General features: G+C 36.2%; 4 protein-coding genes across 5 annotated transcripts; 1 reads left to right on the top strand and 3 right to left on the bottom strand.

The window, feature by feature from the left end:
* Nucleotides 1–17,522: 17,522 nt before the first annotated feature.
* Nucleotides 17,523–24,911, bottom strand: ubfd1 (ubiquitin family domain containing 1). The gene is made up of 7 exons (XM_073820673.1): nt 24,830–24,911; nt 23,739–24,020; nt 23,029–23,237; nt 22,861–22,926; nt 18,865–18,970; nt 18,694–18,776; nt 17,523–18,524 (listed from the first exon to the last, which is right to left on the bottom strand). The coding sequence occupies exons 1-7, from the start codon at nt 24,843–24,845 to the stop codon at nt 18,414–18,416; spliced, it is 873 nt and encodes a 290-aa protein (XP_073676774.1). The 5' UTR covers nt 24,846–24,911; the 3' UTR covers nt 17,523–18,413.
* A 2,928-nt stretch (nt 24,912–27,839) lies between these two features.
* LOC141286568 (UNC93-like protein MFSD11) lies at nt 27,840–47,875 on the top strand. Of its 2 annotated transcripts, XM_073818980.1 has the most exons (14): nt 27,840–28,031; nt 28,488–28,669; nt 31,952–32,007; nt 33,454–33,561; nt 33,641–33,720; nt 34,250–34,346; nt 39,230–39,288; nt 39,502–39,646; nt 39,932–39,981; nt 40,092–40,157; nt 40,246–40,371; nt 41,628–41,802; nt 43,653–43,788; nt 45,243–47,875. In XM_073818980.1, the coding sequence occupies exons 2-14, from the start codon at nt 28,580–28,582 to the stop codon at nt 45,393–45,395; spliced, it is 1,341 nt and encodes a 446-aa protein (XP_073675081.1). In that variant the 5' UTR covers nt 27,840–28,031; nt 28,488–28,579; the 3' UTR covers nt 45,396–47,875. The 2 variants fall into 2 exon arrangements, with proteins under 2 accessions (XP_073675081.1, XP_073675785.1); XM_073819684.1 differs by lacking the exon at nt 28,488–28,669.
* Nucleotides 47,876–48,279: 404 nt separating this feature from the next.
* LOC141300533 (uncharacterized) lies at nt 48,280–56,053 on the bottom strand. Its single transcript, XM_073830854.1, has 9 exons — nt 55,840–56,053; nt 53,123–53,243; nt 52,869–53,029; nt 52,567–52,746; nt 50,812–51,003; nt 50,626–50,719; nt 50,478–50,544; nt 50,312–50,397; nt 48,280–50,211 (listed from the first exon to the last, which is right to left on the bottom strand). Exons 1-9 carry the CDS (start codon nt 56,021–56,023, stop codon nt 49,425–49,427), a joined length of 1,872 nt encoding a protein of 623 aa, XP_073686955.1. The 5' UTR covers nt 56,024–56,053; the 3' UTR covers nt 48,280–49,424.
* A 972-nt stretch (nt 56,054–57,025) lies between these two features.
* Nucleotides 57,026–70,172, bottom strand: LOC141285169 (uncharacterized). Its single transcript, XM_073818504.1, has 10 exons — nt 69,933–70,172; nt 69,764–69,837; nt 62,229–62,355; nt 61,972–62,135; nt 61,683–61,843; nt 61,013–61,169; nt 60,248–60,341; nt 60,064–60,130; nt 59,893–59,969; nt 57,026–59,788 (listed from the first exon to the last, which is right to left on the bottom strand). The coding sequence occupies exons 2-10, from the start codon at nt 69,825–69,827 to the stop codon at nt 58,945–58,947; spliced, it is 1,755 nt and encodes a 584-aa protein (XP_073674605.1). The 5' UTR covers nt 69,828–69,837; nt 69,933–70,172; the 3' UTR covers nt 57,026–58,944.
* Between the last annotated feature and the right edge of the window lie 1,917 nt (nt 70,173–72,089).

The following is a 72,089-nucleotide window of genomic DNA, read 5'->3' as shown; positions in this document are numbered from 1 at the left end:
GGATCATCAAGATTTCCAGATGTGAAGCTGTCTGCTGGCAGCTCTGCAAACATGGCTGTGAGGTTGCTTTGAGATCCCACCTGAAACAAACAAAAAAAGCCTTGTCAAAAAGGCAGTCCTTTAAATGTAGGTAAAAATAGTTTTTCTCTTTTGTATTATTACCACTTTAGACTGCTCCATCAGTGTCTGCAGTGATTTGGAGAGTTCGGTAGTCAGAAGTTTCAGGTTTTCCTCAGTGAAGTTCAGATTTGTTTGACCGACACAAGTAATCGCTTTCGCCAGATTCGCTTCAGCCTGTGATGTCTGCACAGGAAGATAGTACCATTAGATAGTAGTTTTATATTAGGACTGCAGGCTACTGTTATCTGGGCTGTAAATCAGTTTGAGAAATTTACATCTTGTACTAGACGTTCCAGTTTTCGCACATGAGAACAAAACCACATTGTACAGTAGTTTTATTTTTCACATTCTTTACATGTGTGACATGCCGCAAGGCTTGTTGGACCTGATCAGGGTGTGGTTAATTACGTGCGAGATTAAAAGATTGTGGTTTGTGAAAGACAGACTCACAGGACAGGAACTGTTATTGCTGGTGACTTTACAATTTTCCACAGGTTCTGTGATTTGAGGTTCTGCAGCACTGAACAAAGTAAAAAGAGCACAGCATTAGTTAAATCAAAATAAATATGCTTTGAGGTACATGTGTTTCTAATTGCAGTTCATCTGTCTAGTTATTTCAATGGCAATCATAAATATACACTGCAAACACTGCCTTAAACAGTAATTTTGTCTTTTTATTATTAACTGTAAAAAGATGATTTTGTTTTTGTAGTTTTCTCTTGTTTTTTAAGCATAAAGGTAGCATAGTGGGATTTATGATTAAAATAAACAAATACAAAATATTCGAAATTGGTATAGAAAAATATAAGCTTTTTATTGATAAAAAATATTAATTAGAGATAAAAAAAACTAAAAACTGGTGAATCCCCTGTTGTTAAAAAAAACACCAAAACAATGTTCTTCCGCAAGACACATACAGTTTGATTTTTAACCACTAGAAGGCCAACATTAGCATTAATTCCAAATTCTCTGAAAAAAATTGTCTTTATATCTTGCACAATGTGTGATGTTTTAAGATGTTTATCTATTATTTATTAGAAAACAAGTCAAAAACTGCTCCTGTGACACTAATCCTGTTCAGCCTTTTAAAAGGATCAAAATTTCTCTGCAATCTGCATTTTCTTATCTTTTTCTACCTCTTGTTCAGTCTTAGAGCTTTAATTTGGTTTATAATGCAGGTAGAAACTCTACTCACAAAACAAAGGTGGATATTGCTGTGGTGTTGTCTGGCAAAGTCTGGTTAGTTACCAGAGCTTTCTTCATCACAGGAAGAACCACATACTGGAACCAATCGCTGAAGCTGTTGATGCTGAAAGTATTTATTGAGGTTTGGTTGTAAAAGGTCATGGTCCAGTTCACCAGAAGTTGTATTGTTTCATTTCTGATACTGCTGACATTTGTCTGGAAAAGAAAAAATAGATGTATATGTATTAGGGCTCAAGATGCTAAAAAACAAGAAAGTGCAATGATATAGAAATAAAATAAACAGTATTTTAACTTCTAGCCATATTTTGTAATGTTTATAAAATGTTTTCATATGCCTCAATAATGTCTTTAGGTTATTAACTAATCAAATGTTGATATATGCAAATAATTGTATTTAATTTCGCCTAAATAGGCGTATTATAAATTGTTTTATTAGCCACAGAAAAAGGAAAACATACCGTCTGAGCAATGTTCACACATGATCTGATGAATCTTCCCAGTGGTCTCAAGGAAACCTGGAAATCGCTGAGACTCTGCACAAAAATGTGAAGAGAATTAGGATCATCTTCCTCGTTCATGCTTCATCATCATGTACACAAAACTCATATCTAACCTTTTCAAGTCCATTTGAACTGAGACTGGTCATGTTAAGTGTTAGGTTAGTCTGCAGGAAACTCTGGAAGATCTGAGTGATGGCATCAAGGTTTAGCTTAGCAGATGCTTCCAGATGAAAGAGCAGCTCAGCTTTCTGCTCTGGGGTGAGCTTGTCTAGGACAAGCAGCTGCAAAAGGAGAACAAAGATTCAGATTAATCACCTCAACAATAATTCTATGACTTCATTTATACTATGAAACAACCCGGTTTAATTCACTTACCCCATCAAACTTTGAATTCAGAGCTATGAAATCTCCTAGACTTGCACTTGCAGAGAACTTTTGGAAGTTCAGGAGAAGCCAATCCGCAGTGGTGCTTGTACTGTTCACACAGCCAGCTTTAAAACAAAAACTCAACATTAGCAACTCAAGAAGCAAACTCATAGACAGAAACTTGTCTTCTAAGTAGGAATAATTGACGACGGGCCATTGAATTGTTAGAAAATGCATTATTTTCTATTGCATGGACCAGAGTCAATTATTATGTTTTTATGGTTACCACACCTCAAGACATTGATAAGATTACATATTTCAAGACATTCGTCCGGTTGATTTTTTTTTTTTTGTAATTTTCTTCAAGAACAGCACTGTTGTTACCTTGCTTGTGAGAAATGTCAAGGACCTTTTAAGTTGCTAAACTATTTTACAAAAAAATCGTCAGAGAAGCTCTAAAAATGTTAGTAAGAGAGAGCGGGAGAAGTAGAGCATGTGCTTTCCATATATATATATATATATATATATAACTATTTTATGCCAAAAACAATGGAAATAATCTGTCATTTTTATCCTATTGTTTACTATATTTATTAGTTTGCCAGTGTTGTTGTGGCTTTTGGTTATTTTGCTGTAAGGAACTTTGAAATAACCAAAATCAATTGGCGGAGTAATATGCACATGTAATGCGGTTAAGACCTGCCTGGAACTGTTTTCGCTGTGCGTTTCCCTGAAAATAATTGTGCACCTTAAAGGGAACCTCGGGTATTAAGACTTGTAGGCTATGTCTTAATATAACGTAAATGATGTCTCTTACTGTAATTTGACAGAAAACCCATGAAAGTTTTATGTTATTTAAAAAAATCGACATTGTTTTATACATATTTTGGAATATGGGTGGGCGCTATTGTTTCGATGATGCGAAATGGTTGCACTCGTTGAGCTACTGCCGCTATCTGTTGCTACTTTTACCACAGCACATCTCGGAAAATAAAATACTGATACGATGACCACAGCTACTGAAAGAGCTTACAAGTGGTGATGGATATAAGCGTATGCTTAAACCAAATTCCGTACCATCAATCTTTCCCCAAAAGGAGTCTAAACACCCCCGGATATTGAGTGAAATCCATGCTGAGAAACTCCTTAAGTGGCTGCGGCGTAATGACAAGCGTCGGCATGTTTACATCTGACCAGGATGGCATCTAGCGTTTCTTGTCTCTGCCATTTATAAGCTCTTTCAGTAGCTGTGTTCTACTAAAAGCCACAAAGGCATCAAAGCTAAAGTGGAGAGAACAAGAACGCGGGGCTTTAAGACGTTTTATTCGTCCACAGACATCTTCCCATTGTTTTCTCCTCTTCACATCCCTAGGAAAAGCAGTAAAGATATACATCGCTCCTCGTTGCCTTTCGACTGAAAATTACAACCACAAGCCGTACAATGTGGCATCATTTCAGTCTCTTATTTTCAGAGTTGCGTTGTGGTAAAAATAGCAATGGGTAGGCCAGTAGCTCACCGAGTACAACCATTTTACATCATCGAAATAATGGAGCACTCCATAGTCCAAAATATTTATAAAACGATGTGAATAACCCTGGTGAAAAAAACAGCTAAACCCAGCCTAGGCTGGTTGGCTGGTTTTAGCTGGTCAACCAGCCTGGTTTTAGCTGGTCGGCAGGCTGGTTTTAGAGGGGTTTTGGCCATTTTTCCAGCCTGGCCAGGCTGGTCTTAGCTGGTCAGGCTGGGAGACCAGCTAAAACCAGCTACTTCCAGCTTAAACCAGCTAATACCAGCCAACCAGCCAGGCTGATTTTAGCTGTTTTTTTTTTTTCAGCAGGGAAATAACGTAAATCTTTCATAGGTTTTTTACTCTAGATTTCAATAAAAGATATAATATTCCAAACCGTGTTTTTGGCTTATCCTGAACCACTACGGTACACCTATAATAAGTTTTATGGCTCTGGTAGGAACCGCTGCGGAGTAATCCAGTACCTGCGTGATTCGTCATAAACATAAACAGAGAGAAGTAGCTCCGGCTACAATGTTCTTCCGCAAGACTCACGCAGTTCTGTTTATTAACCGCTAGAGCGCCAAAGGTTAGTCTAAAATAAATTAATGGGCAAAAACAGTTACCGTCAGTTGTATTTCTCGCCAGAAACGGTTTTATGAAGTTCTGATACACCATATTTTGCCTTTCAGAACCAATCTGCGAGCTTAGATCCTTCACTCTGTAAAAAACATTTGAATTAAGATAATTAGCAAATAACTACAGAGAGTAACCGCATGATTTATGTGAGGAAATACGCACAGTTCTTGGAAGCTGAGGCAGGCGAGGTTGCTTTGACTCAGACAGGAGAGCGTGTCTTTGGACAGTGATGACAGGTATGGATTGAGCTTCACTTGGAACCAGACCCTCGCTAAATTCACATCACTCAGTGAACCCACTACTGAGCTGCCCGCCCTGACTTGATTGATGTTTTGCACGACATAACCAGCGTCAAGTCTTGATCTCTGTTGGATAATCAAAAAGCACTTATTAGGTGACTTCCTTTCAAAAATGAGTATGTGTTTGAAACGTTGATATTAAGATTCACTGTACCAGCAATGTGTACAAATCAAAGGCAGCGTCAGTGAATGATTTGAGATTTTTGAGATTTCCCTGTGATGTGTCTGAAAGTTGTATCCCGGAGCAGTTGAGAGTGCTGTTGAATGTTGACTGTGAGAACTGAAATAGGAATGAGGAAAAAAAGATATAATCAACGTTCCTCAAATAAAAGTGAAAAAGAATATTGCCCACATCATATTACAGCAAATAAAGAAAACTTACTGAAGTGCATGTGGAACCATTATTGTAAATTTTGCCTGTAAAATAAAATAAAAAAATAATAAATAATAATAATAATAGTAAATATGAAAAAAATAACTTAAATGAGCAATTAGAATGAAATATTAAGTTTTCAGAAACGCACCATTTTGATATTCCACCACACACTTTAAGGAAACAGAAAATGAAATCCATTACACTTTTTATTTTTAAAAGTACGGTAAATCATTTATTAACACAATCAAGCAAGTTTTATTATTTCTTTTTTTTTTAATTATAACATTCATGATTTTGATCAAGCAAAACTACAAAAATGATTTGAATGGACTGAATGCATTTAACAAGCAGCATCCACAAATAAAATGTTGTGCAGAAAGTGTTAAATACCTGGCCGTTTATCAATGTCATGAATCCTAAAACAGATAGAATAAGTGTATCTCATTAAAAGTCTCACTTTAAAAAAATCCTTCTTGGTAGTTAATTTGAACAAAAAAAAAAAAAACCCAGCTTTACTTACCTAAAGAAAATAGCACAGAAAGCTGAAAATGCGCCATTTTCACACTGAAACCCCTGATAAGACACAATTGCACTGCATTGGTATTTTAAACAAACTGCATGAAAAACTGCAGTAATGATTAACAACGTATAATTTTTAAATATGATATATTAATTAAAATTATTATCTTACTGTTCTCATTAGAACTATTCTAGCCATAATAAATATTATTCTTACTATAATATTTATATTTGTGTCTTTCAGACTTGAAAGGTGTGCAAGGATGGCAGCAGCACTTACCTGTAGCAGGAGTATCTGCGTGTCTGTCAGGCGGCTCAGCAGGTGCACTATTAACTAAGGTATCAAAAGGGTGTGGGCCAACTAAATGTTCAACGCCGCAAACGTCAGTAAATCCAAAACAAGACCAACAACTCCTTCTGGAAAGGGTCAAAACAAGCAGGTGGGAATGTGTTATATCACATTCCTTTGTTATCAAAAATGTGCCTGCTTAAACTAAATTAAGCAAGTCACGTTTTTTTTTTTTTTATCTTATGAATCGCAATCATACTGTAGCCTGTTTCAAGTTTATACTGTTAAAAGTGCATTTTGGTGCACAAAGGTTTACTTTAATGTTTATTTTAAATAATTTCAGCACTTTTGTTGTGCTTTTAAGAATCACATGTAAGGTACCTGAATTGCAACTAAAGTGTGCTTTCTATGAAAGTCTGTTTCCGCCACTGAATAAAAAATAAATAAAGGTAATTGCGACTTTTTATCTCACAATACTGACTTTTTTCTCTCAAATGCGAGTTTACATCTCACAATTCAGATTTTTTCTTGCAATTGCAAGTTTGTATCTCGAAATTCGGACTTTTTCTCAGTATTGTGTAATTGCGAGTTATAAAGTCAGAAATCGGATTTTTTTTTTTTTTTTCCAGAATTGCGTGGCAGGTCCTATGAACTAGCAATTACGAGTTTAAAGTCAGAATTGAATTCAGAATCGAAATTCTGAGAACATATCAATTCAAATTTGGACTTTATAACTCAAAATTGCAAATTTATATCCCACAATTGCAGAAAAAGTCTGATTTGCGAGATATAAACTTGCAATTCTGACTATAACTCGCGATTACGAGTTTATATCAAATTTGCAGTTTTGACTTAATTTCTCAGAATTTTGAGTTTATATCTCACGGTTCTGACTTTATTGCTCGCAATTATGAATTTATAGGCTATCTCACAATTCTGAATTGTGAGATATAAACTCGCAATTGTAAGAAAAAAGTCAGAATTGTGAGATAAAAACTCAGAATTCTAAGAAATAAAGTCAGAATTCTTGTAATATAAACTCATAATTGCGAGTTATAAAGTCAGAATTGCAAGTTTACATCTCACAAACATCACGCAATTCTTTTTTTTAAGTCTCGCAAATTTGACTTTATTTCTCAGAATTGCAACAATCTTACAATTCTGACTTTATAGCCCACAATTGCGAGTTTGTAGGAGAAAAAAATCTGAATTGCGAGATATAAACTCACAATTGCGAAAAAAAAAAGTCAGAATTGTGAGATAAAATGTCGACATTACCTTTTTTATTTTTTATTCAGTGGCAAAAACAGCTACAATGCATGCTAGTACATTCAGCAGAACAGTTTATTATATCGCTTTGGATAAAGCGGTGCCAAATTACTAAATGTAAATGTATTATTTTTAATAACCAATATCTTTTAAGTGAATATTTTTTCAGTTCACATGGCCTGAAACAAACAAAAGGACACTTTAGTACACTGAGACACGCATCTAAAACTGAACATTAACCTTAGGACAATAAGAAACGATATGGCTTTTTTAATTTACAGGCCCGCTTCTCAGTTGTGCAACTAATGTAAAACTTTGCATTGTGTAACAACTAATGCACTGTGTATAATAATCATCAATGAAGAATTCACTTTTTAAATTGTAACGTATTTCCTTGTACCTAGTTATGATATTTCTAGTGTGTCACACAAATATCAGTAAGTATCAGTAAAATGAAGTGAATTTCTCCGGGTCTGTGACGACAACCACAGATTCGCTTTCATCTGACAAGTTTGCATGAATTATAACTTTAGGCAATTCAAACCTGTTCAATTTTTTTGTTAACTTCAATAAGAAGAAACTACTCTTCAGCCTCTATGCAAAAGGAATCTATGAGAAAAAAGAAAAAAAAAAGAAAGAAAAAACGCTATCTGGAAATTTTGGATTCTTTGGAAAAAAAAAGGGTATTTAATGTCAACAACTTACCTTTAACTTATTGCCCAGTGATGAAAAATTGCCCTTTGTGAAAAAGCAATTGATTGTTTTGAATTCTAACAGTAAATTTCAAAAACATAATATAACATTAAGTAAATAAAAGGCCACTTATTGTAATTGTAATTTCATGCACATTTTCATGACTGTTTGGTAATACGCTTCAGTACACTTTAAAAAAAAAGTGCACATTGTAATAAATTGTTGAATTAAATTTTAACATAAATGTGACCCTGGAACACAAAACCGTCTTAAGTAGCACGGGTATATTTGTAGCAATAGCCAAAAATTCACTGTATGACTCAAAATGATCTATTTTTCTTTTATGCCCAAAATCATTAGGATATTAAGTAAAGATCATGTTCCATTAAGATATTTTGGATAAAGCGGTGCTAAATTACTAAATGTAAATGTATTATTTTTAATAACCAATATCTTTTAAGTGAATTCCAAATATTCTAAGATTGTGGTTTGGCTGTTGCCAGTTGCCAATTGCATTGCATGTTTCACTGGTAGACCCATATATTTAAAACATTAAAGAATCTATTTAAAACATCTATATCTAAAATGGAAGTTCTGTTCCCATCTGCTTACTCTCATGTTGTTTATGGAAAAATTAAACTGTGAAAGTCAACGAGGACCAGGAACTGTATTCAAAATGTTTTGTGTTCGGCAGAAAAAAACTCATACAAGTTTGGAACAACATGAGGTTAAATGATGACAGTATTCATCTCTTTAATGCAATGTCTTTTGAGGTTAAACAAATTTCATATGCAGGTCAATGCCATACATTTACAGGATCTATTAAAACCATCAATAAGTAGTTTATAAGCCGTGCCTAATTACATAAAGTGCTCTATTGTATGTTTTGTCAGCAGCCTAATTGAGCCTTAACTTCACACAATGGTATCTGGATGTTGTTCAAAGTGAATAAAGCAGGCACCGCTTACTGTACAACAACCGTTGATTAAACAGACTTGGCCTGTTCAGACTGTCTAAAACCATTCATTTCCGACACAACCCACTTAAACTTATACAATACTAGAACTGCTTTATGGCTTTAGAACTCAGTGGAGGGAAAATGCTATGTGTTGTGTTAAATGAAATTTCTGGAACAGGTGTTTCTAAAAAAAAAAAAAAAAAGAAGCTTAACCAAGACTCCCCACACAGAACAACAAGCGTGTAACGAGTTGGAAACCGAAAACTACCTGAAAATATCAGTGAAACTATTAGGACAAGATATGATAGCCAGAAAGTCTTTTGTGCATTCACTTAATCTGTCATGGAATCTGTTAAGAAGAGAAAATGAATCCTGAAAAAGTAATCAAAATCTAATCTGTTCATAAGCACAGACTTTCCGGGTTTTTTTAATGCGATACATGTGCACTTGTGCAGAAAGACTTGTCAGACGGTAACTGACAAAATCAGAGATGGTAGGTAACGTCAAACCACAGTCATTTTACAAATCTGTGGAATCTCTGCTGCATTCAGTTCACATGGCATGAAACAAACAAAAGGACACTTTAGTACACTGAGACACGCATCTAAAACTGAACATTAACCTTAGGACAATAAGAAACGATATGGCTTTTTTAATTTACAGGCCCGCTTCTCAGTTGTGCAACTAATGTAAAACTTTGCATTGTGTAACAACTAATACACTGTGTATAATAATCATCAATGAAGAATTCACTTTTTAAATTGTAATGTATTTCCTTGTACCTAGTTATGATATTTCTAGTGAGTCACACAAATATCAGTAAGTATCAGTAAAATGAAGTGAATTTCTCCGGGTCTGTGACAACCACAGATTCGCTTTCATCTGACAAGTTTGCATGAATTATAACTTTAGGTAATTCAAACCTGTTGAATTTTTGGTTAACTTCAATAAGAAGAAACTACTCTTCGGCCACTATGCAAAAGGAATCTATGAGAAAAAAAAGAAAGAAAAAAAAAACGTGGGAAAAAAAGGGTATTTAATGTCAACAACTTACCTTTAACTTATTGCCCAGTGATGAAAAATTGCCCTTTGTGAAAAAGCAATTGATTGTTTTGAATCCTAACAGTAAATTTCAAAAACATAATATAACATTAAGTAAATAAAAGGCCACTTATTGTAATTGTAATTTCATGCATATTTTCATGACTGTTTCGTAATACACTTCAGTACACTTTAAAAAAAAGTGCACATTGTAATAAATTGTTGAATTAAATTTTAACATAAATGTGACCCTGGAACACAAAACCAGTCTTAAGTAGCACGGGTATATTTGTAGCAATAGCCAAAAATACACTGTATGACTCAAAATGATCTATTTTTCTTTTATGCCAAAAATCATTAGGATATTAAGTAAAGATCATGTTCCATTAAGATATTTTGTCAATTTCCTACCATAAATATATCAAAACTTAATTTTTGATTAGTACTTTGCATTGCTAAGATCTTCATTTGGACAACTTTGAAGGCGATTTTCCTAATATTTAGATTTTTTTGCACCCTCAGATTTCAGATTTTCAGTTGTATGGTTGATAATAGTTGTATCTCGGCCAAATATTGTCCTAACAACCAATACATCAATGGAAATCTTATTTATTCAGCTTTCAGATGATGTATAAATCCCTTATGACTGGTTTTGTGGTCCAGGGTCACAAATGTTAAATCGATATTTTAATAGTCTTTTGTTGTGTTTTGGACAAACACGAGTAAAGTACTTGATTGTAATTATAACCATTGTGTGTTATTTAATGCGTTTACATTTAAAGTTAATTTATTTCCAATGTACTCAATCACAACTTTATTATTGTGAACAAAAGATATAAGCCTACTCCATTGCCATTTGTGTGTACAGTGAGGAAAACAATTATTTTCTCCCCTGATGATTTTGTATGTCTGCCTAATGAAATGAAAAAGAAAGAAATTATCAGTCTATAGTTTTAATGGTAGGTTTATTTGAACAGTGAGAGACAAAATAACAACAACAACAACAATACAGAAAAACACATTTCAAAAAAATCTTCTCATTGTACTGAGTGAGATAAGTATTTGATCCCTTTGCAAAATATGACTTAGCAAAACCCTTGTTGGCAATCACAGACATCAGACATTTCTTGTAGTTGTCCACCAGGTTTGCACACATCCCATGAGGGATTTTGTCCCTTGCAGATCCTCTCCAAGTCATTTAGGTTTCGTGGCTGATGTTTGGCAACTCAAACCTTCAGCTCACTCCACAGATTTTCTATGGGATTAGGGTCTGGAGACTGGCTAGGCCACTCCAGGACCTTAATGTGCTTCTCCTTGAGCCACTCCTTTGTTGCCTTGATTGTGTGTTTTGGGTCATACCCAAACCCCAAACCACAACCCATTTTCAATGCCCTGGCCCTGACAGTACATAGCCCTGTCCATCTTCTTTTTGATGCGGTGTAGTTGTCCTGTCCTCTTAGCAGAAAAACACCCCAAAGCATAATGTTTCCACCTCCATGTTTGACGGTGGGGATGGTGTTTTGGGGTCATAGGCAGCATTCCTCCTCCTCTAAACACGGTGAGTTGAGTTGATGCCAAAGAGCTTGATTTTGGTTTTATCTGAACACAACACTTTCACCCAGTTCTCCTCTGAATCATTCAGATGTTCATTGGCAAACTTCAGACAGGCCTGTACATGTGCTTTCTTGAGCAGGGGACCTTGCGGGCGCTGCAGGACTTCAGTCCTTCACGGCGTAGTGCGTTACCAATTGTTTTCTTGGTGACTATGGTCCCAGCTGCCTTGAGATCATTGACAAGATCCTCCTGTGTAGTTCTGGGCTGATTCCTCAGCGTTCTCATGATCATTGAAACTCCACAAGGTGAGATCTTGCATGGAGCCCCAGACCGAGGGAGATTGACAGTAATTTTGTGTTTCTTCCATTTGCGAATAATCGCACCAACTGTTGTCACCTTCTCACCAAGCTGCTTTGTGATGATCTTGTAGCCCAATCCAGCCTTGTGTATGTCTACAATCTTGTCCCTGACATCCTTGGACAGCTTTTTGGTCTTGGCCATTGTGAAAAGTTTGGAATCTGATTGATTGATTGCTTCTGTGGACAGGTGTTTTTTATAAAGGTAACAAACTGAGATTAGGAGCACTTCCTTTAAGAGAGTACTCCTAATCTCAGCTCGTGACCTGTATAAAAGACACCTGGGAGCCAGAAATTGCGCTGATTGATAGGAGATCTACTGTTAAAATAAACCTACCATTAAAATGATAGACTGATCATTTCTTTGTTAGTGGGCAAACGTACAAAATCAGCAGGGGATCAAATATTTTTTTCCCTCACTGTAAGTATATAAATATATGTAAAAATAAAAAATAAAAATAATTTAAAAGTTAATATATTTAAATACGTGACATGCAAGTTTGAAAAAAAAAAAATGACATTGAAGTAAATGTAACCCTGGACCACAAAACCAGTCTTAAATCGCTGGGGTATATTTGTAGCAATAGCCAAAAATACATAGTATGGGTCAAAATGATTGATTTTTCTTTTATGCCAAAAATCATTCGAAAAATTAAGTAAAGATCATGTTCCATGAAGATTTTTTGTAAAATTCCTACTATAAATATATCAAAATGTAATTTTTGATTAGTAATATGCATTGTTAAGAACTTAATTTGGACAACTTTAAAGATGATTTTCTCAGTATTTTGATTTTTTTGCATCCTCAGATTCCAGATTTTCAAATAGATGTATCTCGGCCAAATATTGTCCTATCCTAACAAACCATATATCAATAGAAAGCTTATTTATTGAGCTTCATATGATGTATATATCTCAGTTTTGTAAAATTAAACCTTATGACTGGTTTTGTGGTCCAGGGTCACATATTTTAGTTAATCATAAAAGCTTACCAGGATATTAGTAATTTGTTGTTTAGATTTCAAAGACAATAGAACTATAGCTAATTCATTTAGCTAAGCTTTCAATTGATATATCATTTATGATGATTTCTAAAGTGTGAAAAAAAAGCAACGAAAAAAGACGTTTTGTGACAAAGGTCAGAACTCCTCTCATGATGTAGATTTTTGAGGTGCACTCTGGTCATAAATGAATCTATTACTGTTGCTACATAACGTGTAACAAGAAAAAAGTGGTATCTATTTAGGAGTCTTAGACCTTCCCAATGATACATAGTTTGTCATGATTAGATTAGGATTTATTAGTAATAGAGTGAAGAAGGTGACGGTTAACATGCAGTTAAGTGGCTGAAAACTTCTGAAATTTGTATCATATTTCATTTGTGAACCCAATGCACTGTCATCTGCAGTCTGCAATGCATCACATAGATTCAGGAAACAGTTTGGTATGAAGAAAAAAAAAATAAGACTGAATTTTATTTACAGCCAAATAAAATATGCTTATAAGATTTTATTTACTTCTCTTCATATCTAGTTGTATCCATTGCCTTTTTTTTATTCAAATGGCCAGTGAGAAACATTTAAAATATATATAAAAGGTATTTTTTGCTTTACTAATACTAATCAATTAGATATTTATATTCATGCTCCCTATATAGTAATGAATGGGTTATTTCAACCAGGATTTGTTTTGATCAAAAATACACTAAACACAGTAATATACTATGAAATATTATAGATATTTCTTACTTTAAATGTTAAAAAAAAAAAATTGTGGAAACTGTGATACTTTTTCAGGATTCTTGGATACATAGACAGGTAACTTAACTGAAATGATCTTTTACTCGGACTGGAACAAAACACCTTTTCTGATTTGCTAGTGGCTATAGACAGAAGCAAAAAAGTATTATGGAAATCTGTAATAATAACTCCTCTTAAAAAGCACACTTTTCGATATGCAAACATCATACTCTCTACTTAGTATGTTTTTGTACAAAATTATATGCGCCATGTAAATTGATGGTAATGGTGTAACAGATCTATTAAAAGATGACAAAAACATCTCTGTAATCAAGGTTACACCTAGTTACGGTCACAAGATGTTTTGAGGAAGTAAACCTTACAATTTATTCTTCAGAGCATTAAAACACAGACTGCCCACTTCTTCTACAAGCTGTCCTGCTGTGACAAACAGGTATATCTTGTTATGCATGTCTAGGATATTTTAGGACTGGGGGTGACGCATGGTCACAGTTCATCTGGATTATTCTATGGAGATAAATTGTACCAGCCACGTGGATCAAACATTCCTCACCATCACACAGTGTTTTCTTTCATACTTAATTTAACTGTAATAAAAAAAGGGTTGTGGTTAGGATGACAACATGAGCTGACTATTTCCAGGTGACAGTGATGTATTTGCATCCGACAAGTATAAATGGCTCCTTTAAATAGTCAAAGGTTCTTTTTCTTAAGCAGAATAAATGATGAATTGCTTGAACAGTGCTTTGCGAAAGTATTCATACTCCTTTTTTTTTTTTAGGAACGTTTTGTTATGTTGCAGCCTTATGTTAAACTGCTTTAAATTAATTTTTTTTCCACATCAGTCTACATCTCATACACCATAATGACAAAGCACAAATCAGGTTTGTAACAGCTTTGCAAATTTATTAGAAATAAAAAACTGAAAAGATCCCGTTGCATAAGTATTCATACCCTTTTCTGGGACACTCGAAATTTAGCTCAGGAGCATTCATATTGCGTCTAGATGTTACTACACTTCGAGTGGAGTTAAACTGTGGCAAATTCATTTGAATGAGTATGATTTAGAAAGGCACACACCTCTCAGAAAAGGTCTAACAGCTGAAAATGCAAGTCCTGAGGTCAAGGTAACTGCCTGTAGAGCTCAGTGACAGACTTGTGTTAAGGCAATGATCTAGGGAAGAGTTCAGAAAAAAAATCTGCTGCATTGAAGGTTCACAGAAGCATGTAGCCTCCATTATTCGTAATGGAAGATGATTGGAACAACTAGGACTCTAGAAAATGTCTGCCAGCCCCCATCCAAGCGGACAGAGCTTGAGAGGTGAAAAGGTGAGGCAAAGAATGGCAGATAATTGGCAAATGCAGATGTGCAAAGCTTGTCACATCATACCCAAAAAGACTTGAGGCTGTAAAGGTGTTTCAACTATGTACTGAGTTAAGGGTATGAATACTTATGCAATGTACTTATTTCAGTGTTTTATTTTTAATACATTTGTAAAATTTGCAAATCTGGTTTTTGCTTTGCCATTATTATAGTGTATGGAGTGTAAATTGATGTGGGGGAAAACTAATTTAAAGCAGTTTAACATAATGCTACAACAAAACAAAACGTGAAAAAATGTATATGCCTACACTCTTAAAAGTAAAGGTTCTTCATGATGCCATAGAAGAACCTTTTTTGTGTAAATGGTTCCATAAAGAACCTTTAACATCTGGTTTCACAAAAGGTTCTTTGTGGCAAAAGAAGGTTCTTCAGATTATAAAAAGGTAAGAAAGAGATGGTTCTTTGTGGAACCAAAAATGTTCTTCTATGGCATCGCTTGAAGAACCTTTTAAAGCACCTTTATTTTTAAGAGTGTACTTTGTAAGTAATTTTGGATAAATGTGCCTGCAAAATGAATAAATGTAAATGCAATAATGCTTAATTAAAACATAAAACAGTTAATTCTGCTTCAAAACTTTATGAAATAGATAATAGTTGTAATGTTCTGATTGGCAAATGCAGTGTTTCATCTAAAACTCTGCCATAGTAACAGTTGGCACTAAACAAAACAATAATAATTTTGAGGAATTTATTTGGCAACCTGTGTGAAACAGAAATAGTATTTATACCTTGGCCAAAAAAAAAAGTATGTATCATTTGAAAAAGGGTATTATGATTGGGTCTAGTTTTAATCTTTGAATTAATCACTTTTGGATAAAGAGTCTGTTAACTAAATTATATATGTTCATCTTTGCACCAACATAGCACTTTGATACAGTTAGTTGTATAAAGTTTATTATGCTGCTTGTTTAAAGATAAGCTCTAAGGTTAATGAGGTTAAAAAATATAATTCAGTTGTTGTACCGCTGCTACATACCTCTAAGCATATTTTCCATTCCAACTCAATGATAGTGATCAAAGCCTTTTTTTTCTTAGTTTCTTTTTTCCCTTAACCTGAGCTGTACACCTGTGATGCATGACAACAACAGATTTTTGAAAAACAATACTACTCAAGTAGCAAAATTCACTTCGAATGCATTTTTTAATTGCAGTTGAAATAATACATCGGAGATATCTACTAAACTGGGACCTCTTGTTAAAACGGGAGCCTTTAAACTATTTGAGGTTAAACAAAAATATCTACAAAAGCAAAGTACAGTTAGTAAACTAATATATTGGTGACACTTATAGGGTTCATTAGTTAACATAAACTAAGAATGAACAATAACTCTACAGCATTTATTAATCTTAGTTAACGTTATTTCCAGCATTTACTAATGCTTTATTAAAAGTTGTGTTTAACATGTTAATGTACTTGAACTAACATTAATTAACAGTGTAATAAATGTATTGCTCATTCATGCTAGTTATTACATGAACTAATGTTAACAAATGACACCTTATTGTAAAGTGTTAATATATATTAAAATCATATTTTAATTACTTAGAGAATAGAAATGTGACTTTTCACAACAGACGAACGTGATTAATTTGCATGTAAATAAAAATATGAACACAAAGTAGAAATAAGTATTTAAGTGTTTTGCTTCATATATTCATAGACTAGCTGTGTAATGGTTTAATGTTCTGAATATTTGAATGTGTTTTTTCACATTTTGTAATATCCTCGTATTTTTTCAGAGACAAAGCTCACTATCGCTATTAGTTGATAGTGAAACACATCAGATAACCTACCATTTTTTAAGAAAATGCAATGCTCAAACACAAACAGCTGGATGTTCTGTCTAAATATGGAATATAATCATAAATAATAGTTTACATGCATGAATGAAGCTTACTAGATTAAAGGAGGAGACACATCTACCCAACTTTCTCATACTAAATACCACTTCAAGGACTAGTTCACTCAAAAAAATAAAAACATGCTGAGAATATACTTACTCTGAGGCCATCCAAGATGTTGATTTAGCATTACGTCACTTGTACACCAATGGATCCTCTGCAGTGAATGGGTGCCGTCAGAATGAGAGTCCAAATAGCTAATAAAAACATTACAATAATCCACGCGACTCCAGTAAATCAATTATTGTCATGTAAAAAAAGCTGCATGTTTGTAATAAACAAATGTATGATTTGTAATAAATCATTTTAACTTTAAACCATTTATTCTGGCCAAAATGCGAATTTGTTCATCCAAAAATCATTTGTTACGAGCTGTTTTGGACTGTTTTCACTTGTAAACAGTGCTTGATCTTTAGATATTTCCTTCTGATTAAGACAAGATTACTTTTTTTCCCTAGAAAAAAAAATCAAGATAGAGGACTCTTAGTTTAGCCAGAAGCGTTTACAGTTAAAAATGTCTTAATGATCGACTTGCTTCTTACAAACATGCAGCTTTTCGCTTCATATGATGTTGACTGGACTGACTGTTTTTGTCATTCTGACGGCACCCATTCACTACAGAGGATCCATTGGTGAACAGTTGATTTAATGCTAAATCAACATCTTGGATGGCCTGAGAGTGAGTACATTTCTTCTTATTGAATTAGATGCATATATACATAGAGTTTGAACATTAAAAATGTAAGTATATAGGCAAATGTATTACAGAAAGGTCACTGAAAGTCATCCTTCCTTTGGGTTTTATTGAATTAAAAATGCTTGTCATTGGTTAGCACCATGTTTGAAAAAAACAACATGCATGATCAGAATCGTCTTTCATCAGCAACTTAGTTAAACGACTGAGTATTAAGGGCACATCAACACTGTTTTCCCTAATATTACATCTGGTTTGAGAGGGACTCGGGCCTAGAGATGTTGCTGCATTAAACAATGAAATATTAAGAAGATATTGCCTTCGTCAAAGTATCATGTGGTTGAAAGCACAGAGGCCGAGCAGCTGTACTCTTGGCTTTAGGGTTGAAATCCTGCTGTCAAGACAAAGTGAGACAAGTTCTTCATGTGCTGTTAAAGGTCTTGAAGAAACTGCAGAATTTTTTGAACCACACAAAATGCAACAGTGCTCTTTTAACCTGGATTAATTCCATATTTGAGTGTTACATCGTTGCTGTTTTACATGTAAACTATAATCTGTGCAAGGCTAAAAGCTGATTGTAAAATTAACAACTATGTGCACTGTCGACTTTGGCAAGATTGCGTTGTATGGTAAACTGAGGAATATACTAGATAAAATCTTTCTGCTGCATTGATCATTTTCCTTAAATAATTTTTATTTCTTTCAGAATAACTACGAGAAATGTATATGCAAGTTCTGTACAATTTTCTGTTTATGCTTGGGATTGCTTTAAAAAAAACGAGTGGTGAAACAGTTTGAAAAATGGGATGCTGACACTTAGTGCACTTAAAACCCCCAAAATATTTTGTCCAACAGCAATCCTTCGGTTTGCTCTGGATATACTTCAGAAAAATCGGTTCTTCAGATTATTGTGTTGGCTCCAGTTACTGTTTTCAATCTTTTGCTCTGAATCCCAATTCTTCAGTGTCTATAGAGGCACGTTAAAAATACTGCCATTTTCCGAGAACTGTGTCTTTGATTGCATCAACAAACTGTGCAGGCACCCAGTAGACCCAATATTGTGAGGCTTCTGTCGGACCCAGCTGAAATGCCTAGGAGTGACAAACAAACAAAAACATATTTATATATATATATAAATAGATATACATGATTTTACCTTCTTCTGCAGTGTTTTTGTCTTACAGCAGAATGAAAATAATTCTGTTTGAGAATGACAGATGCAATGTATAGCTTGCTGAAAATGTTGTGATAAACACATACCATCATATGATAGTCCTCGTGACCCTCTATTGGCTCAGTCACAACATTTTTGATGGAACCCATAGGGATTTTTTCTGTTCTTTCTGCAGGCCAGAAAAAAAACCCCCAAACAATCAAGATAAGCGTAAATCAAGTGCCACCAATAAATGTTTAATTAAATGATGAAATCACCTTTTGTTCCGATCCACAACTGATCCTGTTCCAGTTTAAAAGTGAGTCGTACTTTTCCGCCAGATTTGTTGTACATTCCTGATAAAGGCACTGTTGGCAGACGCTCCTGTTTAACAAATAAGATATCACTCGGATGTCATTAGTGTGCACAAGACACTTATTGTGCGTCCTTGAAAGAACTTTATAGCTGGGGAAATGACAGGATCACATGATCATTAAACCACTGTGCACATGATGCTGTACAGTAAAACACACACTCACATGTAAACTGCCGTTCACATGTTTGGGACCAGAAGTAATGTTCTTTAAAGAAGTCTTATGCTCACCAAGGCTGCATTTATTTGATCAAAAATACAGAAAAAAAGACTGTAATATTGCAAAATGTTATTACAATATAAAATAATGGTTTCTATTTTAATATACTTTAAAATATAATTTATTCCTACGATGTAAAGCTGAATTTTCATTAGCCATTGCTCCAGTCTTAAGTGTCATATGATCCTTCAGAAATCATTCTAATATACTGAACCTGTAATTTAACGAATTAAAAAAAGTCCATTTCTTTAAAACAGAAATCTTTTCTAACAATATAGGTCTTTGCTATCACGTTTTATCAATTTAACACATCCTTGCTAAATAAAAGTATTAATTTATTTTTAAAACAAGACAGAAAAGACTTACTGACCCCAAACTTTTAAACAGTAGTGTACAGTCGTGGCCAAAAGTTTTGAGAATTACATAAATATTGGAAATTGGAAAAGTTGCTGCTTAAGTTTTTATAATAGCAATTTGCATATACTCCAGAATGTTATTAAGAGTGATCAGATGAACTGCATAATCCTTCTTTGCCATGAAAATTAACTTAATCCCGAAAAAAACTGCATTTCATTGCTGTCATTAAAGGACCTGCTGAGATCATTTCAGTAATCGTCTTGTTAACTCAGGTGAGAATGTTGACGAGCACAAGGCTGGAGATCATTATGTCAGGCTGATTGGGTTGAATGGCAGACTTGACATGTTAAAAGCAGGGTGATGCTTGAAAACATTGTTCTTCCATTGTTAACCATGGTGACCTGCAAAGAAACGCGTGCAGCCATCATTGCGTTGCATAAAAATGGCTTCACAGGCAAGGATATTGTGGCTACTAAGATTGCACCTAAATCAACAATTTATAGGATCATCAAGAACTTCAAGGAAAGAGGTTCAATTCTTGTTAAGAAGGCTCCAGGGCGTCCAAGAAAGTCCAGCAAGCTCCAGGATCGTCTCCTAAAGAGGATTCAGCTGCGGGATCGGAGTGCCACCAGTGCAGAGCTTGCTCAGGAATGGCAGCAGGCAGGTGTGAGCGCATCTGCACACACAGTGAGGCCAAGACTTTTGGAAGATGGCCTGGTGTCAAGAAGGGCAGCAAAGAAGCCACTTCTCTCCAAAAATAAACATCAGGGACAGATTGATCTTCTGCAAAAAGTATGGCGAATGGACTGCTGAGGACTGGGGCAAAGTCATATTCTCTGATGAAGCCTCTTTCCGATTGTTTGGGGCATCTGGAAAAAGGCTTGTCCGGAGAAGAAAAGGTGAGCGCTACCATCAGTCCTGTGTCATGCCAACAGTAAAGCATCCTGAGACCATTCATGTGTGGGGTTGTTTCTCATCCAAGGGCTCACTCACAATTTTGCCCAAAAACACAGCCATGAATAAAGAATGGTACCAAAACACCCTCCAACAGCAACTTCTTCCAACAATCCAACAACAGTTTGGTGAAGAACAATGCATTTTCCAGCATGATGGAGCGCTGTGCCATAAGGCAAAAGTGATAACTAAGTGGCTCGGGGACCAAAACGTTGAAATTTTGGGTCCATGGCCTGGAAACTCCCCAGATCTTAATCCCATTGAGAACTTGTGGTCAATCCTCAAGAGGCGGGTGGACAAACAAAAACCCACTAATTCTGACAAACTCCAAGAAGTGATTATGAAAGAATGGGTTGCTATCAGTCAGGATTTGTCCCAGAAGTTGATTGAGAGCATGCCCAGTCGAATTGCAGAGGTCCTGAACAAGAAGGGCCAACACTGCAAATACTGACTCTTTGCATAAATGTCATGTAATTGTCGATAAAAGCCTTTGAAACGTATGAAGTGCTTGTAATTATATTTCAGTACATCACAGAAACGACTGAAACAAAGATCTAAAAGCAGTTTAGCAGCAAACTTTGTGAAAACTAATATTTGTGTCATTCTCAAAACTTTTGGCCACGACCGTATACTGTTAGAAAAGATTTCTATTTTAAATAAAATTAAAATAAATTAAATAGTCTTTTTTTTTTTACTTTTTAGTCATCAAAGAATCCTGAAAAAAGCATCACAGATTAAAAAAATAAATAAATTAAGCAGCACAACTGTTTCTAACATTAATAATAAATCATCATATTAGAATGATTTCTGAAGGATCGTTTGACACTGAAGACTAGAGTAATGATGCTCAAAAATATAATAGTTTTTTTTTTTAATCAAATAAACACAGTCTTGATGAGCATTAAAAAAAACATACATGATGTGGAATCTAATTAATTGCAATATTAATTTGCCTATGAAAATACACACAAAAGATAATTTAAAGCCATTATTGTGTTAAATGAGAAAAGTATCAAGTAGACATTACAAAAATAGGTTTAGAAAGAAAACAAAATGTATTTTCTTCAAAATACCTTCTTTTATGTCCCCCAAAGGATAGTAAGTTACACAGATTTGAAATTAAATGAGTAAATTATGAGTAATGGGTATTATCATTGGCAAAATTGAGGAAAAACAAAGAATATTAAGTTTATTGTACACTCATTCTATTCAACACAAAAATATATGGTATAAATATGAGACAAAAATCATAGCAATTTTTGCCCCAATATCTTACATTTTAGAAGAACATAACTGCAATTTTGGACTACATCATGCAGTAAATTGTTGCCCCGCATCATGCTTGTCAACTGTATGAAATGTACTGTAAGATGACGTACAGGTTAACTGCGTTGAAACATTTTAATTGTATTTTCCAAAACTAAAGGAGAAGTTCCTACCCCTATGTCATCCAAGATGTTCATGTCTTTCTTTCTTCAGTTACAAACAAATTAAAGTTTTTTAAGAAAACATTCCAGGATTTTCTCCATAAAGTGGACTTCAGTGGAAGCCAAATGGCAGTTTCAATGCAGCTCTGAAGGGCTCTATACGATCCCAGCTGAGAAATAGGGTCTTATAGCAAAACAGTAAAAATGTAAATACTTAAACCACAATTGCTCATCTTGAACTAGCTCAGCTTCACACATTACATAAAGGTCACGCATGAGGTAGGTGAAAGTACGGACTCGGTGTTTACAAAGCGAGCATGCAAAGAAAGTCAAATGCCCTTTTCAAAAAAAAAGGTAAAACAATGTCGGACGATTTTGAAGTTGAAGGTTGAAGTTTTGAAAATTGAAATGTGAAAATGTTTTTTTTACCCTACCGAAGAACACAGACAAACTAAACAGAACAAAGAACATTGAACTAACCGTGCATGTCCTTTCCAACATGATTCTGTAATGCATGAAGATGCATCACACAGCTAGAGCAAGACGGGCATTTGTGGTTAAAAGTACATACATTTTTATTTAGAAAACGGCCAGTCGTTTCACTATACACAATAAGACCCTAATTCCTCGACTGGGATCGTGTATAGTCCTTTAAAGCTGCGTTGAAACGGCAATTTGTACCTTCAACTCGTTGATCCTCATTGAAGTCCACTATATGGGGAAAAATCCTGGAATGTTTTCCACAAAAACCTTAATTTCTTTTCAAAATATTGGATGACATGATGGTGAGTAAATTATTTGTTTATTCTGAAAGTAAACTTCTCTTTTAATTAAATGAACATGTTAAATTGACAGCCCTAATACACATAAAATTAATTTTGCATGGCATGTGTGCGACGATCTGGTACAGTTTAATATCCAATGCCTCGCAGGTAATGCTTACCTTAGCTCCTTTTATAGATGGCATGACATCCTCTGGTTTTCCTTTGTCCAAAACCTTTCTATGTTGCTGAGAAAAGAAAAAAATACCCACAAGTACATAGATATAATTATAGAAATTCTTCCCAGCATAACATGCTAAAGTTCACATGTAAATAGGTTTCCCACCCACCTTTTGCCTGCACAATGGCTCCTTTTTGTTCTCCTCAGCTTTAACCTCCTGCTGAATAACTTCTTTTGGTGTATTTACAGCTAGTACATCATTTATTGTAGATCCAACTACCATAATCTTTGCACCATTTGTAACTTTGATTTCTCGAAGCGTCTTTTCCTCTGGTAGCAGTCCTTTATACATCACTTTCTGCATAGCAGGTGGAAGACCTGGTAACCAACAAAGCGCACACAGAAAAGCAGTTGTATTCCGTCATAATATAGTGGTTCCATATTGTATATCAATATAAAGTCTCACCATGAAGCATTTAAATGATGTTTTAGTAGTGACACGAGACAGACCTTGATAGCTTAATAAGGTAACAATATACAGTACAAAAGGAAAACTTGGAAAGTCAGGTGCTTTCCACATTTTAAAATGAAAGTAATTACTGGAGGAGGTGCATTCTGGGATGCTTTTTAAACCTTTATGAAAAAAGTTCAAATCAAAGGTTGTCGATTGCGAAAACGCTGAAGGATCGCTAACCCCTCAAAGTAGACTAGGGACAGTTTACATGTGGATCATCCGTAGATCTATATCAATATCCACAGAGCACAAGTCAATCACTATTGTTTGGAAATCATCAAATGTTGACAGGCTAAATCACATCTGGGATACTCCTTATGTTCTTTTCTTTTTGAACTACTACAAAAAAGATCAATGATAATTACCAGTGAGAGTGTGAATTTTCTCTTTCAGCTTAGCACCGGTGCCATCTAAAGGAATTTTAAGGTCATATTTGTTTTTGTTCCAAATGATTTTCACGTCCACCATCTCTTTCCCCTCGTCGCTTTCCTCTCCGTTGCTGACAGCATCGGGCTGAGCTGACGTGCTTTCGCCATCGGTAAGAGATGCTTGTTCGCTCCCTGCTGCATCTTCTTGTCCGGCAGCTTCGCACAACACTTCTGGTACCTTCTGTGTGACCTCAGCCTCCATTCCTTCTACCTCACTTCCTGTGGGAACAGTTATCAGAAGAGAACTCATTTTAATTTTAGCTTCCAAGGTGCAAATTCTGACCTGTTTATTAAAGTATTACAATGAAACAAACAAATCCTCATGAAACAATAATTTATAACCAATAAAGAGGTTGGGTAGCTATCTAAATCTTACAGATAGAAGCTGAATTCATGTTTATTCTGAATTCCCACTCATTACTTGTGTTTTACTTCTTAAGCTAGACTGTCTATAGTATACAGATTTTAAAAGCTAACTAACTAGCTATTGTCTACAGACACAGAAAATACCCTTATCGTCAACTGTTGAACTAAGACCAATAACTGTAGCCATGAGCGACCCGACAGAGCCTGTGTTGTAATCGTACACAACTGACTCATCGGTAACTTAGCCAGCCCGCTGTGCTAATATTCGCAAGCTCATATCAAGCCTGTGTCCCAAAATTCAGTGAGCTGTCTATCCAGACAGCATCTTGGTCTCTGTGTTTCGATTGGAAACTTCGTTTAAACGTTTCAAACGCTTTTGCGATGCCTATAGACGTTAATAGAAAGTTCCAGAAAGGTGCAAACGTTTCAGCATCTTTCAGAATGCTGTCTAAGTAGACAGCTCTCTGGATTTTGTGACACAGCCGAAGTTTTCGACATGGCTAATCACAGAATATCTAGCTATTATTTCACCCTGACAAGTTAAAAGAACGCCCGTTCAGTGTTTTACAAGTGGCAAATAGCTGGAACTGATGTTATACGTTTATAGATAACACCGCAAAGACTGAGTAAATAGCATTTAAGTACATTTTCACGCTACCTACCATCCTGCGCCGCCATGATGATTGTGTACAATATGAGGAAAGGCTTCTGGGAAAGAGCGTGCTGTCAGTGATTGAGCTCTGCGGCTACCCGTAGTGACTTTGCGATTTTAAAATCTGGTAACTGAAATGTAACGAGTTATTATTTTGGAACCGTGAATTCAGCGATGCATGTACAGAATTCTGACTTATTCGACAAATTAATAAATAAAAATAAATGAATGAATAATTGAGTAACAAAAAAGTTATTTTAAAATATTATCAGACTGTTTGGTAAACTGTTAAAGGAGTAGTTCACTTTCAGAACAAAAATTTACAGATAACTTGTCATCCAAGATGTTCATGTCTTTCTTCTTCAGTCGTTAGGAAATTATGTTTTTGAGGAAAACATTTCAGGATTTCTCTCCATATAATGGACTTCTATGGTGCCCCCGAGTTTGAACTTCCAAAATGCAGCTTCAAATGGCTCTAAAAGGGTCTTATCTAGCAAAATGATTGGTTATTTTCTAAAAATTTTTTGAATGTATATACTTTTTAACCTTAAATGCTCGTCTTGTCTAGCTCTGTGTGTAGGCTACTCTAGAGATTAAAAAGTAAATAAATTGTAAATGTTTTTAGAAAATAACCAATCGTTTCGCTAGATAAGACCCTTCTTCCTCGGCTGGGATCATTTAAAGCCCTTTGAAGCTGCATTTAAACTGCATTTTGAAAGTTCAAACTCGGGGGCACCATAGAAGTCCATTATATGGAGAGAAATCCTTAAATGTTTTCCTCAAAAAACATAATTTCTTTACTACTGAAGAAAGACATGAATATCTTAGATGACAAGGGGCTACGTACATTATCTGTACATTTTTGTTCTGAGAGTGAATTACTCCTTTAAGTTTACTGACAGTAGCCTATTTTACAAAATCGCTCATTTGTTATCACCTTTGCTCATTTATTAAGTGTTTTAGTGCAAAAGGATTGACTTTTTTTAATTTTGCTGAAAGGAATTTATCTGCAAATTTCCGTATTAGCAAATTTATTATTATTTTATTTATTGCAGAACTTGTGAAAATGTACAAGAACAGGGATTTGAGACTTTGATGTATTTCTACACAGAATAATTGTAAAAACAAGAACAGAAAACTAGTAATATGGATTTGCGTATATTATATTATGGTATTACCATAATGGTATCAGAAAAATACATTTTCACAAAAATAAAATTGCATATTTTTAGAAATGCCATAATGCATCAAGAATTTGGCATGTTTTTGTTATTTGTAAGTCTAAGAGATGAAACAAGACAGTCAAATTCAGAAATAAAAAAGGGAAAAGACAAAGGAGATTTAAGCCATTTTTGCTTATGAATGAATGAAGAATGTTGCATTCAGTATAAGAAAATTAAAAACATATTCAGCAGATAATAGCTTTGGATTTTCATAAAAGAAAATAGCATCTTTGAGGATAAAGATATGGGTCACAATTGTAAGGCTAGAAACATACTCAATATATGTTAGTGTCAAAGGCCTCAGGCTGAAGGAAAAATAAATTCACATCTGTACAGCAGAAAACAGAAGAAGAAAGTTCAACAGCCTTCAGCAATTAAAAAGCAGATCAAGAACAAAAATGATTTTATCTTGAGTAATTTTTGTTTATTAGTATGGTTGAATTGGATAATCGAAGATCAGTATAGCAAAGACACTGGTTAATAAAATGGGATTGAATGCATAAAGAATATTTATGTTATTTAACATTTAATTATTGTGTGTTTGCATCATATTCTGAGTTGCATTTTACTGTTTTGTTCATTATGAGGAATACTGAATGTTTTTTTTTTGGAGTGAGATGAATGCATAAGTGACATCTTAGTCCCGATTTCTCTCAACATGGGGACAGAGCTTTCAAACAAATGGGCTAAATGGGAGAATAACTAACTGGCGTTACTTATTTGAAAAAGTAACTTTGTAAGTAAGTAATGTGCTACTTTAGTAATCTGGTTACGTAACTCACGCGTTACCCCCAACACTATAGTATAATACTACATTTTCAGAATTACATTGTGACCCTCTTAGAATATTTTGTCTTTTTGTTTGAAAAAAAAAAAAAGTAAAATAGCCCAAGTTTTAAAATAATTGTTTTAAATTGAAGATGTATTATTCTGTGTGATAATTTACCGCCGTGGTTTGTATGTTCGTTTTAAAGGAGTAGTTCACTTTCAGAACAAAAATTTACAAATAATGTACTCACCCCCTCCAAGATGTTCATGTATTTCTTTCTTCAATCGTAAGGAAATTATGTTTTTTGAGGAAAACTTTTCAGGATTTCTGTACATATAATGGACTTCTATGGTGCCCCCGAGTTTGAACTTCCAAAATGCAGTTTAAATGCAGCTTCAAAGGGCTCTAAACGGATATTTTCCAAAAAAAATAACACTTATTAACCTCAAATGCTCATCTTGTTTAGCTTTGTGTGTACTGTGTAGAGATTAAACAGTATATAAGTTGTAAATGCTTTTATAAAATAACCGATCGTTTCGCTAGATAAGACCCTTCTACCTCGGCTGGGATCATGTAGAGCCCTTTGAAGCTGCATTTAAACAGCATTTTGGAAGTTTAAACTCGGAGGCACCATAGAAGTCCATTATATGGAGAGAAATCCTGAAATGTTTTCCTCAAAAAATATAATTTCTTTACAACTGAAGAAATACATGAACATCTTGGATGACAAGGGGGCGAGTACATTATCTGTACATTTTCGTTCTGAAAGTGAACTACTCCTTTAAAAAGGACCCTGAAATATTATATACTGTACTGTTTTTCTTAGTATTTACGCTGTATTTCTAGCTCTGTAATGTTATTATTAATTATATTTAAAAAAGAAAGAAAAAAAAACATAACGAGGATCCCAGATGTGACGTAGCGTGTCAATGTTTGATGATTTCCAAATAATAGTGAGTGACTCGCGCTCTGTGGATATTGTATATAGATCTACGGATGATCTACGCGTAAACTTACCCTACCTTACCTTGAGGGGTTGGTGATCTTTTAGCGCTTACACAATCGACAACCTTTGAAAGCATTATGTAAACAAATTTAGATCAATTCACAGACATTCTAATGTTCATAAGGCATACAGTGAATCGATTTGAAAGATTGCGCGTAACCGATGTAGCTGCAACAACAGAGACTGCGTGTCAAAGTTTGGCTTTGTGAATCGGGTAAGTAATTGCAGTGTGTTACTGTGTTATTGACAGCATGTGTAACTAGCACAATGCTGTAGCTAACCTGGAATAACTAAAGATTATGCGGTCGCTAGTAAGAATACATTAAAGCTAAAATGTATTTAACTTATTAATCATTTCGAAGCAACAAAATAAATCCAAGCAGCATACTTTACATAGGTTTTCAATATATAAAATCAAATGATAGCATATTCTCAAAGTCATTCTGTGCCATTGCTTCTTGTGAAGTAGTTGCCACAGAAACCATCACATGGATTTTGCATTCCAGCAACTTTCATCTCATGCTTGATGGTCACGAGGCGCGTGCACATCCGTGACCACCAACTTGCATTCGCTAACGTTGAACTACAGTTAAGGGTAGATTGCAATAAAAGTGTAATATACGTGCTGTAGATCACTAATTACTTGACTTCTTGGTTTGTTTTATAACAGTTTGCTTTCTTGGTTGCTGGTTTTGTTTACATGGAACGAGACACACTCCCTGAAACTCTGGCATCTTACATGTGGATTTAAATGAGCTGAGGATGGCTGATATTAGGACGTATAATGTTGTTATTTTGGGGATAGGATTTTTGCTCATTTTTACAGCCTTCACCACCTGTGGTAATATCGAAGTAAGTTGTGTTTCATTCTCATTGCATGCTAGGATAATCTACAGACTAAGGTGTATGATATGCTGCTATTTCAAAATATGTTTGAAATGTTTATTTTGTTGTGCTGACATTTTTGCAGTATTCATGCCAAAACTTGAAAATTGCTAGCCTTTGCAGTCGGCAGCATTTATACGTTTTTAAGCAAAAAACTTTACTAAATTTACTAAAACACAGCGAAAGCTAAAGTTATTTTACTGCATAAAATGTGGACCCTGGTCTTAAGTAGCACAGCTGTATTTGTAGCAATAGCCAAAAATACACTGGGTGAAAGTCATTGATTTTTCTTTTATGCCATGAAGATATTTTGTGTCAAAACTTAATTTTTGATTAGTAATATGCATTTCTAAGAACTTCATTTGGACAACTTCAAAATGTTGACAACTTTTTCAATATTTTGATTTTTTTTTTTTTGCACCCTCCAGATTCCAGATTTTCAAATAGTTGTATCTCGGTCTAATATTGTCCCATCCTAACAAACTATACATCAATGGCTTATTTATTCAGCTTTCAGATGATGTATATGAATCTCAATTTCAGAAAATTTTACCATTATGACTGGTTGTGTGGTCCAGGGTCCGTGTATCATCTGATCATTCAGTTATTCCACTTAATCTGGCAAACGAAAAATAGGCAAAACAGGTTGATATTTCATTTTTGGGTTTTTCTGAATGAGCCAAAACATGACAGCTGATTTATTTTTTCCGTTTTTCAGCTCGAAACCAAAAATACAATAAACAGGAAAACCAAAACTAAATAATACGGCTAAATTACGTTTTTCTTTATTTTCAGTTTTTGCTGTGTTTTACCGCTTTGCGCATGCGCAATGAATAGCGGCGTAAAAGCCTGTCATCATTTGTGGTACACTATAATGTAAAGATATGTAGAAGATACACGTCATGCCAGCCGCACTTTTTTGCGCGTCTAATCGTGAAGTTGAATCAAATGATTCGAGATCCGATTGGAGCGCTTCGAAACAGTGGATCACGCAGTGTTTACTGATTGGGAGTTTCCAAAAAGCTCATCTGATACTTTGCTCACCTTCTCTATAAAATGCATTCGTTGTTTTAAATTAATAGGCCTAACTTAGGATGTTTTTATTAAATTGTGATGACATAATACAGCTTCCGTCGTATTAAAAACATTTCATGACCTGACACCCATTATTTTTTTCTTACCTAAAAAGACGGGTAATGCGCGTTGTCAACACATTACACTAACCAGTCTCTCCAGGATTTCACGATTTTTTTTGTGATTTTTTTTTTTTGCGATTTATTTTTTTATTTATTTATTAATAATTAGGATATCACATTATCATCCCCCCCGGCAAATCGCACCCATAAATCGCCCCCATCCCCCCGGCAAATCGCACCTATATATACAATATTTATTTATTGCTATTTTCCATCAAGTCAAAAAAGAGTATGATTTTAATGTTTCTGAATAAATTATATTTTGTACATACATTTTGACCGCACCCAGCACGATTAGACGCGCAAAAAAAAGTGCGGCTGGCATGACGTGTATTTTCTACATATCTTTACATTGTGTACCACAAATGATGACAGGCTTTTACGCCGCTATTCATTGCGCATGCGCAAAGCTAAAAATAAAGAAAAACGTAATTTAGAAGTATTATTTAGTTTTGGTTTTCCTGTTTATTGGATTTTGGTTTCGAGCTGAAAAACGGAAAAAACAAATCAGCTGTCATGTTTTGGCTCATACAGAAAAACCCAAAAATGAAACATCAACCTGTTTTGCCTATTTTTCGTTTGCCAGATTAAGTGGAATAACTGAATGATCAGATGATACACGGACCGTCCAGGTTCACAAATGTCCTTCAGACAGTTTTTCTGTTATTTTATTCAGTTTTATTTTAGTAACAATACCATTTTTGTGAAAACCTAAATTCAATAAAGTTTTTCAGTTTGACTATCTAAAAACAGTTTATTGTTGAGGTAAATCTGGGTCAGGCGCATCTCGTGTTTTTGATTTTCCCCATCAGTCAATGAATTATCCTGCATGACTAATGAGATGAACAAATTTAAATGTCATGGTGAACTCTTGTTAACCCCAGAGAGAACTCAATTAAACCATGAAAGGATAAGGATGTCTTCTCATTAGCGACAAATATTCTATAAGGTTTTCATGTTGAAAGTTTCAGTGCAAAATGACCAGCTTTAAAATGTACCCAATGACGTAAGCGTAGCTGACATCAAGCAGCGTCTTGCAGTATAGGTGAGCGATGGGTGATTTGGGCCTGTTGAGCCACCTCTTGTTTCTAGGCATTGGTGATGTGGCCACAAATATATGTAAAGTTATCCATATCAATCGAAGTTCAAAAAACATTTTTGCTATTCAAAGTGATTTTTTATGTTCAAGGACTCATGCTTCTTGTGTCTGAACAATTACAGACAAATCATATCAAGGCTAATCAAGGCTATACTGTTAGCATGATGTTAGCTCTAAACTGCTGGATGATACAGGTGTGTTAAAATAGTAGGAGTGGGGTAATTTAAGCCAAAAGCCCAGGGGTACGTTGAGCCAGTGGCTTACCTCTTCTTAAGATTATAAAGTATGATTTTACTGTAATTCTAGATATTTCATTAATTTTAGACCAAGCATTTTTGATTTTGTTCTTTGTTTTGAACTTGACGCTGTTCTGAAAAATGTTTCAATATGCCTTGTTATTGAAAATTGGCCATCATGAGGCTCACACGTAGATTTTTGAAAGTCATTTTGTTTGAATTTTTCTTTCTTTGATATAGCATGATGTGAAAATATTCAGTTTTACTTTAGCATAATCAATGGCACAGTTTAACCATATGTGGCTCAACTAACCCTCTCCCTGGGCTCAATTTACCCCACACTGGAGGCAAGTTCAACTAAGAGACCGCTTTTTTTGGATAGACTTATTTTGAAAGCAGTTGAAAGATGCACCACATCCTGAAATGTATGGACCCATTACTGTCATGTGCTCAATTTAAATCCACCGTTAGTAAAAACTGGCTCAGCTCACCCCACTTTCCCCTACATGCTTCATGTACAACCATTTTTAAATAGATTTTCTAATTATTTTATTATTTTAATACATGCAGTTTTTATGACTTCATATTCACTACATGTATATTTAACTTAAAAAAAAACATTCTTTGTCACGCTACAGGGCTAGTTAGATAAAAAAAGGGCTAGTTAGATCAACAGCTAAAAGTTTGTATGTTTATTTATTTCTTTCCTTCCTTTTAGCAAACAGTGGTGAAGAGCTTGAATAGCACTAACTTCACTGGCAGTGGATATCACAGGTAAGATCTCAGCCCTTCACCTTTTCTACTACATCCCATATTCATAATTTAGAAATTTATGATGGATATGTAAAAATAATATGCTGCACTGTAAAAACAATGTTTGCATCATTGTGTTACAACATATTTGTTCCAGTCTAATTTAACGTAGCATTATGTTGTTTTACTTGATTTAATGAGCCTTCATAACTTTAACCTGGTTTTCTTTATCAGTATTTAGATTACTAATAATTAAAGTGGTTAAAAAAGTGTAATGAACTCATCACTGTAGGTTGGCCCCAATTTGGCTTAAAATTTAAAGGGAATATAACGTATAGCTGTAATATAACGTAAATGATGTCTCTTTCTGAAATATGTAGTTAGTAGAAAACCCATGAAAGAAAACCTGTTTTGGATTATTGGGGGCAATATTATTTCGATTACGTCTGTGAGCTACTGGTGCTACCTGTTACTATTTTTACTGCAACGCAACTAAAATAAAATACTGATGCAATGCCACATTGTGCGGCTTTTGGTTGTAACTTTCAGTGAAAGGGCAACAAGAGAAGCATTGTAAGTCTTCACTGCTTTCCTAGCGTTTAGAAGAGGAGAAAAGAATCTGAAAATGCCTCAGGACAAATAAAACTTCCTAAAGACCTGCGTCTTTGTTCTTTCCACTTTAGCCCTGATGCCTTTGAGGCTTTTAGTAGACCACAGCTACTGAAAAAGCTTATAAACGGCAGAGAAACGAAACGCTAGATGCCATCCTGGCAGGATGTAAACATGCCGATGCTTGTCGAAGAGTTTCTCACCCGATTTCTCACTCGATTTCTCACTCGATTTCTCACCCAATTTCTCACTCGATTTCTCGGCTTGTTCAGATTAACTGTCGGGAAAAACTGATGGTATGGCATTTGGTTTAAGCCTATGCTTATATCCACTGCCATGTATAAGCTCTTTCAGTAGCTTTGGTCATCATATCAGTATATTATTTTCTGAGATGTGTATTCTGAGTTGTAGCGCCAATAGCTCACTAACTGCAACCATCTGATGTGATCAATATAATGGCAGCCCCCATAGTCCAAAATATGTATGAAATAATGTGGAATCTTTTAAATAACGTAAATCTTTCATGGGTATTTTACTACATATTTCAGTAAGAGACATCATTTATGTTGTATTAAGCCATACAAGTCCCTTTAAGGCAGTGTTTCATTGTAAATGTGTGGTTTTAGTCAGTTGAACACTGGTGAGTTTGTAACTGCGACAAAGAAATGTAAAATAGATCATATGGAGCAGTTTAATGGTGCATTATTTCACAGTGCAATATGATTAATAAGAGAAATAAAGGCTAAAAAGTAATATCACATTTTCTAATGTCAGAAATGGAAGGTAAAACAAACTTGGTGTAGATGAAAATATGCTTGAAATGGGATATCCAATAATTTTCCTTTCTTCTTTTCACAGCCTTGGAATAATATATGGAGTTTTTTCTTTCTGTAATGTGTTGGCTCCCACTATCGTTGCAATAATCGGACCACAGTTTACCATGTTCTTGAGTGGAGTTCTTTATAGGCAAGTATCCCTAATATTTGTTATTGACTGTAGTCATCGTGCTGCTGTTGTCTGTATTGTTCACTTCTGTGTTTTTCAGTGGTTATATAGCTGTGTTCATCATTCCATCCACATGGTCCTTTTATTTCACATCAGTGGTAATTGGCATCGGAGCAGCCAGTAAGTAGATATATAAAATACGCAATCACATTCATAGTGTATTTCATTTCATCAAATATTTCAAAGCTATTCATCATCACCTGTCAGCGTTCATACAAAACTATTCAGTCAGTTATCACCCTCAGGCCATCAAAGACGTAGAGGAATTGTTCATCAGAGCAATTGCTTTAACTACATAATTAGTTAAATAATTTTCTCATCAAATACAAAGCTTGTATGCAGTGCTGCAACATTTTCTCAGCCTGTGTGGTTAGTCTTTTTTTTGTACAGTACACACTTCTATATTTTTAAATTCCTTCATCCACTCAAAGCAATATGGTAGAGACAGGTTCTGGTTGTCACTCAAAAAGGTAGTATCCATTATAGTCAGTCAAAATGAAACATGCAATAGTTTAAATGACTGTTAGAGGTGTTAATTACTTATTTGCTAAGAGGTATTTATATTTAAGTAGTGCGACACGGCTCATATTAGCTCTAAATTCATTTTTAATCATTCTAATTGGTGCAAACTTCTTTTTTCTATCCTTAGTGCTTTGGACAGCTCAAGGGCACTTTCTAGTGGAGAACTCTGATGCTTCCACCATCAACAGAAACACTGGATTGTTTTGGGCTTTACTGCAGTGCAGGTCAGGAAACACTAACAAACATCTCAGCCTGATTCACAGTTAACCTGAAATTGTAATCTGAGATTCACTTTAACATATTAACCTTAATCATTTGTGATCATCAGTAGTAATCTAAGAGGGAATGTGTCATGATCGGGGCTGTGGGGTTTCCCTCAGCCTCCTGAGGTCGCTATTCACAGCCGCGTCCGGGCGTCCGGAACAGAGAGAGCGGTCACCGCCGCGTCCGGAACAGAGAGAGCGGTCACCGCCGCATCAGGAACAGCGAGAGCGGTCACCGCCGCGTCAGGAACAGCGAGAGCGGTCACCGCCGCGTCCGGAACAGAGAGAGCGGTCACCGCCGCATCAGGAACAGCGAGAGCGGTCACCGCCGCGTCCGGAACAGAGAGAGCGGTCACCGCCGCATCAGGAACAGCGAGAGCGGTCACCGCCGCATCAGGAACAGCGAGAGCGGTCACCGCCGCGTCCGGAACAGAGAGAGCGGTCACCGCCGCATCAGGAACAGCGAGAGCGGTCACCGCCGCGTCCGGAACAGAGAGAGCGGTCACCGCCGCATCAGGAACAGCGAGAGCGGTCACCGCCGCGTCAGGAACAGAGAGAGCGGTCACCGCCGCGTCCGGAACAGAGAGAGCGGTCACCGCCGCATCAGGAACAGCGAGAGCGGTCACCGCCGCATCAGGAACAGCGAGAGCGGTCACCGCCGCGTCCGGAACAGAGAGAGCGGTCACCGCCGCATCAGGAACAGCGAGAGCGGTCACCGCCGCGTCCCGAACAGAGAGAGCGGTCACCGCCGCATCAGGAACAGCGAGAGCGGTCACCGCCGCATCAGGAACAGCGAGAGCGGTCACCGCCGCATCAGGAACAGCGAGAGCGGTCACCGCCGCGTCCGGAACAGAGAGAGCGGTCACCGCCGCATCAGGAACAGCGAGAGCGGTCACCGCCGCGTCCGGAACAGAGAGAGCGGTCACCGCCGCATCAGGAACAGCGAGAGCGGTCACCGCCGCGTCCGGAACAGAGAGAGCGGTCACCGCCGCATCAGGAACAGCGAGAGCGGTCACCGCCGCGTCCCGAACAGAGAGAGCGGTCACCGCCGCATCAGGAACAGCGAGAGCGGTCACCGCCGCATCAGGAACAGCGAGAGCGGTCACCGCCGCGTCCGGAACAGAGAGAGCGGTCACCGCCGCATCAGGAACAGCGAGAGCGGTCACCGCCGCGTCCGGAACAGAGAGAGCGGTCACCGCCGCATCAGGAACAGCGAGAGCGGTCACCGCCGCGTCCGGAACAGAGAGAGCGGTCACCGCCGCATCAGGAACAGCGAGAGCGGTCACCGCCGCGTCCGGAACAGCGAGAGCGGTCACCGCCGCGTCCGGAACAGAGAGAGCGGTCACCGCCGCATCAGGAACAGCGAGAGCGGTCACCGCCGCGTCCGGAACAGAGAGAGCGGTCACCGCCGCATCAGGAACAGCGAGAGCGGTCACCGCCGCGTCCGGAACAGAGAGAGCGGTCACCGCCGCGTCCGGAACAGAGAGAGCGGTCACCGCCGCGTCCGGAACAGAGAGAGCAGTCACCGCCGCGTCCCGAACAGAGAGAGCGGTCACCGCCGCATCAGGAACAGCGAGAGCGGTCACCGCCGCGTCCGGAACAGAGAGAGCGGTCACCGCCGCGTCCGGAACAGAGAGAGCGGTCACCGCCGCGTCCGGAACAGAGAGAGCAGTCACCGCCGCATCAGGAACAGCGAGAGCAGTCACCGCCGCATCAGGAACAGCGAGAGCAGTCACCGCCGCATCAGGAACAGCGAGAGCGGTCACCGCCGCGTCCCGAACAGAGAGAGCGGTCACCGCCGCATCAGGAACAGCGAGAGCGGTCACCGCCGCGTCCGGAACAGAGAGAGCGGTCACCGCCGCATCAGGAACAGCGAGAGCGGTCACCGCCGCGTCCGGAACAGAGAGAGCGGTCACCGCCGCATCAGGAACAGCGAGAGCGGTCACCGCCGCGTCCGGAACAGAGAGAGCGGTCACCGCCGCATCAGGAACAGCGAGAGCGGTCACCGCCGCGTCCCGAACAGAGAGAGCGGTCACCGCCGCATCAGGAACAGCGAGAGCGGTCACCGCCGCGTCCGGAACAGAGAGAGCAGTCACCGCCGCGTCCCGAACAGAGAGAGCGGTCACCGCCGCATCAGGAACAGCGAGAGCGGTCACCGCCGCGTCCGGAACAGAGAGAGCGGTCACCGCCGCGTCCGGAACAGAGAGAGCGGTCACCGCCGCGTCAGGAACAGCGAGAGCGGTCACCGCCGCGTCCGGAACAGAGAGAGCGGTCACCGCCGCGTCCGGAACAGAGAGAGCGGTCACCGCCGCATCAGGAACAGCGAGAGCGGTCACCGCCGCGTCCGGAACAGAGAGAGCGGTCACCGCCGCATCAGGAACAGCGAGAGCGGTCACCGCCGCGTCCCGAACAGAGAGAGCGGTCACCGCCGCATCAGGAACAGCGAGAGCGGTCACCGCCGCGTCCGGAACAGAGAGAGCAGTCACCGCCGCGTCCCGAACAGAGAGAGCGGTCACCGCCGCATCAGGAACAGCGAGAGCGGTCACCGCCGCGTCCGGAACAGAGAGAGCGGTCACCGCCGCGTCCGGAACAGAGAGAGCGGTCACCGCCGCGTCCGGAACAGAGAGAGCAGTCACCGCCGCATCAGGAACAGCGAGAGCAGTCACCGCCGCATCAGGAACAGCGAGAGCAGTCACCGCCGCATCAGGAACAGCGAGAGCGGTCACCGCCGCGTCCCGAACAGAGAGAGCGGTCACCGCCGCATCAGGAACAGCGAGAGCGGTCACCGCCGCGTCCCGAACAGAGAGAGCGGTCACCGCCGCATCAGGAACAGCGAGAGCGGTCACCGCCGCATCAGGAACAGCGAGAGCGGTCACCGCCGCGTCCGGAACAGAGAGAGCGGTCACCGCCGCATCAGGAACAGCGAGAGCGGTCACCGCCGCGTCCGGAACAGAGAGAGCGGTCACCGCCGCATCAGGAACAGCGAGAGCGGTCACCGCCGCGTCCGGAACAGAGAGAGCGGTCACCGCCGCGTCCGGAACAGAGAGAGCGGTCACCGCCGCGTCCGGAACAGCGAGAGCGGTCACCACCGCGTCCGGAACAGAGAGAGCGGTCACCAGAGTTCTTATACAAAAGTCCAAATGGTGAACAGCTGTGAGTGAATCAGTGTTAACGACAAGGACAGGTGAATGCTATCAGAAGTGCAGTGTGAATAGCGACCTCAGGAGGCTGAGGGAAACCCCACAGCCCCGATCATGACAGAATGTTAGGAGTCAAAGCAATAGATACTTATCAGGAGCTTTCAAAATAATAATACATTTCTTAAAATATCAGTTCCAACCATGTCATGTTCTTTCTTCCGTGGAAGAGCACAAAATGAGATATTAGACAGAATGTCTAATTTTGTCTTTTCCATATAAAATGAAAAACTGCCAAGCTCTAAAAAAATTATAATTAATATATTTAATAAAATCATAACTCTATAAAGTTATTTTATTAAGTATTTATTATAATTGAGATTTTCTGAATTTTTTTTCATTCTAGTGATTTTATTGTGTTTTGGTATTTTTTTTATGTCTGTAGTTTTTATTCATTTTTAATTTCGGTTTTAGTTATTTTTACGTTATGTTAAACTAAATGACAAAGAGATACAGTTGAAGTCAAAAGTTTCCATACACCTTAAAGAATCAGCAAAATGTTAATTATTTTACCAAAAAAAGAGGGATCATACAAAATGCATGTCCACAGTCCACAAGAAAAAATAGTGTCGTTTTTCCTTCTGGCACATCAGTGAGTGTTTGAACTTTCTGTAATGGTTGCATATGAGTCCCTCAGTTGTTCTCAGTGTGAAAAGATGGACCTCAAAATCATACACTCATTGTTGGAAAGGGTTCAAATACACAAAATTACCGAAAAACCAAAGAACTGGTGGAACCTGAAGGATTTTTTTGAAGAACAGTGGGCAGTTTAACTGTTAAGGACAAACAATGGACTTATGAACAACTATCACTAAACAAAAAAACAAAACACAGCTGTGGATCATTCAGGTAACAACACAGTATTAAAGCAACACTCCACTTTTTTTGGAAATAGGCTTATTCTCCAACTCCCCCCGAGTAAATAAGTTAAGTTTTACCATTTTGAAATCCATTCAGCCGTTCTCCTAACTACAGAAGAGTCAAGTTTTAAATAGGAGAATTAAAGAAACTCGTTGGTCATTTTTGAACGTGATGCTATTGGTCTAATAGGATTCAATGATCTATGCTAAGCTATGCTAAAAGTGATATCACCAGAACAGGAAAACGGCTGAATGGATTTCAAAACGGTAAAAATCAAGTTATTAACTCGGGGGGGAGTTTGAGAATGAGCCTATTTCCAAAAAAAAAAGTGGAGTGTTCCTTTAAGAATCAAGTGTATGTAAACTTTTGAACAGGGTCATTTTTTAAAAAATTCATTCAATTTATGTGAAATATCTTATTCAGATAATTGTTATGCATTTTGTATGATCCCTCTTATTTTGGTAAAATAATTAACATTTTGCAGATTCTGCAAGGTGTATGTAACTTTTGACCACAACTGTACATTGCCATTGACAGGTAGTTTAAGTTTTTTTTTATTTAAAGTAATGTTAAGAAGGGGTTTTCAGTGGTTTTCATTTAATATGTATATACTATTTATATTACTTTTTTGTATGGAAAATGGCAGCTTGTACATTCTACTTAACCTCTCCTTTTGATTTTAACTGAAGAAAAAAAGTAATATTGGAGCATTTTTTCAAAAGCTATGTTTTAACCTCTTAAAACTGTCTTCCTGTATGAAAAGTTCTATTTGTGTTTTCTTTCCAGTATGTTGTTTGGAAATCTATACGTTTATTTTGATTGGAAAGGAAAAACTGAAATTTCAGGTAACATGATGATTTAAAAATTGTATTTTGATAAAACTTGATTGTGTTTGGTCTTTTAACTTAAGTTAATCAGCACTTATTTAATCTCTGCTAACCACAAGATATACTAACTCTCAAATGACAAAAAATATTTCAAAATTTAATCATACATTTTTAAAGTTTTTTTTGTGCGCGTGTACATTTTTTTTTTCTGTCACATTTTCCCCCATTCAGATATAGACAGAAAGATTATGTTTACGGCTCTGCTGGTTATCTCAGTACTCGGGACACTAAGTTTTCTTGCATTGAGGAAAGTCCATCAGCAAGAAGAGGCTCTCTCTGAAGAGGAGGGCCAGTCTCTGTTATCAGCAAGATTGAAGTAAATTCACTCATTCATTTACTAAATCATGATGTTGAATCAGAGATTCCACCTTGCACCAAAAACAAAATATCGTTTTAAATTTCCTTTTATAGATCCAACAATAAGGATTTTTGTTCTGCATCCCTGCCGATATTTTGAATGAATATGCACAAACAAACAAACAAAATAAATAAATTATTTTTTTACTAGGTTTTAAACAATGGTGATTGCTACTTACTGATTCGTCTTGTTAGATTTTGCATTAGTAGCTGATATAAATTGTTGCGTAATGTTGTTTTTTAGATACAAACAAAGAGCAACATCTGCTGTGACGGAAGCTAAAACAGAGTTTAGTAAGTTCATTTGGCTTAAAGAATTATTACAAAAATTCTCATATTGGACATCTATTGTAGTGGTTCACCATTTATTTTATTAACCCCCCCTCCTATTTTTTCTCCCTTAGAGACGATTTTGGAAATCTTCAAAACAAAAACCATATTGTTACTAAGTTTCTGCATGGCATACAGCGGTAAGGACATCCCTAAACAAAACAGCCATTAATTCAATGAACATCTAAGCTTGAGGAGTATGTTTTGATTGCTCCTGTCTCATTGAAGGTTTGGAGCTGTCATTTTACAGTGGCGTTTATGGAACCTGCATTGGAGCTACCACACATTTTGGAGACGCAGCAAAAGGCCTAATCGGCATTTCAGGCATTGTGGTGGGAACTGGAGAAATAGTTGGTCAGTGCACTTTCAGTATGCAAAAACATCAACCCAGGCTCATGAAAATACGTGCCTCTATATGCATTCCTGCAACACCATAACTACAAACCTTGCTGCATGTTTCGTAGCAGTTTTAAAGTGAAATGTCCAGAGAGAGGCGCTAAAACACATGTTCAATACATGACCATGACACATTTTTATTATGTTGGTAACAGGCACAATTTGCTGTTTTTATTACGCTGCTTGTGGTACGTATTGCAGCTGTTCAGTTTTCAAATATCTAGGGAGATAAGATATTATATATATATATAGTATATATAAAGGTTAATGCTCTGTTGTGTTGGAAATTTCCCCTACACCAAACTCAACCCTAAACCTAACCGAGAGTGTTAACAAATGCAAAAGTTATACAAAAAATAACCTCCCTCACTAAAAAAACTGATACAGTATTCTTCAAAATGAATAAAAACAGTGAAATTCAACGAAAACCGGCAATAATTAAATATGTTAAATAATACAAATATCCTTTATGTATTTAATCCCATTTTATTAACCGATGTCTTTGCTGTCGACCTTCGATGATCCAGTTCATCCGTACTAACAAGCAAAAATTACTCAAGATAATCTAACATTTGTTTTCCTTTTTATATTGCTGGAGAGTTGACATTTTTTCTTCTGCGGTCTACTGTACAGACGTGAATTTTCTTTTCTCTAAGCCTGAGGCTTTTGGTGTGAAAAGGCTTTTACATTTGCCAAAAATAGAACTTTCTATATTTAAAACAAACAAGCAAGCCCTGTCCTGATTTAAAAAGTCACGCAAAAGTAACATAATGCATTTCTTTCCATAAAAAGTAACTAAGTAACGTAATTAGTTACTTTTTAGGGAGTAACTCAAAAGTAACTTTCCCCAACACTGCACAGGATGTTAAAATTGTTTTAAAGCCATAATATAATATTCTGCAAGTAACTGTGAAAATAAGTCTTTATTAATCAAAACTCTGTACCTGTAAATCATACTTAGTGTGAAATAGAATAAAAGTTGTCTGAGTTTTACTGCCTCTAGTGTTCATTTCAACTGGAAACTGCAGTGATTCGTGTATATATAGCTAGGTTTTTCAGTTTTGCAGAAATGTGTGTATTTCAAATGAGCCTATGTTGAAAAACATCTACTTTGAGTACTCTTGCATTTTAGTATTATGGACATCTAATGCCAAGCTGAGTAGATACTTTTTAATAGGATTGGAGCTTAATTAGATGCTGTCTTTTGTTTGCAGGAGGAGGATTGTTTGGCCTTGTATTGAAGAATAACCGTTTCAGGCGCACTTCAGTCGTCTTCTTAGGGATGGTTGTACACTTTGTGGCCTTCTACTTGATATTCCTCAACATACCAGATGATGCACCTGTGGTTTTCCAAACAAGCTCACAACATATGCCATATCTGGTACCAAGGTATTCTAATGCATAATATAAGAGAGATCTGCAAAATAATTTGAAACAAAACCAAAAACTGACAGGGAATGTATTAAGTAAGGAATCATTGACGACGGGCCGTAGAGAATTCTTAGAAAATAATGCACACCCGAGGTGGTGATGCGGTCACGACGCGAAGCGGAGTGGCCTTTACACCTCGGGTGTGCATTATTTTCGCAGAATTCTACCGCCCGAAGTCAGTTATTCCGCTTATACTACAGTTACCACAGCTCAAGACATCGATCAGATGATATATTTCAAGACATTCGTCCGGCTTTTATCCTTAAAACGCTATTGTGAGTAGGATTAATTTCTTACGCAGCTCATCCAACAGCTTCGTTGCTAGTTCCAAAACGTCTTTTTAGACCTAGTAACGAAGCTTGAGCCGTTGATAGCAAACTAATGCAGTTAATAATGAAGTTTAGACCGACCGACAGACAAGCAGACGGACGGCAAGAGAGGGGGGAGAGAGTTTAAGATCGTAAATTACCTCTCTCTCTAGTCTGTATCTCTCAAAGGTGACTGGCAGCAACGTCTCTACTGACAGTTAAACTTTAAGTTCATTTTCTTCAAGACCACGCCGTTGCTACCTCGCGTGAGAGCTGTCATGTCGTTTTTAAGTTGTTTATCAGCAGAGATGCGCTAACAACATTAGCGCGAGTGCTAACTGTGTGCGTCTGTGAGGTGAGAGAGAGCGAGAGAAATAGAGTATGTGCTTTCCGTACATAATAAAACGTAATATTGTGGACATAATGTGTCGTTTTTATCGTGTTGTTTACCATATGTTTTAGTTTTGCCAGTATCACTGTAGCTTTTGGTTATTTTGCTGTTTTGGGCTGTAAGGACCTTTGAAATAACGAGAATGAGGTCTCTGCAGAACAACAAAAGGCGTTCCTCAATTTTTGGGCGTTTTCCAATGGGGTAGGCGTTTTTCAACCTCTGTGCCTGGTTTGCTAAAACTTGAGTGAGCGATTCCTAATACTTGAATACGCTTTTCCCATCAGACATGAGTGATAAAGCGAGAAAGCGGTGAAATGATAAACTTTATTTATTTTGTGTCGTTCACACACACGAAAAACGAAAATAAATCTAATGTAATTATAAATAGTTGAGTAATAATGTAATTTTTAATACCTTTAGCTTTTATTAGAGGAAAATTGCATGCAGGTAGGAGAGAATATTAGAAGATATAATACACACTCACAGGCTATTATACAAGATATGTATCTTATAACATAAAGACGGGAAATTTGGTTTATGAAAGAATTCCATATTAAAGATCTCTCAGTAGTTTAATGTAACACTTTAAAAAAAAAAAAGGTACTGTAGCCTGTATTTTATACACATATTTTATTTTGACATAAATGTTGTCGCGATATCGACATAATAGTAAAAAGCATGAAAAAACGAGAAATAATAATAACAACGCATTTCCGCTTATGTACAGGCTTCCGTACGGTCTTGAATGGATGGTTGGAAAATGCCTAGCCCGGTTTGAAAACGCCCAATAATTGGAAAAAAACCTTCTTGTTGTTCCGCAGAGACCTATATTTGGAAATAACTGAAATGTGTGGCGAAGTGATATAGACATGTTACTGCGGTCAAAAGCTGCCTGGAACTACGTTCGCCGTGCGTTTCCCTGAAAATAATGCACACCTCTAGAACGTTCGCCAGCCAATCAGATTCAAGCATTCAATGGCCCCGTAGTATAACTGATAAAAATAGATACAGTGAATGCAATATAAGCATCTGCTGAGCAAAATGTTGACTCCTGAAGAGTCCATTGTTGCATTGTTGATGGCGCTGTGTTTATTTATTCACTGTTGTAGTGTGTCCATCGCCCTGCTCTGCAGCTTCTTGCTGGGTCTTGGGGACAGCTGTTTCAACACTCAACTCTACAGCATTCTAGGCCGGGCGTTTGCTGAGCAGAGCGCACCAGCCTTTGCTATATTCAAATTCATACAGGTACAGGCAGTCTGCATTTATTTAAACTGTATTTTGCTTGACGTCAGCAGGCCTGCTGTTTTATTGACTCAAAAAAACAATCTGCTCGCATAATACTGTCATAAAATATGGGGCCATATAAACTGTGTAGACCTTTTTTATCAAGGATTTGAATTGATCAAAAGTGAGACACTTATGTTACAAAATATTTCGCAATAAATACTGTTTTTTTGCACTTTCTATTCATCAAATAACCCTGAAAAAAATCGGTTTTCACAAAAATGTTTTCAACATTGATAATAATAAAAAATGTTTCTTAAGCAGCAAATCCATATATCAGAATGATTTCGGAAGGATCATGTGAGACTGAAGACTGGAGTAACAATGCTGAAAATTCAGCTTTGACATCACAGAAATAAATTACATGTTAAAATATATTGAAATAGAAACCAATTATTGTAAATTGTGATAATATTTCACAATGTTATTGTTTTTACTGCATTCTTGATCAAATAAATGCTGCCTTGGTGAGCATAAGAGACGTATTTAAAGAAAAGTGTGTGTTTAAGTGTTATGTAATACATAAATGAAAATATATGACTAAAAAAAATCATTAAAAAACAACATTTACACAGATGCGTGTTCATCTACACTACCAGTCAAAAGTTTTTGAACAGTAAAATTTTTTAATGTTTTTTAAAAAAAAGTCTCCTCTGCTCACCCATCCTGCATTTATTTGATCCAAAATACAGAAATAGCAGTAATATTGTGAAATATTTTTATTATTTAAAATAACTACTTTCTATTTGAATATATTTTAAAATGTAATTTATTCCTGTGAGCAAAGGTACATTTTCAGCATCATTACTCCAGTCTTAAGTGTCACATAATGCTTCAGAAATCATTCTTATATGCTGATTTGCTGTACAAGAAACATTTATTATTATTATTATTATTATTATTATCATCAGCAATATTTAAAACAGTTGAGTAAATTTTTTCAGGATTCTTTGATGAACAGAAAAACATTTACAATGTTCAAATGTTACAAAAGATTTCTATTTCAGATAAATGCTGTTCTTCTGAACTTTTTACTTTCAGAATTTATCAAAGAAACATGAAAAAGGTCTACTCAGCTGTTTTTAACATAATAATAATAATAATAATAAATGTTTTTGATCAGCTTATTAGTATGATTTCTGAAGGATCATGTGACTGGAGTAATGATGGATCTAATCAGACATTCTTACATCAGTAAAATATCTCTTAGTATGTAGAGATTAAAATAAGTTTCTGAAAGTAAAAACAAAAATAATAAAAGCTATGTATTTTTCTCTTAACTTTGGCAGACAGAGTATACCCCATAACTTCCCTCATGAATAATTGCATTTAAAGTTCCAGTGGCCAGTAAATAAGGTGAAGTGTATTCAATATAAATTAGATTCAGTGTGTCAATAATAAAATCCCTCTCTCAGTCTATTTTTGCAGCGGTGGCGTTCTTCTACAGTGGCTACATACTGCTGTCCTGGCAGCTCCTCGTGATGGTCATCATGGGATTCACGGGAACGCTGTGCTTTTTCATGGTGGAGAGGATGCAGAATATGTCAGCTGACTCACAGGAGTATTAGGCTGGAATCTTTCTCAGGACACATTTCAGTAAGTCTACTACTTGCACTATTTTGTGTTGTTATTAGGATGAAGTAGTATAAAACACTGTGTGATTTATACAAAAGTGCCTTTGTTGTTGGACTTTTGGGACCTTGAAACAAATAAAATTGCAATTATTATTTTTTATTAACATGCTATGATAGAAGATTTTTAATTGGAATTGCATTTCAATTTTCTCTGTTTAATGAAATTGTATTAGGTTAAGGTGCACTCCTTTAAGGTTTGTTTATGTTGTGTTGACTGACATGGTAGTCATCTTATATGTCACCTTATGTGAAAATTTCCTAGACTTAGTTATTCCATGAGTGACAGTTGGGTTAGCAAGATAAAACTAGTATTCAGCTGGTCATGTGATTTCATAGACCTGCTCAATGTAAAATATAGCAGCTTTTGTTACCGGAGCTGTATTTTCATGTGAGATTTTAATCAGATTTGATAAAGTATTATCCATCTCTTTATGTATGTGTTAATGAAGAAAAATACTGAGTGCACCTTTATGTTTAATGTAAAATGATGTTGAAGACAATCAGATTATGGCTCAGCAATTAAAGGAGTAGTTCACTTTCAGAACAAAAAATTACAGATAATGTACTCAACCCCTTGTCAGCCAAAATGTTTATGTCTTTCTTCAATCGTAAGGAAATTGCGTTCTTTTTTAGTAAAACATTTCAGGATTTCTCTCCATATATTGGACTTCTTTGGTGCTCTCGAGTTTGAACTTCCAAATGCAGCTTCAAAAGGCTCTAAACAATTACATCCGAGGAAAAAAGGGTCTTATCTCGCAAAACAATGGGTTATTTTCTAAAAAAAAAAAAAAATTACAATTTACAGTACAGACATCTGTACATCTGTACTGTAGATATGAATTCAACTGAAAAAACTTGTGAAAAAATATCTTTCAGGTGGTCAAATAGCAAATAGTGGAGCTCTGCAGCCACCTACTGGTAAAAGTGATTTTTTTTTTTCCTTTTAAAACTGGATTTTCCAAAAGATGGGCAAAAATCTTACACTAAACCATGTGAAATTATCCATGTTATCCCCATGAATTAAAGTTAGAAATGTGGGTTTTTTATAAAGTGAATTTTACATAAAAAAGCAGTTTTTGTATAAAAACCCATTTAAAAAATATTTATTTATTAATTTGTATATATTTAAAAAATATCACTAACCCACTGAAAACTGCACAAATGTAGAGTAAAAACTTTAATAAACAGAAAAATATACAGTACAGACCAAACGTTTGGACACACCTTTTAACCTCAAAAGCTCATCTTTGTCTAGCTCGGCAAAACGGGCATTTGAGATGTTTAGAAAATAACTCATCGTTTCGCTAGATAAGACTCTTCTTCTTCGGCTGGGATCATGTAGAGCCCTTTGACGCTGCATTTAAACTGCATTTCGGAAGCTCAAACTCGGGGGCACCATAGAAGTCCATTATATGGAGAGAAATCCTGCAATGTTTTGCCTTAAAAAACATAATTTCTTTACGACTGAAAGAGATGAACATCTTGGATGACAAGGCGGTTGAGTACATTATCTGTATTTTTTTTTCTGAAAGTGAACTACTCCTTTAACTTCTAAATTAAAATATAGTGTATATACAACACTATACAGCATACAACTTCTAGTTTGGAATCTTAAAGATGTTATGATTTTGAAAAATACGTCTCTTATAAAAATGAAATAAATTGTCCACACAGTGGAGCTGTATCATTTCAGTTAAGAAAACATTTCTCTCAGGGTCCTGTTGTATAATTGTTTGATTTTTATAGGATCTGTGAGTGTACAAGACTAATTGACATGTCAATTCACTTTCAGATTTCTTTTTTTTAAATGATTTGGTACTGTATATACACCCTGTGTTCTTTGTGAACCGTCTTAAAGTTGTTAAAACAATTCCAGATTAGCTGGTTCAGATTCTGAAAGTATTACTCATGCATAGCCAGACAGTGAAGTCATGAGAACTCTACCACAAGACAGTCAGAACTGGTTTAAACAATGTTTGCACACTTGTCATCTTCATGTTTGCTTAAACCAATATTGTTTATCTGAAGCAACAGCTCTCTAGCCATAAAGTTCAGTTGCCTGTAATAAGAATGATATTATATTTTACATCGCATAAAATGTGCTGAATATTACACTAATATATTTTATGCATAACACATGTAGTTCAGTCTATTTTATGTTTTAATGTGTCATATGAATGACAATGTCTTTACGTTTGTACTACACACCTAATTAAAAGCACATTTAATTAGATTGCAGCTATGCAATAATTGATGTGTCATATTGTAAATATTTGTGTTTAGATTTAGCCTCTATGCAAAAAAAAGTTTTTTTCAACTTGTTAATTGACAATAAATGTATAATGTTCTAACCTTTGGGTTTGATTTGATGTTTTAATGCATTTAAATAAAGAATTATTATTATTAAAAATATATATATTTATGTCTGTGTGTAAAGTAAATAGGTCCATGACATTTTCACTGACCATCACCACATTGATATTAGTTTTAGTAAGTCTTTTCATTATTATTTGTTCACATTCTTATTTAGTGCTTCTGTAATATAGCAATTATTACCTCAGCACTGAATCTCACATTAATGTAATGGATTTCATGAACTTCTTGATTGAATCTGCCTGAGAGAAAAAGCGTGTATAAGGAAACCTTTTACTTTGTACTTGTAAACAAAATCATCAAAACATCAATCAAATCATTTTGTGATTTTTCAGACTTTTTTATTTTGTGGGCTTAAATTGTGATGCCTCTCAATTTAAATATCTATAACCAAAATATAAAACATTTATAACAAAAATGTATCCACAGCAAAAAAAACAGTGTAACTTTCAAATTCAAGGTTTTGGAGTCTAAACAAAGTTTTAGTAAAAGTATTTTAAAAAGTTTACATAAACATTGTACAATCTGCAAAATGTTAATTATTTTACCAAAATAGGATGGATCATACAAAATTCATGTTATTTTTTAGTTAGTACTGACCTGAATAACAAAAAACGTAAAATATAACATACAAATAAATAATAGTTGAATTTATAAAAATGACCCCGGTCAAAAGTTTACATACACCTGACTTAACACTTCTTAGTATGGTGTTGTTACCTGAATGATCCACAGCTGTGTGTTTTTTGTTTTTTTGTTTAGTGATAGTTGTTCATGAGTCTCTTGTTTGTTCTGAACAATTAAACTGCCCGCTGTTCTTCAGAAAAATCCTTCAGGTCCCACAAATTAATTTTTTTTTTTAGCATTTTTGTGTATTTGAACTCTTTTCACCAATGACTGTATGATTTTGAGATCCATTTTTTCACACTGAGGACACCAGAGGGACTCAACTATTACAGAAGGTTCAAACACTCACTGATGCTTCAAAAGGAAACATGATGCCAGAGGGTGAAAACTTTTGAACAGAATTATTTTGCCTAAGTATCATATTTTTTTAATTTAGTACTGCCCTTCAAAACCTACAGAAAATACTTACATGTTTCCCTATATACGAAATAAGGTACATTTACCCTGATCTTCAAATTCAAGCGTTTGAACCTTCTGTAATAGTTGCATATGAGTCCCTCAGTGTGAAAAGATGGATCTCAAACCATTCAGCTGTGTGGGTCATTCAGGTAACAACACAGTATTAAGAATCAAGCGTATGTAAACTTTTGAACGGGGTCATTTTTATAAATTCAACTATTATTTTCTCTTGTAGACTATATGTAAAGGTCTTTTATGTGAAATATCTTATTCAGGTCAGTACTAAATAAAAAAATAACATGCATTTTGTATGATCCCTCTTATTTTGGTAAAACAATTAACATTTTGCACATTCTGCAATGTGTATGTAAACTTTTGACTTCAACTGTAGCTTTAACTGATTCTCATTCCTCCTGCAGCTCTAAACTGTTCAACAGTTTGCTTGAAATTAAACAACTGTACCGATAACGAAAAAAGTACTTAGCATTTGCATTTAGAGCATAGCTAAACAGACTGATATGAACTGTCTATTTGAATAACGGGTGAGAAATGCAAAGAAGAGGCGCAAGAACTTAACTGCACAGATGTAGGGTCTTGGCCTGTGCTGTGGGGAAATTTCAAAGCTTTAGGTGCATTAAGTACTTGTTCAATATTGACGCTTGTGCTTTTTGTTAAGCTTTGAAAAGCCTGATATCCTTCATCACTTGGTGTGATGCTGCCATCATGCAGAATCAAGGAAGGAGAGAGTGGGTTTGTGCTGGTGATGCACTTCTTACCAGCATTTAAAAGTTTCACACAAACATCTGCATCATTTCCCTTGTTCAAAACACTGTTGAAGGACTGATATCCATCTTCCAGAGTATCAACAGTGGGAGAGCTAAACTGGCTATTGCTTGCATCCGAGTCTGAAACTTCCCTCTTGCTGGACTGACGGTTATGATCACCGATCAGCTTCTCCAGGAAGAAAGAATTATCAGTGAAAACTGATGGACCGGAGCAACTGGCCAAATCTTGGTTCACACAATTGGGTTCTTGTGAGGAACCGATACCGTTAACCCTCTCATATGACCTGCTTGTAGTAACCTGATTGTTGGAGGGTAACAGTGACTTGTTTGTGATTGGATGTGATTTAAACGCCTCATCCAAGGCACGCTCCACACGTGACGTAATGTTGATGGTGAAGATGTTCTCTTCTGGGCTGCCAGAGCAAGCCTGGCCATCATCCACTGGCGCTGATTCAACTCTGTGGGAACTTTTCTCATTGTTTGTATCTACTGATGATGCTGAGATCCTATAGAAAGACAAACATTTTGAAGCATTATTAATCAGAGTTAGAATGACGCTAGTCATGTGTTTCTGAAGAACAAGAACAAACGAACAAAAGAACATACAATGTCTTTTCCTCCTGAAGGTCCAGTGTTTGAATCTCGACATGAATTGGAGAAAACTTCATTAGAGATGGAGGAAAAATATGACCCTATTAAATGAGAGAAAAAATAAAAGGTTAATTTGAATCCACATTATGACGAAATATTAAAACATTTGATTTTCTCGCACATTCTCCTCTTCAAGACTGGCGTCTATTTTTGGCTTGGAGATTTTGTCCCACCAATTCGTCTTCATTCTGTAATAATGAAGGAAAGTGTGTTAACTGAATTTGACAAGGATCCAAAAATGATTGAAAAACACAAAACAGAAATGTCACCTCAAAATGCAGATGAAGATAATCAAAATGATGATGATTAAACCAACACAAAGAGGTGGAATCAGCATTTTGGCTATTTCATTTGGGGATGAGGCTGTAAAGCATACATGCAGTAGATAATCAGAATTATTAAAAACTATTAACACACATGCAATAATGAATTTGCGACAACATAGATAGACTCACATGTGGTGAACTCAACTGGTGTGCTCTGGTCACTAGATATCGTATGATTATTATAGCCTGTGCTCATTGTTGCTGTCAAAATGTAGTTGGTATTTGGCTGGAGATTTTTAGCCACAATCTCAAAGGATCCTGCTATGTTCTGTACCGTCCTGGTTATCTGTATGAACATCCATGCACACACATACACATATACAGTCAAGCCCGAAATTATTCATACCCCTGGCAAATTCTGACTTAAAGTTACTTTTATTCAACCAGCAAGTTTTTTTTTTGACCGGAAATGACACAGGCTTCTCCCAAAAGAAAATAAGACGATGTACAAGAGGCATCATTGTGGAAAAAATATTTCTCAGCTTTTATTTACATTTGAACAAAAAAAACTGTCACAGTCTGTGGGAAAATCCAAAGTTCTATACCATTCCAAATAGTCCAAGCTGTTCTAAAGCATCCTAATTACCCTGATTCATTGGGAACAGGTGTTTTAATCAACTCAACAGGTGAAAAACAGAAGCTCTCTGCTGTTGGTTTGTGGACAGTCATGGCTAAGACAAAGGAGCTCACTGAGGACCTGCGACTGCGCATTGTGGCTGCTCACAAGTCAGGAAAGGGCTATAAGACCATTTCTAAATGTTTGCAATGTTTTGTTCCAGTGGCTACCGTGCAAAGTATTATTAAAAAATACAAGACATTCCACACTGTGAAAAATCTCAGAGGACGTGGTCAGAAGCCAAAAGTGACACCTGTGCTGGCCAGGAGGATAGTGAGAGAGGTAAAGAAGAATCCAGGGATCACCACCAAGGCCATCCTAATAAATCTGGGCAACATCTCAAGGCAGAATGCTCATCTAGACAAAGAAGAAGACTTCTGGACTTCTGTTTTATGGTCAGATGAAACAAAAATTTAATTGTTTGGCCACAATGATGTAGCCTTCATTTGGCGTAAAAAAGGAGAAGCCTTCAACCCTAAGAACACCATCCCCACTGTCAAACATGGTAATGGGAACCTAATGTTTTGGGGGTGTTTTTCAGCCGGTGGAAAACGGAACGTAATCCCAGTAAACAGCATGAAAAAGGAGCAATACATCAAAATTCTCAACAACAACATCAGGCAGTCTTGGCCTTGGGCACCAGTGGACATTTCAGCATGACAATGACCCAAAACACACAGCAAAATTGGTGAAGAAATGGTTAGCAGATAAAACATCATTTTGCAGTGGCTCAGCCAGAGTCCTGACTTAAATCCAACTCAGAATCTGTGGAGGGAGCTAAAGATCAGGGTGATGGCAAGGAGACCCTCCAACCTGAAAGAGCTGGAGCTCATCGCTAAAGATGAATGGGCAAAAATACCAGTGGAGACATGCAAAAAGCTTGTCAGCAATTATAGGAAGCGTTTGATTGTAATAGCCAAAAAAGGCTTTTCTATTGATTATTGAGAAGGGTATGAATCATTTTGGACATGCCACTTTTTGTTCAAATATAAATAAAAGCTAAGAAATATTTTTTTCCACAATGATGCCTCTTGTACATCGACTTATTATCTTTTGGGAGAAGCCTGTGTCATTTCTGGTCAAAAAAAAAAGTAAAGTAACTTTAAAGTCAGAATTTGCCAGGGGTATGAATAATTTCGGGCTTGACTGTGTGTGTATATATATATATATATATATATATATATATATATATATACACATATATATACTTACATACATACATATACATACATATATATTTTATATGCATTAATATGGTTCATATTAGCTATATATCATCTTCCTTACATTTTCATTTCCTCCTTTGATGCCGTAGGTCAGATCTATTCTCAATTTTTCTAAAAATTGTCTTTGTACCAAACCATTTTTGTCATATTGGTCATTCCAATTTACATTAAAGTTTCTATTTTCAGTCTTCAGCACATTTAAGACTGGAGTTTTCGGTCTGACTACAGAAAACAAAAAGGCATGATAGGGTAGGATTAAACTTTTAAATTAAAAAAAAGAATGTAAATTCTAAAAATCTCACAGAAAAGGATTAACAATAATTATAGACAGCATTTATACTCACTGAAGTCTTGGGTGACCATTAATGTTTTACTTAAAACATTTGTTCCTTCCAGAAGTGTAGTATTGAACATCTGTCTTGTGAAAAACCCTGGCATTTTAATTTTGCACTCACATTTGTCACTGTGAGGACTTCTCTCAAAGATGCATGTATACATTTCAAGCCTGCAGTTTAAAAGATATTCATGTCAACTTACTGCTAAATAAACAGCAAATACATTTAATATTGGAGGAACTAAGGGCTTTACAAACACTCACATATTGAGGTCATGTGTGATGTTAAGCTTGTATCCAGAGCAGATTTTGAGATGGTCAGTGGAGAGACTGCATTGCATTTCTGTCTCATAGTCATTGAAACACTTCAAGTCCTCTACGTTGACTGAAAAATAAAAGACTGGGTGAAATCACTATCACTGTCACTATCAAATGACTACAGCAATTGCTTTGCAAAAGTACAAGTGGTTAATACTATGTAAAAAGTATAAAGGATCCATGTGAAAAAAAGAATTTTAAGGAAGAGCAAGTAACAATTCATGCCTAGATTGAAATTTGTGATCATATTAATGGATTTTAAATGAATTTTTATGAATCATCAGGTTTTCTCGCTTAATTTGATGTATAACATTTCAAAAGATTTTCATCATTGGGTGGCACAAACATCAAGACATGAAGAACCATTCTGTTTCACAAAAGGTTCTTTGTGGCGAAAGAAGGTTCTTCTTTGACCAAATTGTTCTTTGTGGAACCAAAAATGGTTCTTCTATGGCATCACTGTAAAGTACCTTTTAAATCACCTTTATTTTTAAGAGTGTACACAGAAAATAACAGTGTATGAAGTTACATTTGACACAATCATGACATACACTACCAGTCAAAAGTTTTTGGATAGATTTTTAATGCTTTTTAAGTCTCCTCTGCTCACCAAGCCTCTATATATTTGATCCAAAATACAGCAAAAACAGTAATATTGTGAAATTTTTTTACTATTTAAAATAACTGCTTTCTATTTTAATATATTTTAAAATGTAATTTATTCCTTAATAGAAAAGCTACATTTTCTGCATCATTACGTCTTCAGTGTCACATGATCCTTCAGAAATCATTCTAATATGCTGATTTGCTGTTCAAGAAACATTTATTATTAATATTACCATCAATATATAAAATAGTTGAGTACTTTTTTTCAGGATTCTTTGATGAATAGAAAGATTAAAAGATAAGCATTTATCTGAAATATAAAGTTTTGTAATGTACAGTTGTGGCCAAAAGTTTTGAGAATTACATAAATACTGGAAATTGGTTGCTGCTTAAGTTTTTATTATAGCTATTTGCATATACTCCAGAATGTTATGAAGAGTGATCAGATGAATTGCATAGTCCTTCTTTGCCATGAAAATTTATTTAATCCCGAAAAAAAAACTTTCCACTGCATTTCATTGCTGTCATTAAAGGACCTGCTGAGATCATTTCAGTAATCGTCTTGTTAACTCAGGTGAGAATGTTGACGAGCACAAGGCTGGAGATCATTATGTCAGGCTGATTGGGTTAGAATGGCAGACTTGACATGTTAAAAGGAGGGTGATGCTTGAAATCATTGTTCTTCCATTGTTAACCATGGTGACCTGCAAAGAAACGCGTGCAGCCATCTTTGCGTTGCATAAAAATGGCTTCACAGGCAAGGATATTGTGGCTACTAAGATTGCACCTAAATCAACAATTTATAGGATCATCAAGAACTTCAAGGAAAGAGGTTCAATTCTTGTTAAGAAGGCTCCAGGGCGTCCAAGAAAGTCCAGCAAGTGCCAGGATCATCTCCTAAAGAGGATTCAGCTGCGGGATCGGAGTGCCACCAGTGCAGAGCTTGCTCAGGAATGGCAGCAGGCAGGTGTGAGCGCATCTGGACACACAGTGAGGACAAGACTTTTGGAAGATGGCCTGGTGTCAAGAAGGACAGTAAAGAAGCCACTTCTCTCCAAAAATAAACATCAGGGACAGATTGATCTTCTGCAAAAAGTATGGCGAATGGACTGCTGAGGACTGGGGCAAAGTCATATTCTCTGATGAAGCCTCTTTCCGATTGATTGGGGCATCTGGAAAAAGGCTTGTCTGGAGAAGAAAAGGTGAGCGCTACCATCAGTCCTGTGTCATGCCAACAGTAAAGCATCCTGAGACCATTCATGTGTGGGGTTGCTTCTCATCCAAGACCAAAAACACAGCCATGAATAAAGAATGGTACCAAAACACCCTCCAACAGCAACTTCTTCCAACAATCCAACAACAGTTTGGTGAAGAACAACGCATTTTCCAGCACGATGGAGCACCGTGCCATAAGGCAAAAGTGATAACTAAGTGGCTCGGGGACCAAAACGTTGAAATTTTGGGTCCATGGCCTGGAAACTCCCCAGATCTTAATCCCATTGAGAACTTGTGGTCAATCCTCAAGAGGCGGGTGGACAAACAAAAACCCACTAATTCTGACAAACTCCAAGAAATGATTATGAAAGAATGGGTTGCTATCATTCAGGATAGAAATTAGTACTTCTATTTTATAATGTAAAGATTTCTATTTGACATAAATGGTGTTTTTCTGAACTTTTAATTCATCAAAGAATCCTGTTTCCAACATAATAATAATGATAAATGTTTTTGAGCAACAAATCAGAATATTAGAATGATTTCTGAGGGATCATGTGACTGAGTAATGACGCTAAAAATTCAACTTTGAAATAACAGGAATAAATTACATTCAATATATCAAATAGAAAGCAGTTATTTTAAACAGTAAAAATATTCCCAAACTTTATTGTCTTTGCTGTGCTTTGGATCAAATAAATCCAAGCTTGGTGAGCAGAAGAGACCAATTTTAAAAACAGTACTGTTCAAAAACTTTTGACTGGTAGTGTAGCCTACATAAGCTATGTTTTTAGAGTTAGACTGTTTTTTGTGTTTGTTCTATATAAAAGTGTGAAGCTTACCATGAAGTGCCTGGCAGAACATTGTGAGGACGATATGACTCAGAAGAACTGTTGAAAACATTTTGTCCGTCCTTTCGTAGAAATATCTTTCATACCCTCTGTATCTGAATCGTGCTCCTGAAGCACAGTTCGTTGCCCTGTCACAAAGTAAACAGTTTACTGAAAGAATACTTAAATTAAACATACGGTTTCACTGTCAAACAGAGAATGCCAGTCAATGTTCAGTTTAAACCCTACTCATCATGAGAGTCTACAATACACTTCCTTAATCGCAGTTGCGTCATGAAATCTGGCAGTATGTCGGACCGTATTTCAAGTTATTCATCGGTGGAGCAGAACTGACGCCTCTTTTGGTGCTTCCGCGCCCACGTTTAGAAACTTCCACAGCAAACATATAATAGTTTAAACTATTATGAGGCAAGAACATGAAACAGAAACTTTGACTTTTTTGAATACTCCTTACAGCTTATAACTGATTAGCCTAAGTTCTTACTAGTCTGTGGAATGTGCAAGGGAAAACATTTCCCTCAGTGTCCCATATGACTAATAAACAAGGCTAAATTATATCACGGATGTGTAAAATTGCGATATAACCAGTAGAAATGTCATTTAGGTTGTCATCATGTCTTGAAGAGCCTGTTTTTAAACTTGACGTAAACGCCCAGGCCATCAGATGGCGCTGCAATCATCCAAATCACTAATCGATAAATACTGCTTATGAAAACATTTTCTTACTTATGATATTTAATACTAAAGCAGAAGTGAAAGAGTAAACCACACCTGAATGTATAAAAAAGCGCCTTTTAGCGCCTCCAGGGCTAGCTGTCTATAACTGACTAGCCTATTTACAAGTTTGCTGTTGCATAACTACAAATTTATGCCAAATATGTATCATATTTTATCTCAAGACAACTTTCAATAGTTACATACTTCTCAAACTTTAGCTTTCATAGCCTATTGTTAAGCTATACATAATTTATATTCTAGTAACACTTGTGTCCCTTGTTCAGACATGCTTGTGTGAAGCATCATACATTTATACAGTGTAAATGTCTAAACATGTACCTCAGTGTATGACGCACCTTCCATGGAAAAACAATTTAGCTTCCTGGTTCATGGCAGGTAGCATAAAACAAAAGCCCTGTGAAAACATGTTTTGAAATTCCCCTGAAGTACTCCGGCTGTATCTATTTCAACATTCTGAGTTTTTATTTAAGAAATGTAGAAGCAAAGGCATGTATTTACATTGCTCTAATTGAGAAGTGCTTTGGTTTTTTATAGAATACTAGTGTAGGCGGAACAAGAGATTGCATACAAAAATAATGAAATGTTTCACACGTACCAGTCATTTGTTTGAGAGCAGTTACTGTACACAGGCTGACAGTGATAACTGTCTATGAACTGACCAAGTCTTTGAAGAGTAAGCCATTGTACATTTCATGATGGCAAAACAAAGCATAACAGTGTCATCTATATCTAAATGTATCATACATACAAAAAAGTATCAATAAAACTATACACTATAAAATACAACAAAGTTCAATTTACAGACTGACACAGCAAGTATAGACTCTGTAATAATGCCAAATGTAACATAATACAAGAAAAATAATGACTTCCTACAGTCACTGTACAACCCCTTATTGTTTAAAGAAACCTGGCTTTAGTTACTAAACAAGGTTTCTTAACATTTCCACAGAAAATACTCATTGCACTAAAGACATCAGTTGTCTTGTGCAAACACACCCATTATTTGTTTTAACAGAACAGTTAAACAAAGATGTCTTGTTATCATGCCTTTACAATTTGCATTTGCAAATTTGACTCATTGACATTGTGTGCAAAATAGAGTAATAAGAAGTATGAATAACAAGAATAGTTACTGTATATAATCTCTACAGGCATTTAAAGCGATACTGCACTTAAAAATGCTATTCCCTGATCACTTGCTAACAAACGCTCGCATTATATAGACTCACTAAAATGCATTAATCTTCTAAAAAGCCGTTTGTGTTCCACAGAAGAAACAAAGTCATCTGGGATAGCATGCGCTAATTTTAAAGTCCCCATGAAATCAAAGAAGTTTAAGTTTTTCGGCTTTTAGTATGAATATGTTTGCCTTAGGGTTATCTATAAGCGAGTGTGCTCCAAAACAATGACAAAGTTCACATTTAGAAGATATAAGCATTCAAAACTCACAATCTCTAACTTAGCGATTTCCGAATCGTCCCACCCCCTACACTACAAATAGAGGCTGAAGCTGTGGCTGAAACTGGTCACTTGTTCATAGAATTTGTATTTTCTGTATGGTGAATGGCACTTAGTGCACTATATAGGGGATAGGGAACGATTCAAACAGTGTAAATATGCTTTCCATTGTGGCAAATTAAGTCTTGTTTCGCACGGTCCAGAGGGACGATAACATGAAGCGGATCATATTACCACAAAACATATCGGCCACATTTGAACTCTACACAGAATGCTATTTTATGGATAAGATTGCGGCTTTATATGCTGTCAAATGCGGCTTTACCCAGCTCAACGGCTCTGGCCCAAGCTGGCATATATGTGACCCTGGACCACAAAACCAAAAAAGTCTTAAGTCGCTGGGGTATATTTGTAGCAATAGCCAAAAATACATTGCATGGGTCAAAATTTTTGATTTTTCTTTTATGCCAAAAATCATTAAGAAATTAAGTAAAGTTCATGTTCCATGAAGATTTTTTGTAAAATTCCTACTGTAAACATATCAAAATGTAATTTTTGATTTGTAATATGCATTGTTAAGAACTGGTTTTGTGGTCCAGGGTCACATATATGAAACGCTATTGGGGCGGGACTGCTGGATATGTCCAGCCCAGTCTTCCTGTTTCAGTAGAAAATACGTCAACGAATAACACTGCGTGTTTCAAAGCACTTTGGTGTATCCCTTTAAGGGACTTTGTAGAAAAAGCTAGCAAGACTTAAATTCAAGGCCTTGGCTCTGAGTCTGAACAAAGTTTGCCTGGTGCCACGTTTTCAAATGAATGATTCATGGTAACTGTAGACATGCAAAAATGCATTCAATGGTTCAGGCATGTACTTATCTTTTTTTTTAGAGAACAGCTAAAAAGACTGATATGAACTGTCCATTTGAATAACGTGTTGGAAATGCAAAGAAGAGGTCCCAAAACATTGATTCACAGATGTGGGGTCTTGGCCGGTGCTATGGGGGAATTTCAAAGCTCCACATGCCTTAAGTGCTTGTTCAGTGCTGACGCTCATGCTCCACTGTCCTTCTGCGCTCTTCGTTAAGCCTGGAGAAGCCTGATATCCTTCATCACTTGGTGTGACGCTGCCATCATGCACAATCAGAGAAGGATATAGCGGATTTGTGCTGGTGATGAGATTTTTCAAGAAGCATTTCTCCTCAGCATCATCTGAAAGGTTCGCACAGACATCTGCATCATTTCCCTTGTCCGAAACACTGTTGAAGCTCTGATATCCATCTTCTAGAGTATCAACAGTGGGAGAGTTAAACTGGCTATCGCTTGAGTCTGAAACTTCCCTCTTGTTGGATTGACGGTTATGATCGCTGCCCAGCTTCTCCAGGAATAACGAATTATCAGTGGATGAATCCAAATATGACATATTGCTGAAAACTGATGAGTCGGAGCAATTGCCCGAATCTCGGTTTGCACGGTTGCGTTCCCTTGAGGAATTGATAACGTTAACACTATTATATGACCCGATTGGAGTAACCTGATTGTTGGAGGGTAACAGTGACTTGTTTGTGATTGGATGTGATTTAAACACCTCATCCAAGGCACGCTCCACACGTGACGCAATGTTGATGGTGAAGATGTTCTCTTCTGGGCTGCCAGAGCAAGCCTGGCCATAATCCACTGGCGCTGATTCAACGCTGTGGGAACTTTTCTCATTGTTTGTATCTACTGATGATGCTAAGATCCTATAGAAAGACAAACATATTGAAGCATTATTAATCAGAGTTAGAATGACAATATTCTATCATGTGTTTCTGAAGAAAAAGAACAAACAAACAAAAGAACATACAGCTTCTTTTGCTCCTGTTTTTGATTCTCTACATGGATTGGAGAGAACTTCATAAGAGATGGAGGCAAAATATGACCCTATTAAACATGAGAGAAAAAATAAGGGGTTTATTTGGATCCACATTATGAACTATCAACATTGTTAAAGGTTTTTGCAGGATCTTTATCCCACCTTCTCCTCTCCAAGAGTGATATCTATTTTTGGCTTGGAGATTTTGTCCCACCAATTCGTCTTCATTCTGTAATGGAGAAGTAAAGTGTGTCAGAAATAAATTGGTCAAGGATGCATATATTTATATAAAATATAACAAGTTTTGTTATTGAATGATTAAAAAAACACAAATCAGAGAACTCACCTTAAAACACAGATGAAGATAATCGAAATGATGATGATTAAACCAACACAGAGAAGTGGAATCAGCATTTTAGCTGTTTCATTTGGGGATGAGGCTGTAAAACATATTGACCAGGATTATTTAACGCTATTAAAGGTATGACAATTGTGTCATTAATAACTCACCCTCATGTTGTTTCAAACCATAAGACCTTCATTCATTCATTCATTTCATATTTTAGATGAAATCCGAGAGCTTTCTGACCCTGCATTGACAGCAATGCAACTAGGCCCAGAAAGATAGTAAGGACATGGATAAAATAGGCAGAGTAACATCAGTGCTGTAGTTTTATGAAGCTACAACAATACTTTTTGTGTGTGAAGAAAACATAAATGACGACTTTATTCAACAAATCTTCTCCTCTGCATCACACTAGCACCATTATGGACAGCATCACGATACATGCGGAGAAGAATTGTTAAATAAAAACTTTATATTTGCTTTGTTTGAGCATAAAAAGTATTCTTGTAGCTTTGTAAAATTACGGTTGAACCACGGACCGTTTTAACAATGTCCTTACTGCATTTCTGTGCCATGACCGTGGTAGGACCCTTGCTGTCTATGCAGGGTCAGAAAGCTTCTGGACTTTATCAAAAATATCTTAATTTGTGTTTCGAAGATAAATGTCTTGTGAGTAATTAATGACAGAATTTTCATTTTTGGATGAACTATTCTTTTTATACACACGCGCTAATGATTTTAAGACAAATATATATATAGACTTACATGTGATGAACTCAACTGGTGTGCTCTGGTCACTAGATATCGTATGATCATTATAGCCAGTGCTCATTGTTGCTGTCAGAATGTAGTTGGTATTTGGCTGGAGATTTTTAGCCACAATCTCAAAGGATCCTGCTGTGTTTGATTCCGTCCTGGTTATCTGTATGAACGATATTTAATTTTAGTTCTGATCATACATCTATATGTGACCCTGGATCACAAAACCAGTCTTAAGTAGAACAGGTATATTTGTAGCAAAAGCCAACAATACATTGTGTGTGTCAAAATTATACATTTTTCTTTTATGCCAAAAATCATTAGGATATTAAGATGTTCCATGAAGATATTTAGTACATTTCCTTGTGTAAATATATCGAAACTTAATTTTTGATAAGTAATATGCTTTGCTATGAACTTAATTTGGACAACTTTAAAAGCAGTTTTATTGATTTTTTTTTTTTGCACCCTCAGATTTCAGATTTTCAAATAGCTGTATATCAGCCAAATATTGTCCATTGCCCAAATAATACATAAATTATTTATACAACTTATTCAGCTTAATTATGATGTATAAAACTCAATTTAAAAAAAATGACGCTTATGACTGGTTTTGTGGTCCAGGGTCACATATGTGTAAATAGGGTACATAAAATTCATATATCATCTTCCTTACATTTTGACGTCCTCCTTTGATGCCGTAGGTCAGATTTATTTTCAAATCTTCCAGAAAATTTCTTCCTACCGAACCATATTTTTCATACTGGTCATCCCAAGTTACTTTAAAATTTCCATTTTCATTCTTTTGCACTGTTAAGACTGGAGTTTTCGGTTTGACTACAAAAAAGGGAAAACCGGTGTCAAATAAGTCATAAGAAACTGTTTAAAATTGTAATTTCCTACTTTATCCACTAAATTTTAAGTAAAAATGTTAACAAGAATTTACAGACAACATTTATACTCACTGAACTCTTCGGTCTGCATGGATTTTTGGTTTAATAAAATATTTGTCCCTTCCAGAAGTGTAATAGCGAAGGTCTCGGTTATAACAAACCCTTGCACTTTAATTTTGCACTCACAGCTGTCACTGTGAGGACTTCTCTCAAAGACGCATGTAAACTTTTTAAACCTGCAATATGAAAGATATACATGTCAACCGATTGCTAAATAAACAGCAAAACATTTAGTTACAGAGAAACTACAGGCTTGTACAAACACTCACGTATGGAATTCAGGACGTGTGATGTCGAGTTTGTATCCAGAGCAGCTTTTGAGACGCTCAGTGGAGAGACTGCATTGCATTTCTGTCTCATAGTCATTAAAACACTTCAAGTCTTCCTTTATGGGCTCTAGAGATTAGATTTAAAATCAAAAAGTTAAAACTATATCATGCATGACCAAAGTAAATAGTTGTTTTATAAAAATAAAAGTAGTTGTTCCAGCAAAACACAGTAAATAGGAGTTACCTGAAAAATCACACCATCTGCGCTTCGTAAAAGTGCGGTCACGCCATCTCCGCTTAAATTTCTATTGCGCACCTATATAGATGTTTACGGTAACAAACACTTCCGACCTGACACGGCGCATTTCATGCTATTCAACTACTTTGAAGAACTGCATATCAAAGTCAGGACCAATGCTATTAACATTCTCTTTATCTCCATATCTCAAATAAAAATACTATTAATCTGACATGCGCAAAAGAATATAAAAATATGAAATCAAATTGTTTTCTGAAAACTCCAACAGATTATTGTTCTGCATGTCCCCATGTAGCTCTGTGGTGATTGTCAAGTTGTTTTACTGTATCATTTTTTAATAATTTCATACCAAAGTAAAGACAAATGCTATTTACACTGCTTAATGGACAAAAAATAAAAATAAAAATATGAAATGAAATTGTTTTCTGCAAATTCCTCCATAATCTTGTTCTGCATGTCCCCAAGTACCCCTGTGGTGATTTTCATGCTGTTTTACTGTATCACTTTTTAATATTTCATACTAAAGTCAAGACAAATGCTATTTATATTCTTGTATAGACATTTTAAAATTTCATTAAAAAATAAAATCAAATTGTTTTCTGAAAACTCCAAAAGATTATTGTTCTGCATCTCCCCAAGTAGCCTACCACTGATATAATTATGGCCCGAGCCCAAAAGGGCGAAGGCCCTATTGTTCTTCTAAGGATTCTTATTTTTTTTTTTTTTTTTTTTCAACCGTTGGGGCACTTTTGGGGGCCTTAACATACTCAAAAACTCTTGAAAATTTGCACACACGTCGGAATCTGCCGTCGTCCGGACGCCACAGAGGCTGGGACCCGGGCGTGGTTCAGGGCCTCTACAGCGCCCCCTGGAACACAGTTTGAAAACTTGATGTACTGCGCACACATACTTGCGCGTATTGATATGAAACTCGGTACACATATAGAACTCATCGAGCTGAACAACTTTTGTACTCTATGTCATGGGCTCCACGCAACAGGAAGTGAGATATTTAGGGCTGTTTAAAAAGCGCATGCTCTGGAATTTAACGTACTCCTCCCAGGAATTCCATGGGATTGTCACCAAACTCGGTCAGCATGATCTCAAGACATTGGGGACGCTAAATTGCGAGGAGATTTTTGATATCTCGAACGGTTTGGCCGTGGCAAGGCGACAAAGTTATGGCGAGAAATGAGAAACAGGAAGTGTCTAATAACTGTTGCACACATTGCCTGATTCTGATGAAACTTCACCAGTTTGTTCCTTGTATGATGCCGATTCCATAAATGTGACTATTATGAGTCAAAGTTATAGCGCCACCAACTGGCAGCAGGAAACGTGTCATTTTCAAAATGCTTTGATATCAGCCTCTTAATTTTAATCGATTTTCTTTAAACTTCATCAAAATCATGTCAAAACACGGCCAATAAGAATATGTAAAGGGGTCGATGATAAATCAAATGCTGTTGCCATGGCAACGTGTCAAACTTTAAAATTACATTCCTGTCTTTTCGAGGCAGATAACATGCTTAGAATTTCATGAAACTCAACACACACATCAATATTAATGATAGTTAGACACTGGCAAAAGGTCATAAATGGGCGTGGAGCAGGCACTCTATAGCGCCATCTTTTGACAAAAGTTGGGGGGTTAGTTTTTCCTACAGTCACCAAACTCTGTACATATATTGTTCTCATCAATCTGGACAACTTTCTAAATCAAACTCATTAGCTAAGACCAACAGAAAGCCGGCTATTTTGATTTGAAGGTGGATTTTTTGAAAAATCAGGTAGTAAACAAATTCACACTACTCCTAAGAACAACCAGCTGTTCACACCAAACTTTTTTAACATGAAGAGAAGATTCTGAAGATGTTAAATTGCGAGCAGATTTTGGATATCTTGAACGGTGTTGACGTGGTGATTTTTTAAAGATGTAGTAAAAAACATAACCCTAATTTTTTATATCTTTAAAGTGCAGCATCCAAACTCTTTAAAACTTTTTTCACACAGAGATCTAATCATTCTGAGCAAGTGCTGGAAATATAAATTTTATACAAGCTTCAATGAATTAAAGAAAATTAAAAAAATAACTCAGAAACCTGCTGTCACTCTGGTGAATGTCTCTACAGTATGTGTGTGCGTTCAGTCAGGCACAGAGAAGCTCATTATTGCAGGGGGGAGGGGTGAGAGGCAGAGAGGGTGACAGAGTAGAGAGCCATCCTACAGACCATCTTTGAACAAAAAATGCACATATGTATTGTAATTACATAAATATGTCTGATCTTTGAGAGTCTGATATTTTGAGAAAATATAAAGGGTCACTAAGTCTTTCATTGTTCGTATTTTGCAGTTGTTGTTTTTTATTTATTTTTTACTTAACTGTACCGTGAACTTGTCCTATTCAGTCACATAGCAAAAGATTTAAAAAAATACAACTTTTTAGCATGATCAATTTATCTTCATTGATAGACAATATTTACATAGTGTTATTTATTGAATATAAAATAATAATAATAAAAAATTAAGACAAACTTTGACAACAAAACAAACGTTACTGTTATCTCTTCAAAACATCTGAAAACCATAATTTTAAGATCAGTTATATATATATATATATATATATATATATGTATCACCCCGTTAAAATACTCAACTTGATTTTTAAAGATATTTTGAAAGAATGAAGCATTTATAGAGCACTTTATTGTGTATTGCTGTACACCCACATGAACTGTGTTCATGTTCATGTTAATACACAGTACATAAACTTTATGGCCCGGTTTCACAGACAAGGCTTAAGCCTAGTCCTAGACTAAAATGTAAGTCTGAGCTGTTTGAACTGAAAGAAACTTGCACTGACTGATCTTAAAATATATCGTTGTCTTTGTTTTGTCTCAAGATGCACACCAGTAATGTTTTTTTTCTAAGCATGTTTATAAAAATTACTTAAATATCCTAATTGAACTATCTGCTAATCCTGGCTTAGTCTAAGCCCTGTCTGTGAAACCGGGCCTATATGAATACTTCTTTTAGCTTAATATTAATTAACATTAATAAATGCTATTTATTTATTGGTCATGTTAACTAATATAGTTAATTTTAACAAATGAAACTGGATGGCAACATTTTATATTTTGTGTGTATGTGTCTGTGTGTTGATTTTAAAGTCTAACCCTTTCAATTCTGTAAACTTAAAATCCAAACTAGCAGAGGGTTACTGTGAATGCATGTGCCAACTGGGCACCGTCTTCCTTATTGATTCTTAGTTATGTAGCGCTTAAGAGTGATGCCTTGTAACAGGAGGAGTCACCAGCAAAGCAATATCCACACAAAACTTGTACAGATAGGTAACAATGACATTTAAGCAGAAGTGGTGGACGTAAAGCAAGCAATAATAACATTTTGTTATCATCATGAATCATGTTCTTATCATCATCATCATCAGAGTATAGGGAAAATTTTGCATATTGGTTCACAGTTGGCATTATCTGAAGTCCTTGCATTGATTGCATTTAATTAAATCAACATTATATTTGGTCAGTCTGATCTTGAGGCCTTAGAGATGTTAAATTGTGAAGATCTTGAGTTTTCATTGAGTTGTTATAACTTAGCCATAAAATGTCTGATCTGCCACAAAATTCACAGGTTTGGTAAGAGTCCTGGCCTGAAGACACCTAAAGGCCAATATTCAGATATTATCATAGCGCCACTTGTTGGCAGCAGGATATATCATATCTTTCACTAACTCAAACATACCAAGGTCAATCTGCACCAAACTTCATATGTTTGATAATAGTGATGGCCTGAACACATCTACATGCCAATAATCAGTTATAGGCATAGCGCCACCATCTGGCAGCGGCAAGTTTGGCACATTTAAATGACTTATGACATATTTTTTCTATATTTACTGTTTTAAAAGCATACTGCCCACCGTTTGCTGATTTCCTGAAGCCACCGGTCGGCGGTGAGCCCAGGTGCGAGGGCCCGTTCATCGCTGCTCGCAGCTTTAATTTTCATGTTGTTTTACTGTAACATTTTTTTATAATTTCATACCAGAATCAAGACAAAAGCTATTTACATCGCTCTATAGACATAAAACAAAATCATAAAAACATGAAATCAAATTGTTTTCTGAAAACTCCAACAGATTATTGTTCTTTATCTCCCCATGTACCTCTGTAGTGATTTGTATGCTGTTTTACTGTATCATTTTTTATAATTTCATACCAAAGTCGACAAATGCTATTTACATTAAAAATATATAAAATATAAAACAATTTTTTATATTATATAATTATATAATATAATTTTTATATTATATGATACAGTGAGGTAATAGATAACATTTGTCTTTACTTTGGTATGCAATTATTAAAAAATGTTACAGTAAAACAGCATGAAAATCACCACAGTGGTACATGGGGACATGCAGAACAAGATTATGGAGGAATTTGCAGAAAACAATTTGATTTCATATTTTTATGATTTTTTTATGTACAGCAATGTAATTAGCATTTGTCTTGACTTTAGTAAGGAATTATTTAAAAAATTATACAGTAAAACTGAATGAAAATCACCACAGTGGTACTTGAGGAGATGTAGAACAATAATCTGTTGGAGTTTTCAGAAAACAATTTGATTTGAGATTTTTATGAAATTTTAAAATGTCTATACAAGAATATAAAAGGATTTGTCTTGACTTTAGTGTGGAATTATTTAAAAATTATACAGTAAAACAACTTGAAAATCACAACAGTGGTACTTGGGGACATGCAGAACAATAATCTGTTGAAGTTTTCAGAAAACAATTTGATTTTATATTTGTATGTTTTTTTTATGTCTATACAGCAATGTAAATAGCATTTGTCGACTTTGGTATGAAATTATAAAAAAAATACAATAAAACAGCATAAAAATCACCACAGAGGTACATGGGGAGATAAAGAACAATAATCTGTTGGAGTTTTCAGAAAACAATTTGATTCCACATTTTTATGATTTTGTTTTACTTCTATACAGCAATGTAAATAGCTTTTGTCTTGATTCTGGTATGAAATTATTAAAAAATGTTACAGTAAAACAACATGAAAATTATGTCAGTGGTACTTGGGGAGATGCAGAACAATAATCTTTTGGAGTTTTCAGAAAACAATTTTATTCTATTTTTTAATGAAATTTTAAAATGTCTATACAAGAATATAAATAGCATTTGTCTTGACTTTAGTATAGCATTATTAGAAATTGTTACTGTAAAACAACTTGAAAATCACCACAGTGGTAATTGGGGACATGCAGAACAAGATTATGGAGGAATTTGCAGTAAACAATTTGATTTCATGTTTTTATGACTTTCTTTATGTCTATACAGCAATGTAATTAGCATTTGTCTTGACTTTGGTATGAAATTATTAAAAAATGCAACAGTAAAACAGCACGAAAATCACCACAGAGGTACATGGGGACATGCAGAACAATAATCTGTTGGAGTTTTCAGAAAACAATTTGATTTTATATTTTTTATGAAATTTTAAAATGTCTATACAAGAATATAAATAGCATTTGTCTTGACTTTAGTACGAAATTATTAAAATTTTTTACAGTAAAACAGCATGAAAATCACCACAGAGGTACATGGGGAGATGTGGAACAATAATCGGTAACACTTTACAATAAGGTTCATTAGTTAACATTAGATAACCATATTAGTTAACATGAACTAATAATGAACTGGACTTATACAGCATTTATTAATCTTTGTTAATGTTAATTTCAACATTTACTAATACATTATTAAAATTTTGTTAACATTAGTTAATGCAGTGTGAACTAACATGAACAAACAATGAACAACTGTATTTCCGTTAACTAATGTTAATAAAGATTAGTAAATACAGTAACAAATGTATTGTTCATGGTTAGTTCATGTTAGTTAATACATTAACTAATGTTTAAATAATGACCCTTATTGTAAAGTGTTACCCAATAATCTGTTGGAGTTTTCAAAAAACTATTTTATTTTATTTTTTAATGAAATTTTAAAATGTCTATACAAGAATATAAATCGCATTTGTCTTCACTTTGGTATGAAATTATTAAAAAATGATACTGTAAAACAGCATGAAAATCACCACAGAGGTACATGGGGAGATGAAGAACAAGATTATGGAGGAATTAGCAGAAAACTATTTGATTTTATATTTTAATGTTTTTTTTTTTAAAATGTCTATACAGCAATGTAAATAGCATTTGTCGAATTTTGGTATGAAATTATTAAAAAATGAAACAGTAAAACAACTTGAAAATCACCACAGAGGTACATGGGGAGATAAAGAACAATAATCTGTTGGAGTTTTCAAAAAACAATTTGATTTCATATTTTTATTTTTATTTTTTTGTCCATAAAGCAATGTAAATAGCATTTGTCTTTACTTTGGTATGAAATTATTAAAAAATCATACAGTAAAACAACTTGAAAATCACCACAGAGCTACATGGGGACATGCAGAACAATAATCTGTTGGAGTTTTTAGAAAACAATTTGATTTTATATTTTTATGTTGTTGTTTTTTTCATGTCTATACAGCAATGTAAATAGCATTTGTCGACTTTGGTATGAAATTATTTAAAAATGATACAGTAAAACAATTAGAAAATCCGCACAGAGGTACTTGGGGAGATGAAGAACAATAATCTGTTGGAGTTTTCAGAAAACAATTTGATTTCATATTTTTATATTCTTTTGCGCATGTCAGATTAGTAGTATTTTTATTTGGGAGATGGAGATAAAGAGATTGTTAATAGCATTGGTCCTGACTTTGATATGTAGTTCTTCAAAGTAGTTGAATAGCATGAAATGCGCCGTATAAAAATATCTATATAGGTGTGCAATATAAATTTAAGCGGAGATGGCGTGACCGAACTTTTACGAAGCGCAAATGGTGTGACCGCAGTAAAAAAAATTAAAGTAAAAGTAGAAAATTTACAGAACTGGCGTCGTGTAAAACAGCACGTTCTTGTTTAATTTGTTAAACATTTAACATATGCTTTTCATCAACACGTTTAAATAAATAATTTAGCAAACAGCTGAATAAAAACTAGTCGATGGGAAAGTTCGTAACACTTTTCATGGTAGCCTACTTCTGTTGAAGCTACAAAAATGACCGTGTGTAGAGCTACATTTGACACAGTTGTGAGACTGACATTAGCATATAAGTATATATAGTTATATCTAAGCGAACAGAGAAAAAAACTTAGCAAAACGAACGATTACCGTAACCAAATGCGTGGCAGATGAATGTGAGGATGATCTGACACTTAAAACATGTGGAAAACATCCTGTACGTCCTATAAAAACACAAATATCACCTTATACATCTTCAAACAATCATATAGGCAAATGTTAACTATAAGTCAAACATAATAATGTTGAGTTCTCATACCTTTTGACTGTTTTTTTTACAGTACGTTGCCTCTTCCGCACAAAAACATAAAAGCAAAAGAAACCGAGTTTACTAACCACTAGGCAAATAAAACACGGTTAAATTCAGTCACAAAGCAAAGGAAGCAGCATATGAACATATGCTTCCCTATTCGCAAAATGGAATTCGCCTAAAAGGGCGTATCGAACTTTCCTGGAAGACACGCAGTCGTTCCCCTGACTGATTCCCGTTCTGCTCGAGTCTGCGCTGTTCCCGACAGACGTGCGCGCACACTGATCTTTAGCCCATAGATATAGCCTGCCCTATCGCCACAGCAAAATTCCACGGAAAAACAACCAAGCACACGTCAGAGATAAACAAGCAAGATAAGTCTTCGTTAAAGTGCTAAGTATGAGACAGCCAAATGCAAAGGAAATCATTATGCAAGGCTCGCAAAAGCAAGCGCAAAATGAGATTGCGTTTCACGGAAACCTTTTATGCAGTTTCAATTCCTCTGCTTATTTTAGTTTACAGATGTCAAAATGAGTAGCCCACGTCAATCTGAAACAGAAAGTAGTCTATTATATTAAAAGGGTATATTATTTCTTTGTACATTACAGGGCAGACAGACAGAGGTTATGTCAAAGGGAGAATGAGCCATACGCATGTGGTGTGTGCATGTCTGTACTGTATGCATGTGTGCTGTGCGAGAGAAAGAGCAGTTACAGGAGAAAAAGGTAACTTCCAACTTCCATTCCGCTCTGGTTCCGCTTGGTGACGCCTTGTGGTTAAAAACGGTATGGATAAGTTTAATTATTGATATGCCAAAAGAAAATCATAACATCACGAGTCAGACGACGAGTTTCACAATACAGCACGCGAGCATGGCCTCTAGGCAATATCCCAGCAAACAAAAAACGTGTTAAAAACGTGGTTTCGTTTGTTGGGAATGCCTTACATATGGGTTTTATATAATCACTTTTTCCAAGTATAGCCTACAGCCTACCAACTGTGCTGGTGGTAACAGTACAAATGAGAGAAGGAGAGTCCGAACAGCTCCACAAGTAAGCCACACAACTCCATCAATTAACATGTGAAGCGAAAAGCTGCGTGTTTGTAAGAAACACACACACACACACACACACACACACACACACACACACACACACACACACACACACACACACACACACACACACACACACACACACACACACACATGTTGGGTTTACATGTTTTATGGGGACATTCCATAGGCGTAATGGTTTTTATACTGTACAAACCGTACTTTCTATTGCCCTACACCTACCCTACACCTAAACCTAGCCCTCACAGGAGATTGTGCACACTTTTACTTCATCAAAACAACTCATTGTGCATGATTTATAAGCCTGTTTCCTCATGGGGACCGGAGAAATGTCCCCACAAGGTCAAAATCTACTGGTATTCCTATCCTTGTGGGGACATTTGGTCCCCACAACGTGATGAATACCAGGTACACACACACACACACACACACACACACACACACACACACACACACACACACACACACGCACGCACGCACGCACGCACACACACACACACACACACACACACACACACACACACACACACACACACACGATTTTAGCTAGTGGTTTCCTGGCCAGGCTGGAAAAGTGGCCAAAACCCCTGTTTTTTAGCTGTTTTTTTCACCAGGGGTCCGTTCTTCGTACCTCCCTTACTACATCCAAGATCAAATGACACATCTGAGATCAAATCATCGTGCTAACTATGAGCTCGCTATTCCGGTTCTCCGAACGCACCTGGGGGGTATTGCACAAAAGTAGAATTAAGAAAGCCAGGATAACAGAACAGTCGCGGCTTGACCTAGTTTAATCAGTGCATCCTGGCTTAATCCGTTTCACGTTTGCTGAGCCAGGATGAGAACGCGCGGATATGTTAAACCAGGTCCTATATAGTTTGGATAAATGCGCGTTCATGGTATTCTTAAAAAGATCACGAAATCGATCACAGAATCACCGATGCAAAAATGGACAAAACCCGTGCGGCATACTTTTCGCCTAATGAGCAACAGCTTCTTATGGAAACGTATGAAGAAGTGAAACATATAATATGTAAAAAAGGCAATACAGCTGCTGTAATAAAGCAAAGAGAGAATGCCTGGCAAACAAT

This window comes from Garra rufa, chromosome 1 (assembly GCF_049309525.1).
Source record: "Garra rufa chromosome 1, GarRuf1.0, whole genome shotgun sequence".
NCBI lineage: Eukaryota > Metazoa > Chordata > Actinopteri > Cypriniformes > Cyprinidae > Garra > Garra rufa.
This window is presented reverse-complemented; position numbering and strand designations above follow the sequence as displayed.

Coding starts and splice junctions, on each gene's coding strand:
- ubfd1 (XM_073820673.1), bottom strand. Junction 18,971..22,860: donor CATCTATAAAAGGAGCTAAG/GTAAGCATTACC, acceptor TTTGTTAAACAG/GAGCGTCTGCCAACAGTGCC. Junction 18,777..18,864: donor GTTGTGGATCGGAACAAAAG/GTGATTTCATCA, acceptor TCTGGCCTGCAG/AAAGAACAGAAAAAATCCCT.
- LOC141286568 (XM_073818980.1), top strand. CDS start 28,580: ATGGCTGATATTAGGACGTATAATGTTGTTATTTTGGGGATAGGATTT. Junction 39,982..40,091: donor GGAAGCTAAAACAGAGTTTA/GTAAGTTCATTT, acceptor TTTCTCCCTTAG/AGACGATTTTGGAAATCTTC. Junction 40,372..41,627: donor GGGAACTGGAGAAATAGTTG/GTCAGTGCACTT, acceptor TTTTGTTTGCAG/GAGGAGGATTGTTTGGCCTT.
- LOC141300533 (XM_073830854.1), bottom strand. CDS start 56,023: ATGTTTAATTTAAGTATTCTTTCAGTAAACTGTTTACTTTGTGACAGG. Junction 53,244..55,839: donor GTTCTGCCAGGCACTTCATG/GTAAGCTTCACA, acceptor TTTATTTTTCAG/TCAACGTAGAGGACTTGAAG. Junction 50,212..50,311: donor CTTCAGGAGGAAAAGACATT/GTATGTTCTTTT, acceptor GTCTTTCTATAG/GATCTCAGCATCATCAGTAG.
- LOC141285169 (XM_073818504.1), bottom strand. CDS start 69,827: ATGTTTTCCACATGTTTTAAGTGTCAGATCATCCTCACATTCATCTGC. Junction 62,356..69,763: donor CTGCCACGCATTTGGTTACG/GTAATCGTTCGT, acceptor TCTAATCTCTAG/AGCCCATAAAGGAAGACTTG. Junction 59,789..59,892: donor AAACAGGAGCAAAAGAAGCT/GTATGTTCTTTT, acceptor GTCTTTCTATAG/GATCTTAGCATCATCAGTAG.